At 40.0% G+C, this 72,089-nt stretch overlaps 1 protein-coding gene across 1 annotated transcript; it reads left to right on the forward strand.

Annotated features, from left to right (window-relative positions):
* Positions 1-14,477: 14,477 nt before the first annotated feature.
* Positions 14,478-27,931, forward strand: LOC126160232 (piggyBac transposable element-derived protein 2-like). The gene is made up of 5 exons (XM_049916893.1): positions 14,478-14,505; positions 14,740-14,965; positions 15,109-16,130; positions 20,366-20,547; positions 27,728-27,931. The coding sequence occupies exons 1-5, from the start codon at positions 14,478-14,480 to the stop codon at positions 27,929-27,931; spliced, it is 1,662 nt and encodes a 553-aa protein (XP_049772850.1).
* Positions 27,932-72,089: the final 44,158 nt, after the last annotated feature.

Here is a 72,089-nt window from a genome sequence, read left to right on the forward strand (position 1 = left end):
AACAAATTTCTCTTCATCAGAAACGCTTTCCTTGCCATTGCCTGTCTACATTTTATATCCTCTCTACTTCGACCATCATCAGTTATTTTGCTCCCCAAATAGCAAAACTCCTTTACTACTTTAAGTGTCTCATTTCCTAATCTAATTCCCTCAGCATCACCCGACTTAATTCAACTACATTCCATTATCCTCGTTTTGCTTTTGTTGATGTTCATATTATATCCTCCCTTCAAGACACCATCCATTCCGTTCAACTGCTCTTCCAAATCCTTTGCTGTCTCTGACAGAATTACAATGTCATCGGCGAACCTCAACATTTTTATTTCTTCTCCATGGATTTTAATACCTACTCCGAATTTTTCTTTTGTTTCCTTCACTGCTTGCTCAATATACAGATTGAATAACATTGGGGAGAGGCTACAACCCTGTCTTACTCCCTTCTTAACCACTGCTTCCCTATCATGGCCCTCGACTCTTATAACTGCCGTCTGGTTTCTGTACAAATTGTAAATAGCCGTTCGCTCCCTGTATTTTAGCCCTGTCACCTTCAGGATTTGAAAGAGAGTATTCCAGTCAACATTGTCAAAAGCTTTCTCTAAGTCTACAAATGCTAGAAACGTAGGTTTGCCTTTCCTTAATCTTTCTTCTAAGATAAGTCATAAGGTCAGTATTGCCTCACGTGTCCAGTATTTCTGCGGAATCTAACTGATCTTCCCCAAGGTCAGCTTCTACCAGTTCTTCCATTCGTCTGTAAAGAATTCGTGTTAGTATTTTGCAGCTGTGGCTTATTAAACTGATTGTTCGGTAATTTTCACATCTGTCAACACCTTCTTTCTTTGGGATTGGAATTATTATATTCTTCTTAAAGTCTGAGGGTATTTCGCCTGTTTCATACATCTTGCTCACCAGATGGTAGAGTTTTGTCAGGACTGGCTCTCCCAAGGCCGTCATTAGTTCCAATGGAATGTTGTCTACTCCGGGTGTCTTGTTTCGACTCAGGTCTTTCAGTGCTATGTCAAACTCTTCACGCAGTATCGTATCTCCCATTTCATCTTCATCTACATCCTCTTCCATTTCCATAATATTGTCCTCAAGTTCATCGCCCTTGTATAGACCCTCTATATACTCCTTCCACCTTTCTGCTTTCCCTTCTTTGCTTAGAACTGGGTTTCCATCTGAGCTCTTGATGTTCATACAAGTGGTTCTCTTATCTCCAAAGGTCTCTTTAATTTTCCTGTAGGCAGTATCTATCTTACCCCTAGTGAGATAAGCCTCTACATCCTTACATTTGTCCTCTAGCCATCCCTGCTTAGCCATTTTGCACTTCCTGTCGATCTCATTTTTGAGACGTTTGTATTCCTTTTTGCCTTCTTCACTTACTGCATTTTTATATTTTCTCCTTTCATCAATTAAATTCAATATTTCTTCTGTTACCCAAGGATTTCTACTAGCCCTCGTCTTTTTACCTACTTGATCCTCTGCTGCCTTCACTAATCATCCCTCAAAGCTACCCATTCTTCTTCTACTGTATTTCTTTCCCCCATTCCTGTCAATTGTTCCCTTATGCTCTCCCTGAAACTCTGTACAACCTCTGGTTCTTTCAGTTTATCCAGGTCCCATCTCCTTAAATTCCCACCTTTTTGCAGTTTCTTCAGTTTTAATCTACAGGTCATAACCAATAGATTGTGGTCAGAGTCCACATCTGCCCCTGGAAATGTCTTACAATTTAAAACCTGGTTCCTAAATCTGTGTCTTACCATTATATAATCTATCTGATACCTTTTAGTATCTCCAGGGTTCTTCCATGTATACAACCTTCTATCATGATTCTTAAACCAAGTGTTAGCTATGATTAAGTTGTGCTCTGTGCAAAATTCTACCAGGCGGCTCCCTCTTTCATTTCTTAGCCCCAATCCATATTCACCTACTACGTTTCCTTCTCTCCCTTTTCCTACACTCGAATTCCAGTCACCCATGACTATTAAATTTTCGTCTCGCTTCACTATCTGAATAATTTCTTTTATTTCATCTTACATTTCTTCAATTTCTTCGTCATCTGCAGAGCTAGTTGGCATATAAACTTGTACTACTGTAGTAGGTGTGGGCTTCGTATCTATCTTGGCCACAATAATGCGTTCACTAAGCTGTTTGTAGTAGCTTACCCGCATTCCTATTTTCCTATTCATTATTAAACCTACTCCTGCATTACCCCTATTTGACTCTGTGTTTATAAACCTGTAGTCACCTGACCAGAAGTCTTGTTCCTCCTGCCACCGAACTTCACTAATTCCCACTATATCTAACTTTAACCTATCCATTTCCCTTTTTAAATTTTCTAACCTACCTGCCTGATTAAGGGATCTGACATTCCACACTCCGATCCGTAGAACGCCAGTTTTCTTTCTCCTGATAACGACATCGTCTTGAGTAGTCCCTGCCCGGAGATCCGAATGGGGGACTATTTTACCTCCGGAATATTTTACCGAAGAGGACGCCATCATCATTTAATCATACAGTAAAGCTGCATGCCCTCGGGAAAAATTACGGCTGTAGTTTCCCCATGCTTTCAGCCATTCGCAGTACCAGCACAGCAAGGCCGTTTTGGTTATTGTTACAAGGCCAGATCAGTCAATCATCCAGACTGTTGCCCTTGCAACTACTGAAAAGGCTGCTGCTCCTCTTCAGGAACCACACGTTTGTCTGGCCTCTCAACAGATACCCCTCCGTTGTGGTTGTACCTACGGTACGGCTATCTGTATCGCTGAGGCACGCAAGCCTCCCCACCAACGGCAAGGTCCATGGTTCATGGGGGGTAAATATCTGTGGAACATGAAATAAGTGGTTTATTTTATATGAACAACATCTAAATTCAAATTCAAATTCAAAATTACAGGCCTCTGTGTCCTCCAATGTCTCGGTCTCAGAAATTATAAGATGACTTTCAACACATTCACCTTTCTTTTGATAACTGAGTATGGATTTCATCCATTTAAATATTTGTTGAACATGAAATAAGTGGTTTATTTGATATGAACAACATCTAAAATGTTAATAGTCTTGATATATGAGCAAATTTGTAAGAATAATAGATCATGAGTCTCCATTATTCCTTCATTGATGTCATACTAATTATGTACAACACTCAATCGTAGAAGGCATTCAAAAGTAAATATTTCTACACTCACATTACCACAAACATTATAGTTTAACAATACTCTGAATAAAGGGAGGGCTTGCACTTATCTATGGCGGAGAAATGTATGGAGAAGAGATACACATATCAAAACCTGTGATTGTGTGATGTACACATTGTTTCACTGTAAATGAGTAGCCTCCTTTCTCTGATTCTACACATTGGTACAACCATGAATTTCTATTACTTTCTCATGAATAATAACTTGTGACTGGTTTCATCAAAAAACCTTACATCACTGGCAAATGATTCTGATGCTACGATAATACCAGTTAATATCTTCGAAAGACTACCGTCAACATACATTAAGTCATACAATACTGCTTTCTTTGAGAACTATATCTAGGAAGTTTTCTACTTACACTTAATCGCGTTTTTGGCATTGCTTCAGTTGCATGACGTTGAGTATCCTCACAAGCCCGGCTCTCATTGTCTACTGTCTGAGATTGTGGGGGCTCAATATCTCTTATATGTTGTATGTCAGAATCAGTAGACTCAAAATTAAGAGCCTCTGTATCCTCAACTGTCTTAGTCTGAGAAATTATAAGGTGACCTTCTCCACATTCACCTTTCTTTTCATTGCACAGTATGGATGTCATCTGTTTAAATGTCTGTGGAACAATAAATAAGTGGTTTATCCAATGTGACCAACATCTAAAATGTTAACAGTCTAGATATATGAGCTAAATTGCAAGAATAATAGCTCATGAGTCTCCATTATTCCTTCATTCGTGTCATACTAATAATGTACAACACTCAGACATGGGAGGCATTCAAAAGTAAATATAACTACACTCACATTACCACAAATGTTATAGTTTAACAATACAATGAATAGAGGGAGGGCAAGCACTTATTGATCATGGAGATATATATGGACAACAGATACACATAACAAAACCTGTGATTGTGTAACGCACCCATTGTTTCACTGTATATGAGTAGCTGCTTTTCACTGATTCTACACACTGCTACAAACATAAATTTCTATTACATTTCTCATGAATATTAACTTCTGACTGGTTTCTATCCAAAAACCATACATCACTGCTAAATGATTCTGATGGTTAGATTATACCAGTTAATATCTTAGAAAGAATACTGTCAACATAAATTAAGTGAAATAATACTGCTTTCTTTGAGAACTATATCTAGGAATATTTCTACTTACACTTAATGGTCCTTTTGTCATTGCTTCAGTCGCATCAGGTAGAGTATCCTCACAAGCCTTGCTCTCATTGTCTACTGTTTCAGATTGTGGGGGCTCAAAATCTCTTATATGTTGTTTGTCAGAATCTTTAGACTCAAAATTACAAGCCTCTGTATCCTCCAATGTCTCGGTCTCAGAAATTATAAGATGACTTTCAACACATTCACCTTTCTTTTGATAACTGAGTATGGATTTCATCCATTTAAATATTTGTGGAACATGAAATAAGTGGTTTATTTGATATGAACAACATCTAAAATGTTAACAGTCTTGATATATGAGCAAATTTGTAAGAATAATAGATCATGAGTCTCCATTATTCCTTCATTGATGTCATACTAATTATGTACAACACTCAATCGTAGAAGGCATTCAAAAGTAAATATTTCTACACTCACATTACCACAAACATTATAGTTTAACAATACTCTGAATAAAGGGAGGGCTTGCACTTATCTATGGTGGAGAAATGTATGGAGAAGAGATACACATATCAAAACCTGTGATTGTGTGATGTACACATTGTTTCACTGTAAATGAGTAGCCTCCTTTCTCTGATTCTACACATTGGTACAACCATGAATTTCTATTACTTTCTCATGAATAATAACTTGTGACTGGTTTCATCAAAAAACCTTACATCACTGGCAAATGATTCTGATGCTACGATAATACCAGTTAATATCTTCGAAAGACTACCGTCAACATACATTAAGTCATACAATACTGCTTTCTTTGAGAACTATATCTAGGAAGTTTTCTACTTACACTTAATCGCGTTTTTGGCATTGCTTCAGTTGCATGACGTTGAGTATCCTCACAAGCCCGGCTCTCATTGTCTACTGTCTGAGATTGTGGGGGCTCAATATCTCTTATATGTTGTATGTCAGAATCAGTAGACTCAAAATTAAGAGCCTCTGTATCCTCAACTGTCTTAGTCTGAGAAATTATAAGGTGACCTTCTCCACATTCACCTTTCTTTTCATTGCACAGTATGGATGTCATCTGTTTAAATGTCTGTGGAACAATAAATAAGTGGTTTATCCAATGTGACCAACATCTAAAATGTTAACAGTCTAGATATATGAGCTAAATTGCAAGAATAATAGCTCATGAGTCTCCATTATTCCTTCATTCGTGTCATACTAATAATGTACAACACTCAGACATGGGAGGCATTCAAAAGTAAATATAACTACACTCACATTACCACAAATGTTATAGTTTAACAATACACTGAATAGAGGGAGGGCAAGCAGTTATTGATTGTGGAGATATGTATGGAGAAGAGATACACATATCAAAACCTGTGATTGTGTAATGCACACATTGTTTCACTATATATGAGTAGCTGCTTTTCTCTGATTCTACACACTGCTACAACCATGAATTTCTATTACTTTTCTGATGAACATTAACTTCTGCCCCCCATGAACCATGGACCTTGCCGTTGGTGGGGAGGCTTGCGTGAATCAGCGATACAGATAGCCGTACCGTAGGTGCAACCACAATGGAGGTGTATCTGTTGAGAGGCCAGACAAACGTGTGGTTCCTGAAGAGGGGCAGCAGCCTTTTCAGTAGTTGCAAGGGAAACAGTCTGGATGATTGACTGATCTGGCCTTGTAACAATAACCAAAACGACCTTGCTGTGCTGGTACTGCGAACGGCTGAAAGCAAGGGAAAACTACGGCCGTAATTTTTCCCGAGGGCATGCAGCTTTACTGTATGATTAAACAATGATGGCGTCCTCTTGGGTAAAATATTCCGGAGGTAAAATAGTCCCACATTCGGATCTCCGGGCGGGGACTACTCAGGAGGATGTCGTTATCAGGAGAAAGAAAACTGGCGTTCTACGGATCGGAGCGTGGAATGTCAGATCCCTTAATCAGGCAGGTAGGTTAGAAAATTTAAAAAGGGAAATGGATAGGTTAAAGTTAGATATAGTGGGAATTAGTGAAGTTCGGTGGCAGGAGGAACAAGACTTCTGGTCAGGTGACTACAGGTTTATAAACACAAAGTCAAATAGGGGTAATGCAGGAGTAGGTTTAATAATGAATAGGAAAATAGGAATGCGGGTAAGCTACTACAAACAGCTTAGTGAACGCATTATTGTGGCCAAGATAGATACGAAGCCCACACCTACTACAGTAGTACAAGTTTATATGCCAACTAGCTCTGCAGATGACGAAGAAATTGATGAAATGTATGATGAGATAAAAGAAATTATTCAGATAGTGAAGGGAGACGAAAATTTAATAGTCATGGGTGACTGGAATTCTAGTGTAGGAAAAGGGAGAGAAGGAAATGTAGTAGGTGATTATGGATTGGGGCTAAGAAATGAAAGAGGGAGCCGCCTGGTAGAATTTTGCACAGAGCACAACTTAATCATAGCTAACACTTGGTTTAAGAATCATGATGGAAGGTTGTATACATGGAAGAACCCTGGAGATACTAAAAGGTATCAGATAGATTATATAATGGTAAGGCAGAGATTTAGGAACCAGGTTTTAAATTGTAAGACATTTCCAGGGGCAGATGTGGACTCTGACCACAATCTATTGGTTATGAACTGTAGATTAAAACTGAAGAAACTGCAAAAAGGTGGGAATTTAAGGAGATGGGACCTGGATAAACTGAAAGAACCAGAGATTGTACAGAGTTTCAGGGAGAGCATAAGGGAACAATTGACAGGAATGGGGGAAAGAAATACAGTAGAAGAGGAATGGGTAGCTTTGAGGGATGAAGTAGTGAAGGCAGCAGAGGATCAAGTAGGTAAAAAGACGAGGGCTAGTAGAAATCCTTGGGTAACAGAAGAAATATTGAATTTAATTGATGAAAGGAGAAAATATAAAAATGCAGTAAATGAAGCAGGCAAAAAGGAATACAAACGTCTCAAAAATGAGATCGACAGGAAGTGCAAAATGGCTAAGCAGGCATGGCTAGAGGACAAATGCAAGGATGTAGAGGCTTATCTCACTAGGGGTAAGATAGATACTGCCTACAGGAAAATTAAAGAGACTTTTGGAGATAAGAGAACCACTTGTATGAACATCAAGAGCTCAGATGGAAACCCAGTTCTAAGCAAAGAAGGGAAAGCAGAAAGGTGGAAGGAGTATATAGAGGGTCTATACAAGGGCGATGTACTTGAGGACAATATTATGGAAATGGATGAGGATGTAGATGAAGATGAAATGGGAGATACGATACTGCGTGAAGAGTTTGACAGAGCACTGAAAGACCTGAGTCGAAACAAGGCCCCCGGAGTAGACAACATTCCATTGGAACTTCTGACAGCCTTGGGAGAGACAGTCCTGACAAAACTCTACCATCTGGTGAGCAAGATGTATGAGACAGGTGAAATACCCTCAGACTTCAAGAAGAATATAATAATTCCAATCACAAAGAAAGCAGGTGTTGACAGATGTGAAAATTACCGAACAATCAGTTTAATAAGCCACAGCTGCAAAATACTATTACGAATTCTTTACAGACGAATGGAAAAACTAGTAGAAGCCGACCTCGGGGAAGATCAGTTTGGATTCCGTAGAAATACTAGAACACGTGAGGCAATACTGACCTTACGACTTATCTTAGACGAAAGATTAAGGAAAGGCAAACCTACGTTTCTAGCATTTGTAGACTTAGAGAAAGCTTTTGACAATGTTGACTGGAATACTCTCTTTCAAATCCTGAAGGTGACAGGGCTAAAATACAGGGAGCGAACGGCTATTTACAATTTGTACAGAAACCAGACGGCAGTTATAAGAGTCGAGGGCCATGATAGGGAAGCAGTGGTTAAGAAGGGAGTAAGACAGGGTTGTAGCCTCTCCCCAATGTTATTCAATCTGTATATTGAGCAAGCAGTGAAGGAAACAAAAGAAAAATTCGGAGTAGGTATTAAAATCCATGGAGAAGAAATAAAAATGTTGAGGTTCGCCGATGACATTGTAATTCTGTCAGAGACAGCAAAGGATTTGGAAGAGCAGTTGAACGGAATGGATGGTGTCTTGAAGGGAGGATATAATATGAACATCAACAAAAGCAAAACGAGGATAATGGAATGTAGTTGAATTAAGTCGGGTGATGCTGAGGGAATTAGATTAGGAAATGAGACACTTAAAGTAGTAAAGGAGTTTTGCTATTTGGGGAGCAAAATAACTGATGATGGTCAAAGTAGAGAGGATATAAAATGTAGACTGGCAATGGCAAGGAAAGCGTTTCTGAAGAAGAAAAATTTGTTAACATCGAGTATGGATTTAAGTATCAGGAAGTCATTTGTGAAAGTATTTGTATGGAGTGTAGCCATGTATGGAAGTGAAACATGGACGGTAAATAGTTTGGACAAGAAGAGAATAGAAGCTTTCGAAATGTGGTGCTACAGAAGAATGCTGAAGATTAGATGGGTAGATCACATAACTAATGAGGAAGTATTGAATAGGATTGGGCAGAAGAGAAATTTGTGGCACAACTTGACGAGAAGAAGGGATCGGTTGGTAGGACATGTTCTGAGGCATCAAGGGATCACCAATTTAGTATTGGAGGGCAGCGTGGAGGGTAAAGTCGTAGGGGGAGACCAAGAGATGAATACACTAAGCAGATTCAGAAGGATGTAGGTTGCAGTAGGTACTGGGAGATGAAGAAGCTTGCACAGGATAGAGTAGCATGGAGAGCTGCATCAAACCAGTCTCAGGACTGAAGACCACAACAACAATATTAACTTCTGACTGGTTTCTATCCAAAACCATCACTGATAAATGATTCTGATGGTTAGATTATACCAGTTAATATCTTAGAAAGAATACTGTCAACATAAATTAAGTGAAATAATACTGTTTTTTTTTTTTATAACTATGTCTAGGATTGTTTCTACTTAAACTTAATGGACCTTTTGGCATTGCTTCATTCGCATCACGTTGAGTATCCTCACAAGCCCGGCACTCATTGTCTACTGTTTGAGATTGTGGGGGCTCAATACCTCTTATATGTTGTATGTCAGAATCATTGGACTCAAAATTGAGAGCCTCTGTTTCCTCAACTGTCTTAGTGTGAGAAATTATAAGATGACTTTCATCACATTCACGTTTCTTTTCGTTACTGAGTATGGATGTCATCTGTTTAAATATCTGTGGAACATTAAAGAAGTGGTTTATATTATATGACCAACTTCTAAGATGTTAATAGTCTAGATGTATGAGGGGATTTGCGAGAAGACTACATAATCTTGCTCAATTATTCGTTTGTTCATGCCATACTAATAACGTACATCATTTAGACATGTGAGACATTCAAAAGTAAATATCTCTGCACAATTACTTTCCACAAAGTTTGTAGTTTAAGAATACACTGAATAAAGGTAACGTTGGCAGTCATCTATGGTGGAGAGATGTATGGAGCAGAGATACATATAACAGACATTGTGATTGTGATTGTGTGATCCACATATTTTTTCAATGTAGATCAGTAGATGCTTTTCTCTTATTCTACACATTGCTACAATCTACTTTTATTACTTTTCTCTTGAATAATGACTTCTAACTGGTTTCATCAATAAACTTTACAGGACTGCCAAATGTTTCTAATGGTAAGATTTTACCTGTTAATATCTTAGAATGAATAGAGTAAACATAAAGTAAGTGGCATAGTACAGCTTTGTTTCAGAATTACATGTGAGAATTTTTCTTCTTGGTCCTTTTGGCATAGCTGTAGTCACATCAGGCACAGTATCCTCACAAGACCGGCTCTCAGTGTCAATTGTTTGAGACTGTGGTGGCTCAAAATCTCTAATGTCTTGTCTGTCAGAATCATTAGACTGACAATGAAGAGTTTCTGTATCCACTGATGTTTTATCATCAGAAATTATTTGTTTACTTGCAACACATTCATCTTTCTTTTAATTACAGAGTATGGAAGTCGTGCATCTGAATGTCTGTGCAACATTAAATAATTGGTTTATATGGTGTAGCAAATGTCTGTAATGTTAACACTCTATATTGTCACAGAAGAAGCCAGGTAGCACCATAGTGTAGTGGTTGTGATACTAAACTGATGCCTGAAGGGTCATGAATTCGAAACTCGCCTGGTCTGTACAATTTAAATTTCTATATTTGGTTTGAGTAAATTCTTGAAGTATCCACAAATGTGAAGAATCATTGTACTGGAATGGTCTATAACTGTATATAACTGCATGTGTTCTGGCTTGAGGCAGCTCGCTTCGCACTTTTCTTTTGCAAGTGCTGAATAAACTTTCGTTACTTGAAGTTAGTGTCTGTCATTCATGTAATTACACCTTCTTCTACGTGACATTATTCTAGTGGTGGCGCTGGGTATTGGAACTAGTGATAGCACACATTATCGACTACACGGGGCTTCCATCAGGCCACGACAGAGCCGCTGTTTACTTGGCGAGATACCCGATTTCTAGCCACATGCAACAGATCACAACCTATACGGAGACAGAAGAAGAAGAGGACATATCGATGCCAGCAACTGTGTGCCACCCCATGATATGTCCTTCCGGTTTCTCTGGTGTTGATGGCCAAGATCCGAGCAAGTGTCTGAGTGTATATGAGCATATACCCAAATTTAACAAATGGGATGACACCATGTGTTTGGCTAACGTATTTTTCTACTTGGAGGGCACTGCCAAGGAATGTTATGAAAACAATGAGGAGAATTTCACAAGCCGGTATGTATTCCAGGCAGAACTGCACAAGTATTTCAGTGACACACCGGGAGAGAAGTGCAAGGCTGAAGGTAAACTAAAGTGCAGGGCCCAGCGTCCAGGAGAAACTACAGCATCCTACATTCAAGACATCTTGGAGCTGTGTAAAACAGTGGATCCTAGAATGAAGGAGGAATATAAGGTTGCACATCGCATGAGGGGTGATGCTGAGGACATGTATCAAGCCTTCCTCCTGAAGGTTTCTGTGGTGTCACCGCCAGACACCACACTTGCTATGTGGTAGCCTTTAAATCAGCCGCGGTCCATTAGTATATGTTGGACCCGCATGTCGCCACTATCAGTGATTGCAGACCGAGCTCTGCCACACGGCAGGTCTAGTCTAGAGAGACTCCCTAGCACTCGCTCCAGTTGTACAGACAACTTTGATAGTGATGGTTCACTGACTACATACGCTCTCATTTGCAGAGACGACAACTTAGCATAGCCTTCAGCTACGTCATTTGCTACGACCTAGCAAGGCGCTATATTCAGTTATTACGAATGTATTCTGAACAGATAATATTGTGAATCATGTACTGTCAAGAGCGATGTTCATCATTAATGGATTAAAGTTAAGTATCAAACTAATTACGCCCACTTTCTGAATTCTAATTCCTTGTCATGTTCCAGACCTCACGTCAGTATAGTTCTTCCCACCTCATGCCAGCCTGCGTGAGCTAAAACGCGTGCATTTTGGCCTCCACTAGTTAGTAACATGGTGTTGGCTCTTCTGCCAACACAACAGTTTCGACAGCAGATGACTTCATAAAATAGTGCCAGTATGTCGAGACAATGCATCAAAAAAGAATCACATGCAAGAAGTTTGAACGGCTTTCAAACATCGTATCGATGTCTGTGATGGAGGAAGGAACTGATTTCACTAGTGTTCTTCGTCAGATAAAAATAGTTCACATGGCTCTAAGCACTATGTGAATTAACATTTGAGATCATCAGTCCCCTAGAATTTGAACTACTTAAACCTAACTAACCTAAGGATATCACACATTTCCATGCCCGAGACAGGATTCGAACCTGTGGCCGTAGCAGCCATGTGGTTACAGACTCAAGGACCTTGAACCGCTTGTCCACAGCAGCCGGCCTTCATCAGATAGTGAGAGAGGAAGTTCAGAAGGCACTTGGTTAGCACGGCGAGCAAAAAACCGAGACGCTTCAAGAGGTCATAAGGGAGGAAGTGAAACAGACATTGAACCCAATCTCTCGTCCTTCATTTCCCTTTAAAACGGTGAAAAAGTCGATATCCAGGTGGAGTTACGTTCCCACAATGCCGCATGAGGAACCTGTTTGTGCACCAAGGAAGACTGACATCTGGAGGACCCAGGATAACCAACCAGTATGTTTCCACCACAGACGACCGGAACATGTGGTGCGTTATTGTTGAGAAAGGCGGCGGATATTTGATGATGCCCACGCCAGAAGACAGCAGACCGATCGTAGCTCACACCAACTCTAGGACAACAAAGATGAACAAAAAGGTGTGGGTGCGGGACATAGTAGGTCACCATCGCTGCAAACTAGCCGCTGGAGAGGACGCTCCCCAGCACACCGATCAAGAAGGTCTCCATCGCCGTTTAGAAGCTTCAGCCGATCACCTAACCACTGCAACCTGGAAAACTAAAGGGTGCGACCTTCCTTGGAGGTGAGGCCACCGAAGAAAAAAATCCTCTGCTGTCGATCACTACAAAAATGATAGGAAACTACGTCAATATCCTCTTGGATGGCCACCCAGCCCAAGCTCTTATGGACTCTGGAGCATCATATTCAGTCATTTCGGAGAAGAACCGTCGCCAGTTGCAGAAAACCGTATTCATCAGCAACAAGCATCTCTGCTGCAGGTGGCTAATGGGAAATATGTAAAACCTACAGCAAGATGTGTCATTCATGTGGGTATAAGTGGCCATACACAGCCCTTAGAATTCATTGTCTGACAAGAATGTAGTCATGACGTCATTCTCGTATGGGACTTCATGAAAGCTTCTCAGGCAATTATAGATTGTGGTCACTCGAAGATTATGCTAGACGAGATGAGATACTGTGGACAGGAAGATGCACATCCGAGTGTGTGGGGACTGTGTGCTGGATGAAGTGATCATTCCTGCAGTCAGTGCTAGAAAGGTAACTGTCACGTGTTGTGCCATGCTGAAACTCATAGATCTTGTAGTGGAATGTAAGAGAAGCATACCACTGAAGAATCCGCAAGAGATTTTTCTGGCCATGTGTATTTAGGAGTGTCCATCACTATGTGTCGCACTGTCGAGAGTGCCAGAGGAGAAAGGCAGTTCCTCAGAAACCACCTGGCCAACTCATACCAATTCCACCAGCCGAAATGCCTTTCCAGCGTGTTGGGATTGACCTCCTCAGACACTTTCCAACGTCTGCTAGTGGCAATAGATGGATTATTGTTTGCACTGATTATCTGACATGCTATACCATTACAAAAGCTGTGAAAACAGCCGAAGCATCCGAGGTAGCCAAACTCATCGTGAAAGATATTGTATTAAAACACTGGTGCCCCAAGGTTGTTAATTAGGCACCGTGGGAAAGTTTTTCAGTCGAATCTTGTGACACAGATAAACCTTCGATGCGACATTACTCATCACATGATGACTGCCTACCATCTGCAAACCAATGGTCTTACTGAACGCCTTAATAAGACCGTGGCCGACATGCTATCAATGTTCATCAATGTTGAGCAGAACAACTGGGATGAGGTGCTACCTTTCGTGACATTTGCCTAAAACACCGCCAAACAAGACACCATAGGATTTACGCCATTAAGACAGTTGTCTGATGTTACTTATGAAGTTAAAGATTTCGACTCCAAGCCAAGACAATGAAAGATTAGAGACATGGTCCACATTGTAACACCCCAAGTATAGAACCCATAATGAACACCCTTTTGTTGCAAAAAGAAATAAAAAAATCAGTCATTACACTTTTGACAGTTTGATTAACAAAAATGTTATGTAAATACTAATGCTTTTCATAAAGAAAGGATTGAATGAAAGGATACCATATGGTACGAAACAAAAACCTTAAAGAAAGAATTCAAAAATTTACTGTTTACGAATGTTAAAGCCCAGAACATAAATTGACCAAAGATAATAATTATCCTAGAAGAGAGTTGTAGCCAATCTGAAGTTTGAAAGTTATATCCTCTTCAGACTATAAGTGCACATATGTGCACCTTCCTTCTTAAGCTTGTGTCGCTGCCCGTTGCGTATTTTGTGTGCTGAGACTGCGAGGTCACGGTCTTGTACCATTGTGCTTTCAAATGACGCCGTTTGGAGAGCTCTTGTAGCAGTACATGCATCAGAAGTTTGTTGTGAAAGAAGATGGCGGCCCGACAGCGTCGTAATGACAGTAAGTAAATAATACATAGAGCTATATGTGTTTGTCTTCGTTGTAGTGAGTGATAAAGTGAAGTTGAAAGATTGGAGAATTATCTGAAATGCAGCAAATGTGTGTTATTTCAATTTTCCTGTGCAGTTAATGACGATGTTTTCATGGTACAAGTCTGTGTACCTTGTTTCTTGGTGTCTACTTTTAGGATAGATCTCTACTTCATAACGTACTGATTGTTTTTTTTTTTTTCAGCTCATGTGCTAACTGATGAAGAGATATCACGCATACTGAATGAAAGTGATGCAGAATGTTCAAATTCTGACTCTGGGGATGACTTATTTGCTGAAATGAATCAACAGCCTACGATGTCAGACTCTGAATGTGATGCTAATGACGAAATACAGTCTCTAAACATTGAAGATGTAGCGAATGGTGGTGTTAAAAAATCCACAACAGGTTTGAGGAGGAGAGCTACTTGGTAAGTATCGCTATTCATTTTGAATAACAGTATTTTTGTTTGTTTGTTTCTTTATTTGCAACAAAAATATGTGAATTTTCACACCAAATTTTTTTAAAAATGTTGGTTTGGTGCCAAACCATAATTTGTTCATTTCCTTTCAGCATGCCTGAGATGGGCCCATCTCTGGAGAACAAACAGGAAAGTGATTCCAGTGGACCTAAAGGAACGCTAGAATCTTTCGTGGATTACTTTCCAGCTGAATTTTGGGAGCTTTTGGCGTATCAGACAAACCCGAAATCTGTTCAGACTAGTTCACTTAGTTTGAAAACAACAAAATCAGAAATTTTGCATTATATTGGGAGTGGAATTGTCATGGGGACTTTTAAGATACCACAGATAAAAATGTATTGGTCCAGCCTTCTCCGCGTTCCTCTCGTCACTGAGGCCATGCCCAGGAATACATGTTACAAACTTAGAAGTAATCTGCGTTTTATTGATAACGTAAGTGCTCGGGACCCTAATTATAAGCTGTGGAAAATTTATTCACTTGTTGATGCAGTGAGGAAACAATGCTTAACATTGCCCAGAAATTCACATTTGAGTATTAATGAACAAATGATTCCTTTCTCTGGGAGGTGTGGTTTCACTCAGTATGTTCTTTCTAAGCCTAATCCACTGGGGTTAAAAAAATTTGTTCTTGCTTCTAATGACAGACTACTCCTGGATTTCTGTATTTATGTTGGGAAGGGCACTGTTCCAGAAGATGATCTGAAGACCCTGGGTTTGGGAGGAGCTGTTGTCAAACTATTGTCAGTAACTGTCCCCCAAGATGGCTCTCATGTAATTTACACAGATAGATTCTTTACAAGTGTTACATGTGGAGAAATGTTGTTGGAGAAGAACATTTTCCTGACACGAACAGTTATGAGGAATAGAATTGGTTCAGCTGCTTCAAAACTGAGGGATGATAAGTGCCTAAAAAGAGGTGAATGGAATGAGATTGTAAGGGAAGATGGCAAACTCTTTGTTGTCAAATGGAAAGACAATAAATGTGTGGCATTACTTTCCTTTTGCACTGGTAGGAATCCTGTGGGTACATGTAAAAGATGGTCCGAAAAAGATGGGCAGAAGATTGATGTCCACCACCCAGCTGTAGTACAAGTATACAATCAAATGATGGGAGGTATAGATTTGTGTGACATGTTGCTGGCTTATTACAGAAGTTCTATTCGAACAAAAAAATGGCCAGACTAGATTAGATTAGTACTTGTCCCATGGATCATGAATACAACACTTCGTAATGAAGTGGAACGTGTCAGGTTAATAAAAGGTGTCTATACAAGATATTACATTAGACGAAACATTACACAACACTCAATATTTTTAATTTTTTGTGGGGGTTGGAAATTACCCACTTACTATATCCAAAAATTCATCTAATGAGTAGAAGGAGTTGCCATTAAGAAATCCTTTTAATTTCCTTTTAAATGCTATATGGCTATCTGTCAGACTTTTGATGCTATTAGGTAAGTGACCAAAGACTCTTGTGGCAGCATAATTTACCCCCTTCTGAGCCAAAGTTAGTTTTAACCTTGAGTAGTGGAGATCATCCTTTCTCCTAGTGTTGTAGCCATGTACACTGCTATTAATTTTGAATTCATTTTGATTCTTAGTAACAAACTTCATAAGTGAATACACACACACACACACAAACACACACACACACACACACACACACGCACACACACACACACACACACACACACACACACACATATATATATATATATATATATATATATATATATATATATATATATATATGTATATTGTGAGGCTACAGGGAAGATTTCTAGCTCTTTAAATAAGTGCCTGCAGGATGATCTTGGATGAGCTCCAGCAATTATTCTGATTACATGCTTTTGTGCAATGAACACTCTTTTACTCAATGATGAGTTACCCCAGAATATGATGCCATACGAAAGCAGAGAATGAAAATAGGCGTGGTAAGCTAATTTACTCAGATGTGTATCGCCAAAATTTGCAATGACCCTAATAGCATAAGTAGCTGAACTCAAACGTTTCAGCAGATCCTCAGTGTGTTTTTTCCAGTTCAACCCCTCATCAATGCATACACCTAGAAATTTTGAATATTCTACCTTAGCTACCGATTTCTGATCGAAGTCTAATATATTAATGGGGTCATTCCATTTACTGTGTGGAACTGTATATACTGTGTTTTGTCAAAGTTTAATGAGAGCCCATGTACAGAGAACCACTTAATGATTTTCTGAAAAACATCATTTACAATTTCACCAGTTAATTCTTGTCTGTCAGGTGTGATAGCTATACTTATATCATCGGCAAAAAGTACCAGCTTTGCATCTTCGTGAATATAGAATGGCAAGTCATTAATATATGTTAGGAACAGCAGAGGACCCAAGACCGAACCTTGTGGCACCCCATTCTTGATTGTTCCCCAGTTAGAAAAATCACCAGTTTTTTGCATATTATGTGAACTGTTTATTTCAACTTTCTTCACTCTTTCAGTTAGGTATGATTTAAACCATTTGAGCACTGTCCCATCCATACCACAGTACTTGAGCTTATCTAGAAGTATTCCATGATTAACACACTCAAAATCCTTTGATAGATCACAAAAAATCCCAACGGGTGACTTCCGGTTACTCAGAGCATTTAATATGTCATTAGTGAAAGTATATATAGCATTTTCCGTTGAAAAACCCTTCTGGAAACCAAACTGACATTTTGTTAAAACTTTATTTTTACAAAGGTGTGAGGCTACTCTACAATACATTACTTTTTCAAGAATTTTGGATAAGGCAGTCAGAAGAGAGATTGGGCATTAGTTGTTGACATCAGGCGTATCCCCTTTTTTATGCAGTGGTTTAGCAATGGCATACTTTAGTCTATCTGGGAAAATATCCTGCTTCGGAGAGCTATTACATGTGTGGCTAAGAATCCTACTTATTTCTTGGGAACAAGCTTTTATTATCCTGCTGGAAATGTCATCAATTCCATGTGAGCTGTTGTTCTTGAGAGAGTTTATTATCTTCCTAATTTCAGAAGGAGAGGTGGGTGGAATTTTAATTGTATCAAATGGTGTGGGTAGGGCCTCTTCCATTAACTGCCTTGCTTCTTCTAAAGAACATTTAGATCCTATTTTCTCTACAACATTTAAAAAATGATTATTCAAAATGTTATCGACTACCGGCTTGTTGTTTATCAAGTTTCCATTTGCTTTGATGGTGATGCCGTCATCCTGTACTCTTGGTTGCCCTGTTTCCCTTGTAATAATATTTCAAATTATTTTGATTTTGTTATCAGAGATATTAATCTCAAACATGATGCACATGCTTCTGGATTTTTTGATAACCTTTCTTAATGTAGCACAGTAGTTTTTATAATATTTGGCTGTTTCTGGGTCATTACTCTTTCTTGTTGTTAGATACAGTTCCCTTTTGTGGTTACAACATATTTTTATTCCTTTAGTAAGCAAAGGTTTTTTGCATGGTTTCTTAGAATTAGATTTAACTACTTTCTTGGGGAAACAGTTTTCAAATTCTCTTACAAGTGTAACATGAAAGAAGTTATATTTTAAATTAGCATCGGGTTCCTTGTACATCTCATCTCAGTCTAACTGCTGAAGATTTTCTCTGAAATTACTAATTGTTGAGTCATTAATTGAATGCACAACTTTGGAGGGTAGTTTTGAATTACTGAATGGAGCTATGTCATATACTGTAACTTGCTGAGCATCATGATCAGAAAGGCCATTCTCAACAGGACAAGAATTTATGTTTTTAAACCTATCTTGGTCTAAAAAAGTGTTATCTATCAATGTGCTGCTGTCCTTTACTACCCGAGTAGGAAAATTAATGACAGATGTCAGATTGAAAGAACCGAGAAAGACTTCCAGGTCATTCTTCCTATTACCCTCTTTCAGTGAATCAACATTGAAGTCCCCACAAATAATAATTTGCTTTCCCCTATCTGACAGATAGCACAACAAGGCATCCAAGTTTTCCAGGAACAAATGAAAGTTTCCTGAAGGGAACCTATATACTGTTACAATTATAAAAGAGCCCTCCTTCAGTTTACGTTGACAGGCACATGCTTCTGTATGTTGCTCTAGACAAAACCTTTTTTTGTATGTAAGCTTTCTACACAGTGATAACTTTTGACATATATGGCAACTCCTCCTCCCACCTTATTCTCTCTACTCATATGTGGAGCTAGTTTATAACCACTGATATTTACCTTTCCCATACCAGGCACAATGTGATGCTCAGACAGGCATAATACATCCATTACATTATCAGATTCAATGTCATGTAAACAAACCAGGAGCTCATCTACTTTATTCTTAAATCCCGGAATATTTTGCTGAATAATGGTAACATTATTTTTTACTTCAGTAAGAGTAAGGGTTGTAGCCTCTCCCCGAAGTTATTCAATCTGTATATTGAGCAAGCAGTAACGGAAACAAAAGAAAAATTTGGAGTAGGTATTAAAATCCAGGGAGAAGAAATAAAAACTTTGAGGTTCGCTGATGACATTGTAATTCTGTCAGAGACAGCAAAGGATGTGGAAGAGCAGTTGAACAGAATGGACAGTGTCTTGAATGGAGGATATAAGATGAACATCAACAAAAGCAAAACGAGGATAATGGAATGTAGTCGAATTTAGTCGGATGATGCTGAGGGAATTAGATTAGGAAATGAGACACTTAAAGTAGTAAAGGAGTTTTGCTATTTGGGGAGCAAAATAACTGACGATGGTCGAAGTAGAGAGGATATAAAATGTAGACTGGCAATGGCAAGGAAAGCGTTTCTGAAGAAGAGAAATTTGTTAACATCGAGTATAGATTTAAATGTCAGGAAGTCGTTTCTGAAAGTATTTGTATGGAGTGTAGCCATGTATGGAAGTGAAACATGGACAATAAATATTTTGGACAAGAAGAGAATAGAAGCTTTCGAAATGTGGTGCTACAGAAGAATGTTGAAGATTAGGTGGGTAGGTCACATAACTAATGAGGAGGTATTGAATAGGATTGGGGAGAAGAGAAGTTTGTGACACAACTTGACTAGAAGAAGGGATCGGTTGGCAGGACATGTCCTGAGGCATCAAGGGATCGCAAATATAGCATTGGAGGGCAGTGTGGAGGGTAGAAATCATAGTGGGAGACCAAGAGATGAATACACTAAACATATTCAGAAGGATGTAGGTTGCAGTAGGTACTGGGAGATGAAGGAGCTTGCACAGGATAGAGTAGCATGGAGAGCTGCATCAAACCAGTTGCAGGACTGAAGACAACAACAAGAGTATCTACCAATTTTGTTGATGTGGTGGTTGTGAACTGTTGGTTGATGTACAGAAGAGTTTGTGTGATTGCAGATTTGAATAAAAAGGATCAGATGCCTTTGATAGTTTTTCGACTACATCTAGACATGTCACTTATAAAATCTCAGGAACTGTGTAATATCAGTAAGCAGCCACTGGCAACACATTGTGGCATTGATGAAGAAAGTTTCACAGATGAGGAACAATTTACACCAATATCAAAATACAGGAAAGTTGTAAGTCAACCAGTTTGTGAAGTAAGGTATGATCAAATAAGGCATTTTCCTGTATTTTGTAATGACAAGTTTGCATCAAAATGCAGACTTGAAGGTTGCAAATCAAGGACAAGAGTTAAATGAATCAAATGTCAAAAGTATTTGTGTGTGACAAAAAACAATTGTTTCTTGACATATCATACAAAACCATCTGGAAGTAATAAAAAGTTGTGAAATAAGTATTGTAAAATTTCTTATTGTAAATAAAACATGCAGATTGTACAAATACAACATACTGTAATTAATTTTACCTCGAAATACAGTAGGTTCCCATAAGAAATATTTAAGAAATAAATCTATGATTGAAACCTGAGGTACACAAATGTGTACCACCAATTTTCAAAAAATGAAAATTTTCTAAATTGCTAAACACAACAATGGCTGACACACCATTGCTTTAATTACAAGCAAGGGCGGAACGCACACTCCGGCATGCTGCTCCATGAGATGTTGATATCAGTTTTGAGAGACAGTATCTGAAAAATAACCAATCTGGTGCCTCTGCAAACAATTAAACAAAAAATTACTGGCATTTTCAAAATTTTTTATTAATCTTTGCACTGGGTCTGAAGAGGTTATGGTTGGAAGTATTAATCAGAAGTTGGACAGAAGTAAAATCATCCTTACCATTCAAACAGATAATGGGATAGTTGATATATGAGACAGAATATTAACTCATGTGATTGCTGATTTGTGATGGGGCTTAATCTTTGTGATGGTCACGAACATCAAAACGTGATGGTCACGAACATCAAAACATACAGAAAGTGACTGATCACTGTCATAAAACCAATTATTAGATTTGAGTAGGTAACAGATAAACCCAACCATGAAGAACTTACAATTGCGCCATGTTGTCAGAAGCTGTCGTCAAAGTCATAATTGCTAATGCTAACAGACACAATTCCCTGAATGAAAAATCGATGTGTGTCCTCATTGTAGGGACAAATAATTATGAAGAACACTAAACTTTAATTCAACTTTAATTCTTTGTGTTGCATACATCATTTAATGGGCATTTAAAGTGCATTTGTGGAATTAACTGATTCTTCAGATTACATTAAAGTGAAAAGTGATTTAGTGACAATTTAACAGTAAACAGCAATAAGTTTACACCAAAATACGACGCATTCTGAACATTGCTCAAGAGTATGTTATCTCTGGAATTACGTCTTGTAGTACGCGATGTAGCGACGCCTTGACGACAGAATACTAATTAACAACTCAATATCTTAGCAAAAATCATGGTGTGACATCGGCTTGGGTGATGGATTGATGATTCAGGACATTATTTTTCAACATCTGAATACACATTCTCAAACCGGGCATAGAAACTACAGGCAGGAACTTCGTGTAAATTGAAAAGTCTGTCATGAACACCCAAAGCTAGTTAGTTAATCATTTAGTTGGTTGCGTGTTCCAAAGGACTTTTGGTTATCATTTCAGATCAAGGGAGTCATTGTGTTATCGAGTGGTGCAGTCGCTATATTTACAAGTGGAGAAGATCGATAGACATCGAACACCATTGCTTTAATTACAAGCAATGGCGGCGCGCACACTCTGGCATGCTGCTCCATCGAGTCGCTGATATTAGTTTTGAGAGACAGTATCTGAAAAATAACCAAACCATGCGAGGAGTTTGTTTTCATAATAGTTACAGATTGGCGTTGTCATGATCGACGTACGCCATTCCACATCATCTATACTGGGACAACCATCAACATCGAGCCGAGACAAAACGAGATGTCACATTATTGGTGCCACAACGTGTGGGGCTTGACGCCACAACGACTGCAAAGTGCGGGTCGACATTTCGCGACTACGAGACATACGAGCAGAGGGAGCGACGCATCGTGTCGGAGGACTGAACCAGAGCAGAAAATTGGTCGAGAGGGCGACATCAGCTGCCAACAGCGGCGTGAACAAGACTACAACAGCATGCAAGCAGACGACAAATACTAATCATTACTCAAAATTAGTGATTATCCAGGTGAAGTAGATTTTATTGCCTTACGAAATTGGTAATTGTAAGAATTTCATTGTGCTGGTGTTAAGTAGAGAGTATGATTAATATTGTGTGACAATTGTGAACATAGTTAGTTTGGGTACTAGTAGAAGTGGTTAACAAGATTTTAAATCATGTCAAGAAGAGGGAGAAGGTTGCATGGCGATTTTTAAAAATTTATCCTGGAATCTTGTGATGAATTAAGTGAAGTATCAGACAGTGAGGATATCAATAGGACGATTGTCAGTGTGGGAGTAAAATCTTTTGCCACATCAGACAAAATTAACGTCCCTAATGTATCTGACTATGGGCTAGAAAGTAAGGAAAAGATAGCTGATGATAATACATCGAGACTATCAACAGATGGGGTTTCACTAGGCATAGCCCACACCTAAACAGGACTGGGAAGGGAAGATTGATACAGCTGATTCATGAAAGTATAGGTGGATCTCGGGGCCACACATGGTCAAATACTTGTCATACGTAGGAAAAGTATGTCTTTTTTAGGATAAATCCAGACAACAGGTTCCCCTACCTAAAGAGTACCTCCAACACTTTAAAAAATACTCAAACAATTACTCACAAGACAGATTATATACCAGATGTCACAAAGAAAAACAAACCATTGGAAAGAGTAACATGGGGCATTTCATGGACTTAACAATCCTCCATCAAAACATGCAATCAATAAAAAAAAAACTATTAGAAGTTGAGCTCCAATCTTTGAACTTCACAGTAATTAGTATTACTGAGCACTGGTGTAGAGACACAGAAATCCAACATGTAATATTATCACTGCATGAAAAGGCAAACTCTTACTGCAGAACTACTTCAAGGGGTGGAGGATCACGCATTTATAACAGAAAAGGAACACATTTCAAATCAAGACATGACCTCAGTACCGTAAGAGAAAACAAACACTTCGAAATATCAGCTATTGAATTAACAGGGCTTGGTATCACCAAGAAAGTAATCATTTTGTGTGTGTATAGATCTACCAGTGGCAGTATGGACTCTTTTCTCAATACGTTAACAGAAGTTCTAGATGAAGTACAAAGGTCAACATAATTCTGTGTGGGGACATTAACATCAACATTAACATCATAAATGAATCCAGCAGCACCTTCATAAACATACTTCAACGTTTTGGCATGCCTCTATTGGTCAATAGTGCAACAAGGGTTACCACAATGACGTCATCAGTAACTGGCCATGTGGCCACAAATATGAACAGGGAAAAATGTGATGTAGCTGTAAGAGATCTCGGACTGTAAGACCATCTCTGTCAAATAACAAAAGTAAAGTCAGGCATTGAATCATTCTCCAAACTACAAGCCTACAAACGACATCTATCAGAAATCAAAATAAAAGATTTTTCAAAAGAACTAGAAAGCTGGGATGAAGTATATAAGGAAACCAATGTGAATATGATATTCTCTAAATTCTCCATGTTATTTAAATTGAACTTTGAAAAGGCATTTACAAAAGCATGCATGTCTGTATCAACATCTCACAAAAAGATGGATAAAGCAGGTACTAAGAAGTCCTCCCCAACACTTAAAAACCTCAGTTCCATGAAAAAGATTCGCAATGATGCAGAATTCTTAAATTTCTATCATAGGTACAAAAAAGATCTGTATGAAGGTGCTGACTGCTGCGAAAAAGTTATTTAATCACAAAATAATATATAATGCAGAGAATAAAAGCAAAGCAGCCTGGGATGTTATAAAAAAGGAAACGGGGAGAGGCAAACAAATGCAGAATAACATAGTGCTAAGAGAGGGGGATAAAGTAATAAATGATCCACAGCACTTAGGGAACTATGTAAATGGGGATTTTTCAAGTATTGCAGAGAAGTTACAGCAAAAATTCCCCCAAGCAAATATAACACCTGTAAATAATGTTGCACTAAGTACAATGATGTTACTTGCAACCACAGAGAATGAAGTCAATAAAACAATTCAAAAACTAAAAAATAAAAAGTCAGTAGGCTTAGATGAAGTACCAATGTATGTACTGAAACTAGCGTAGGGATTATACAAGGCCCCTTAACAAATATAATAAATGAATCCTTCACATCAGGGACAGTTCTAGAGCAGTTAAAACAGGCAAGAGTTGTACCTTTGCTTAAGAAAGGTAATGCAGAAGACATAGAAAATTATCGGCCCAATTATGAAGGACAGATTAATGAATTACCGGAATAAATACAATCTTTTAAGTGAATGACAGTTTGGTTTCCAAAGCGGCAGAAATACGGAGTCAGCCATGATAGAATTCACAAAAGTTGTACTTGATACTCTTGATAAAGAAGAGTGTGTCACAGGCATATTTTTTGGATCTTTCTTAGGCGTTTGAAACAGTCGATCACAAGATTCTATTAAATAAATTAGAAGCATTAGGAATAAGAGGGATAGCTAAAGACTGGTTTCAATCATACATAACAGACGGGGTACAAAGAGTAGAGATAATACAACTTCAAATAGATCCAAACATTTAATAAAAAACTTATCAGAACCAAAATACATTAACGCAGGGTTCTGCAAGGTAGCATATTAGGACCAATGCTGTTCCTGATATACATCAATGACTTTCCCAGTAGTGTTAGTCATGATGAAAAAATCCTCTTCGCTGATGACAGCAGTATTATAGTCACTGAGAAAACAAGAGAGCTCCTTGCCAAGAAAGCAAATGAAACTCTCAAGGAAGTTTATGGTTGGTCAATAATTAATAAAGTAACATTGAACATAAAGAAAACTAATGCAATGAATTTTAGTTTGAAGAGTGTAAGGTGCCTCTTACATGAGGAAGACATTTTTACCAGTTTTAATCAATTATTGTCTCTTATTGATGTATTCACGATAGTTATGAAGTGCTGTAGTCCGTAGCCGGCCATGAATTGGAGAGGATTTCCCACAATGGCTGGCTAGGTGACGAAGCGACCATATGTCGCGTGTAGTGGAGTGGGGCTCAGCGCTGGACTGTAGCAACAAGCGTCAGCCTGGGAAATATGCATGACGGGAAGTACCGCCACATTTCGCCAAAGTCACCACTTTTGTTTATTTATATTTAATAATTAAAGTCATTTATGACAACATGAATACTAGGAGGAGCCTCTGGATGTTTAAAACTATTTATCATAATTTTGCCTCGTTAAAATTCACACCCGTTCATTAACAAATGCATATCTTAGTAAGTACGAACTTGATCGGAAATCCACGAACTATGACGAAACTAGTAAGAGATACGGACTGCGCGCCAAAGTCGGCAGTCAGCGTTAAGAGATCTTCCTGTCTTGTTCGATGGTAGCCATGTCTCGGTTATGAGTAGTTTGTGACATGACTGTTTCATTATTGATCTAATACGAATAAAAGTGATATTACGGCATTCTGAACGTTAATTTCAAGTAAATAGATACCCCAAAGTTGATCGACAGCAATTTCAGATAATTAGCTTCCAGCGACAGAGACATCCACATGACATGAAAATCTGTACGGGACAACATTTACGAGAGCTGTACCGCGCACAGGTAGGAGGAAATCCGACGGCACGACCCACCAAGGCGGATCAAGGAAGGTCCGACTTACACTCGCAAATTCCGGGTGGAAATGCTGACCAGTCAAACTGTACGTGACATTTACCACCCTCTATGGACTTGCGGTTAAGCTGAGTAATAACAGTATCAGTTTAGAAGCGAGGGGATCTTGCAAGAGGAAAAATGACAATGTTAATTTAAATGTAGATGGCTCCTCTATAGACTGTGTATCAATTGGAAAATTTCTAGGAATGAATATTGATTCTCAGTTGAAGTGGTGTGAACTCACAGAGGTAATTGCAAACAGAATGTCATCAGCATGTTATGCCCTTAGAATCGTATCATCAGTGTGTAACATGCAGTGTGCTTCAGTTACATATTATTCATATGTACACTCAGTTCTTAGCTATGGCATTCTTTTTTGGGGAACAAATGCACAAAATAGAACACAATTTTCAAAATCCAGAAAAGAGCTATAAGAGTAATAACCATAAATACTAGTCCAGCTCATTGTAAAGATCTGTTCAGAACACTGGGGATTTTAACTGCTCCATGTGAATGCATTTACCAGTCAGTTGTACACATCAAAAATAACATTGGTAATTACTGCACAAACAGCTCTGTCCATGACCATGCAACAAGAGATAGACTCAACTTACATATACCAAGAAAAAATAAACATAAAACTCAAAACAGCATTTTCTACCAAGGAATAAAACAGTACAATAAATTAACAAAAGAGATCAAAGAAATTGCAAAAATACACTTACTTAAAAAGGCAGCTAAAAAGTACCTGTTATGTGATACATTTTAGACACTACAGGATTACTTAGCTAAATCAGACTAGGGGTCTGATAAAAATGTTATACAAATAAATAATAATAATAATCATAATAATGATTATAAAATATCCAGCAAAACCACATAACACCTTCACTTTACGTTTTTTTCTTCTTTTTTTCCTTTCTAGAAATACTTACCCTCAAGCTACGTATGGCACAATACTAACACTTCTTCCTCTTTCCGAGCTCAACATCTCACTCATTATTGAGGGATGCTGACTCAGTTTTTCAGGATAGCAAATAGGAAGTTGCGGTACAGAGAATGGCCCAGAGGTCACCAATGTGTGTGTATGTGTGTGTGTGTGTGTGTGTGTGTGTGTGTGTGTGTGTGCAGTGAGTGAAGTGTTATGAAACAATGTGTTTATAGTGTGTGCAGTGACTGATAGTGAGATATGAGTGAACAATGTGGCATTACATTATTTAATAAGTTATTTGTAAAAAAGTATTGTCTGTAACTAGAAGTCTGTAAATATATGTGTATACAAATTAGCCTATTTTAAATTGATCTAAATTTGTGAATATTTTGAGATGTTCTGTATCCTTGTAAAAAGAGATCTACAGATGAATAAAGCTACTACTACTTCTACTACTACTACTACTACTTCCGATCCTAAGGATAAAGCCGTCAATGAATACATGATGAATGTTACCCCAATGGGGTCAGGAAATATAGATGTCCTCCGTGCTATGTTAGCAAAATTGACTATGTTGGATGATTTAAATGTTAAATTCTCTGACATGAACAATAGCTTCTCTGAACAGCAAGGGACCTTAAATGTTAAGTTTTTTGATATGGACATTGAGTTTGCTAACATATATGCTAAGTTAACTGAACAGCAAGCATCTATAGATGCTAAATTCATTGATCAACAACAGTCTTCAGAAATTAAGTTTGCTGAACAACAGGCTAATTTAATTGCAATTTGGAAGGTTAAACTAGACAAACAACAGGCTAAAGTTGATTAGGAGTTTGACAGTCTACAGTCAAGGTTAGCAAACAGAGGAAGATATTAGGATGACTGATTGTGTCTATAAAATCAATAAAAATGTCAATATTTTTTCAGAGCAATTTGGGGTTATGTCTGAAAAGGTTAATGCCTTGGCTGAGAATAACATTTGCATCACGGAAAGAGTAGAAGGATTGTCAGGTTGTATAAATGATTTGGAGAAAAATTCGTTAGGTAAAGTAGATACTTATATGCTAGATCAAACTAAGAAACTGAAGGAAGATCTATCTGAATGGATGGAAAACAAAACAGTAGAAATTAATGGAAGGGTACGTTCGGCCATTGCGAGCGCGTAAAATCAAGTTAATGGACAGGCAACAAACAATAATCCATTGATAGAGACTTTTGTTAATGGATTTCGTCAAATTAATGATAAAATAGTTGAAGAATGTACTAAGGGCGGTAAATTTGCGGTTAATAACGCCCAGTCTTCTGAGCAACAGTCAAGAAGCGATTCCTGAGTGGAAAACGAACAAATGCGCAACAACGTGAAATATATCTGTGAGAGAAAACGCCAGTGAATGTAACATAGCACATGTGTAGGTGAACTGTGGGAAACGAATAGCCAATCAGAGGAGGCGGATGACCCCTACGTTCAGAGAGGATGTATTTCGTCATTAAAAGTCGAACATAGTATTTTCAAAAGTCGACAGTTTCCCACATTTTCAAATGAAAAGGATAATATCAACTCCATAGTGTTTATCAGTTCATTTAAAAGAATATTTCCTTATATTTGGACGGAATATGATCAATTACAGTTTATAGTGTCGAAGATCATAGGAGAAGTAGCGTTATGGGCCGCTGAAGTTAGCGAGACCTGTAACACTTGTTCTGAATTTGAGAGATTATTTCTAGCTAAATATTGGTCGTTAAGAAAACAAGAGAAACTGCGTAAGGAAGTATATCAACCAGAATTTTATAATTTGACAAAGGAAACCTTTAGAAAGTATTTTGAACACTACTTGAACAAAACACTTCATTGGACAGAACCAATTTCAAGTAGAGAAGTGATTCAAATATTGAAAGGTAAGCTACCTTTGAATATTCGAGAGAAATTAATTCATATTTCCGATTCTGATGTTGAACAGTTCCTATCCATGATCGGTTCAATCAGTATGCTCATGGAGGATGCAAAACACTGGCATAATAATAACGACAACAATTATTGTGCCAAGGACAACGCTAATAATAACGCGTGGAATACTGGTAATCAGATTATTAGTCATTCTGGAGAATTCAACAGAAATCACGGTAATTCTAAGAACAGTAATGATCATTTGGATTGCTCGCAAAAGAAGAATCAGAATTCTGATCCATGGTGTTAGAGGCGTTTAGTGCGAAAAAGTGCAACAGATATGGTTGATGGTAGAACAATGAGGGGTAGCCATTGAATGCACTTTCTAAGTAGTATGTCAACGCTGTGCATTTGGGAAATGGATTTTTTGTGTGACTACTTTACATTGATAAATTTTAAGGAGGGTGTATGTACTTTCATAGTTAAAGCTAAACCATTAAGGGTAACTTTATTAAAAAGAAAAATTATTTTGGGAAAATATTGCCAGAATGTAACAGTTAATTGTCTAGCTGTAAATGCTTTGCATTTGAAAAGTATTGATTGTGTAGGACGAAATGATGCTGAGATACATGTATCAAGTATCATAGAAAAAGTACTCGAATCGGAATGTCTATCAACAGAACTACAAGATGAGTTGGGAAAAGTTTTACTACGATATTTAACTGAATTTAATAAGAAATCAGGTGTGATTAAAGATTTTTGGATATTGTATTCAAGCTTATCCACACTATGTTTTGTAAAACCACTTATTCTGTTCCCTGGTCAAAAAGAGAAGTCATGTCCGAAGAAAGAAAAAAGATGATAGATTGGGGAATAATTGAGACTTCAACTACTGAATACTCAAGTCCATTGTTAGCTGTGACTAAACCAAATAGTGATATTCGGCTATTTCTTGATGCTCGCAACATTAATAAAATTATCAAACCCGTAAGATCTCGCCCTGAAAACTTAGAAGAGCTATTGCAGAAATTTCACGGGGTGGAAGTTTTGACCTCCCTCGATCTCCAAAGTTCCTACTTGCAAACTAAAATATGAAAGGAGTCGAGAAAATATATGGCATTCATTTGCCTGGGACGAAGTTACCAATTTAAGGTAATTCCATTTGGCTTTAGTATTAGTGAAGGTGTTTTCATAACCACTTTAGATACAATGCTTGGACCTGATTTATTAGAATGTGTTACTGTATATGTAGACAATCTACTGATCGCCATAGAGACCTGGAGCGAACATGTCGAATTAATTGATCATGTATTTAATAAATTTCTTGAGTATGGGGTCACAGTCAATTTAACGAAATCTAAATTTGGTAGAAATCAAATAAAGTTCTTAGGGCATAGTGTGACTCCAGAAGGAATTGTACTGAACCCTAAAAAGTTGGATGCCATTAAAAATTGTCCGTATCGACAAAATAAAAAACAATTAAAGTCATTTTTAGGTCTGGCATCTTTCTTTAGAAAGTTTTTGTCGCAGCAGTTATTAAATAAAGATCGTCTGTTACATTTGTTAAGGAGTAATATTCCATAGCAATGGACAGAAGCGCATAGGAAAGCTTTCGATGATATTCGAAATGCTTTGATACATGCTCCATTGTTACATCATCTTCAAATGTATAAAGATTTTTATGTAGCGACAGACGCGGCTGAAACAGGATTAGATGGTACACTATTCCAAATGGAAGATGAGAATAATGTAGAAACAATAAAAATTATCGCTTTTGCTAGAAGAACCTTATCAGGTTGCGAGAGATCGTTCAGCACGACTGAACTGTAAGTGCTGGCAATTATCTAGGCGCTTAAAAAGTTCCGATATTTCGTATATGTGAAACTAATTGTAATTTATTGTGACCGTAAGGCGGTGACGTTTTTAATGACAAGAAGGATGCTGCATGGCCGACTAACACATTGGGCATTGTTGCTACAAGAATATGACATAAACAGTAAGCATGTCAAGGGAAGGGATAATGTCGTCACTGACGCGGTGTCTAGGTGACCAACGAAAAAGGTAGATGAGATCGAAGAAGAAAGGGTAATGGACTTTAAAGTGGTGACGTTTGCAACACTTCCAAATAGGAGAGAAGTTAAAGAAATGTGTTCACGAATGGACAAACGCAAAAATCATATGCTAAATGGAGAAAAATTAGGAGTGAATTAAGAGAAGGAACTCATAGTCACGTTAATGACCATTACCAATTGCAAGCAGATGTATTATTTTATCGCAGAACCGAGGGGGATGAGTGGAAGATATGCATTCCCTCACAGAGACGTTATTGAGGCATTATTGTGGTTCACACATGCAAGATTGGGACATTTTGAAGCTCACAAATGCTTTATGAAATTACAACAATTGTGTTTTTATCCAGGTTTATTAAGGAGAGCTCAGGAGATACTCAAGAGATGTACAGGGCTATTACAAATGATTGAAGCGATTTCATAAATTCACTCTAGCTCCATTCATTGACATATGGTCACGACACACTACAGATACGTAGAAAAACTCATAAAGTTTTGTTCGGCTGAAGCCGCACTTCAGGTTTCTGCCGTCAGAGAGCTCGAGAGCGCAGTGAGACAAAATGGCGGCAGGAGCCGAGAAAGCGTATGTCGTGCTTGAAATGCACTCATATCAGTCGGTCATAACAGCGCAACGACACTTCTGGACGAAGTTCAACAAAGATCCACCAACTGCTAACTCCATTCGGCGATGGTATGCCCTGTTTAAAGTTTCTAGATGCCTCTGTAAGGGGAAATCAACGGGTCGGCCTGCAGTGAGCGAAGAAACGGCTGAACGCGTGCGGACAAGTTTCACGCGTAGCCCGCGGAAAATTGGCTCATGCCACAACTGGAGACCGACAGCGCCGACTTCATCTTTCAACAGGATGGTGCTCCACCGCACTTCCATCATGATGTTCGGCATTTCTTAAACAGGAGATTGGAAAACCGATGGATCGGTCGTGGTGGAGATCATGATCAGCAATTCATGTCATGGCCTCCACGCTCTCCCGACTTAACCCCATGCGATTTCTTTCTGTGGGGTTATGTGAAAGATTCAGTGTTTAAACCTCCTCTACCTAGAAACGTGCCAGAACTGCGAGCTCGCATCAACGATGCTTTCGAACTCATTGATGTGGACATGCTGCGCCGAGTGTGGTAGGAACTTGATTATCGGCTTGATGTCTGCCGAATCACTAAAGGGGCACATATCGAACATTTGTGAATGCCTAAAAAAACTTTTTGAGTTTTTGTACGTGTGTGCAAAGCATTTTGAAAATATCTCAAATAATAAAGTTATTGTAGAGCTGTGAAATCGCTTCAATCATTTGTAATAACCCTGTATTATTAATCAAAGGGCAAAGCCAGTTAATTACTGTATTAAAGGTGTATTACATCCCATTATACCAATGGAACCACTGAATATCGTCTCAGGTGATACATGTGGGCCGTTTCCCATAGTTAAACGAAATTTTAAATATATATTCGCAATGCATAATCTATTCACGAAGTATGTGAAAGTTTATCCTTTGCGAAAAACCAATGTAAAACTTATGCTGAGAAAGATTACAGATGGTTATTTGGTGAATGTAGGAAAACCTGGAATTCTTATTTCAGGTAACGCCTCATATTTCCGAAGTAAAGCATGGAAGGAAACAATGAAGGAATGTGCAATTCCTCATGTGTTTATTGCCCGCTTTAGTCCACCAGGAAACCCAATAGAAGAGTATTTAGAGAATTAAATCGATTTATAAGAACTTATGAACCTACTCAACACCAGAGGTGGACTGAATTAATTGAAAATTTCGAAAAGATGTACATCGAATTATCCCATACCTCAGCTGGGTATTCACCAAATAAGATTCTATTTAATAAGCAAGAGAGTGATAATTAGCTTAGTGATTTTCCACATATCAAAGTGAACCAAAAGATCGTGGTGAAATTATAAAAATGGTATACTTGAACTTACAACATAAAGCAAGTATTTGAAAACGTCAATTTGACAAAAAGATAGGCTTAGGAGTTAATTATAAGGTTGGTGATAATGTTCTATTGAAGAATCATCACAAATCTTCAAAGATAAGAAAATTAAACCAAAAATTGAGCAATTTGTATAACAGACCATATAGGATTGTTAAGATACCACATGAAGGAAGCTGCCTGTCAGAAGATGAAGAAACCGAGAGGATAAAAGAGGTGTACCCTCATATAGAGTTAAAGAAATACTTTAGTTAATTGAAGGTTTAGATTGTATGTATGCAAACTAGGAGTAGTTACAAAACAGAAAGATGTTACAACAATGTTTGTGAATTTATTTTATATATAGAATTAGTGGACAATGAATTAGTTTTAAATAGTTCTTGCAAAAAACAAGTTCTATTTACTTAAGTCATTAAGAAAGATTACGAGCTATGAAATTCGTAATCATAACTATTTTGTGTTCATTGAAAATTTTGTTAAGTAAAATAAGCAAGTGGATATTATCATGTTAATAATTGATGTTTTAATATTTTTGTGCTAACATGCCTCTACATGTTGTTTGACAAACAAGGCATCAGTTTAAAATAAGCACAAAAGCACATTGAAAAATCTTACCATGATCATTCGGGAATAAGGAAATTTATTTGAACAAAATCACTTGTTTTGAGGAAGGAGAAGATGCGAGGCGAATAAGGGTGAATTGGAAATAAGTGAATAAACGAGTAAGACTTGAAAAAAGGAAAAAACTAACTAATAAGAACAATACAATGGTACCGGTGTGAGGAATGTTGTACGTGTTTATAAACTGATAGTACAAGTGCGACAGTGAATATAGATTGATTAGACTTACCACAAACATTATTAATTAAATGAAGAGACAATGTGCAATGATGAACATTCAGAACTGTGATAACAATATGTAATTTCATGTTATGTACCGAAAAGAGAAGTGATCTAAATGTTTCAGCATACTCAACAGTGGTGGTACGGACTATCTCGGGATAGATTGGTGTTAGTACAGTCTACTGGGAGCACAGCCACTAGACAATGAGAGTAACCAGATGAGAACACATAAACGGATTGTACTCGCTGCCATATACGACCCGATGCTGTTGCAGCTTCGCCATGGTCGATAGAGGAGAAGGCACTGGCTTTGAAGTGGGCCATGTTTGCAACTTTGCATGGTCTGGTGCAGGTGCAGCGGCAGTGTGGTGATGGGTCGAAAATATGTTACAGTGACATGAAATAATTAAATGTAATTCTTCATGCTTTTCCGGCGATCTGTTGACATCTTGGAAATAATTAAATGTTTAAGAGACATGAACCCTAAGTTCAAATTAATGTAAAAGAAACAATGTATTGACTCGATTTTTTTGTATGTGTATGTGCGTGAATGTCAGTACTCCAATAAAAAAAGAACCTTACTTGGTTAGGGACGTTGAAACAGGAAGTCACATACCCATTTCATCGGCCGGGGGGGGGGGGCATTTGTAACACCCCAATTATAGAACCCATAATGAACACTATTTTGTCTTTTGTTGCAAAAAGATATAGAAAAATCAGTCATCCTGACAGTGGTGACAGCTACTGACAACAAAATTTACACGCTTAACAGTTTGATTAACAAGAATGTTATGTAAATACTAATGCTTATCATAAAGAAAGGACTGAATGAAAAAATAGCATGTGATATGAAACAGAAACCTTACAAAAAGAATACAAAAAATTATTATTCACCAAGGTTAAAGCCCAGACAATAAATTGGGTAAAGATAACATTTATCCTAGAAGAGAGTAGTAGCCAAATCGAGCTGTAAGTTCGCTGTGACTACAATGTAACTCGGGCACGGAGATGTGAACTTCGCTTCTCTCTTGTACTCTTGCAATAGTAGTACGCATGTTAAGCGCTACTAGATTGTTTTAAAACCGATCTGAAGTTTAAAAGTTTTACAGTTGGAAGTAATAATCAGAAGTTGGACTGAAGTAAAATCATCTTTACCGTTCAGACAGATAACAGGGTAGTTGACATGCGTGACAGGAAAATAACTCGTATGATTGCTGATTTGTGATGGGACTTAGCGTCCATGATACTTAATAGTCACGAACATCAAAGGACACAGAAAGAGACTGATCGCTGACATAAACTCAATTATTAGACTTGAGCAGGCAACAGAAGAACTCATTCACGGAGAGCTTGCAATTGCGCCATACCGGCCTGAGTGGCCGTGCGGTTCTAGGCGCTACAGTCTGGAACCGAGCGACTGCTATGGTCGCAGGTTCGAATCCTGCCTCTTGCATGGATGTGTGTGATGTCCTCAGGTTAGTTAGGTGTAATTAGTTCTAAGTTCTAGGCGACTGATGGCCTCAGAAGTTAAGTCGCATAGTGCTCAGAGCCATTTGAACCATTTTGAACTGCGCCATGTTCTCAGAAGCTATCGTCAGAGTCAGAATTGCTGATGCTGACAGACAAAATTCTCTGAATGAAAAATCGGTGTGTGTGCTCAGTGTCGGGGCAAATAATTACGAAGAACACTAAACTTTAATTCAACTTTAATTCTTCGAGTCACATACATCGTTTAATGGACATTTAAAGTGTATTTGTGGAATTAACTGATTCTTCGGATTACATTAAAGTGAGAAGTGATTTAATGACAATTTAACTGTAAACAACAATAAGTTTTCACTGAACTACAACGCGTTCTGAACATTGCTCAAGAGTATGTTATCTCTGGAGTCACGTCGTGTAGTACGCGATGTAGCAACGCCTTGGCGACAGAATACTAATTAACAACTCAATATCCTAGAAAAAAATCATGGTGTGACATCGGCTTGGGTGATGGATTGATGATTCAAAACATTATTTTTCAATGTCTGAATACCCATTCTCAAACTGGGCATAAGAACTACAGTCAGCAAGTTCGCGTAAACTTAAAAGTCTGTCACGAACACCCAAAGTTAGTTAGTTAGTTAGTTGGTCGTGTGTTCCAAAGGACTTTTGGTTATCATTTCAGATCAAGGGAGTCATCGTGTTATCGAGTGGTGCAGTCGCTATATTTATAAGTGGAGAAGATCGATAGACATCGAACACCATTGCTTTAATTACAAGCAAGGGCGGTGCACACACTCAGGCGTGCTGCTCCATTGAGATGTTGATTTCAGTTTTGAGAGACAGTATCTGAAAAATAACCAAACCGTGGGAGGAGTTTGTTTTTATGACAGTTACAGATTGGCGTTGTCGTGATCGACGGACGCCATTCCACGTCATCTCGACTGGGACAACCATCACCATCGAGACGAGACAAAACGAGACCTCACAACGTCCTCCGAATGAAGCCCTATAAGGATCCTACAATCCAGGGTAAATCTGAAGCTCCAGCGACAGGCAACAAGCGGAAAGGTGACGAAGATCGTAGCAGCAAAAGAAGTTCTAAGGAGATCACCGCCAGGGCGAGACTCAGTCATCAGGATTCGGAGTATGCAGGACCGATAGCTCGTTCCCGGACTAGGACATCATAACACCATGACGCTGTTCTCTTAAGGAGGGAGCAGTGTCGCAACAGAAGTCAAGTAGCAACATGGTGCACATTTGCTGCTCGGCTGCCGAGCTGGAGGGACGTGTGGCGGCAGCGCTAGGAGGGCTGGCGTAAACAGCGCCTGTGTGGCTGTTACGAAGGTCAGTAGAGCGCTTTGTTTACTTTGCATCTTTCAGTCATTTAAAATTAACTGTGAAAGAAGAGATACGGTTAGATTCACTTTTGATTGGACCTGTAAAACACCAAAGGCTTTTGAGAATCAAAGGTGGCTTTCAGAAACAGTTAAGATTACAGGAGACGAAATTATTGGCTTTCATCTTTCTTTTGTTTCCAATTCTGTCTTTTTGAAATTGATTTCCTCTGATTTGTGCTCCTCGATAGTTGACAAGTGTGGTGTCAAATTGAAATTTAAACATGCAGACGGAACCGTTAGTGACGTTCTTGTTTCCCATGCTGGGCTAGGCATTCGAAAAGTGAGAGCTTTCGAACTGCCGTTCGAGGTCCCTGCTGCTCTTCAGCCCTATGGTAGAGTTATATCTAATATTGCAGAAAAATGGTCGGAGCAATATATGTTTCCGGTTTTGAATGGAGTTAGACAGATTAAGATTGAGCTCTTACGACATATCCCTTCTTACTTGAATATCTGTGGCCATCGCGCTCTCATAATTTATGATGGGCAGCCACGTACTTGTGCGTTATGTAACGCCACAGGGCACGTCTGAAGTGAGTGCAGTAGAAGGCGTGTTCCTCAGTTACCGACTAACGAGGCGGTTGTCCCAGGACAAGTTGTTAGCATGCAAGTGACGTACGCTGCCACGGCAGCTAGCCGGGCCCCCAGTCAACAGAATATGGCCGAGCAGGCGGGACCTTCCGACGCGCGCACGGAAACGGGAAGCACCGCCGAGTTGACTAACGATGACAATCAGAATCTGGCCAGTAATGACGTCACTGAGGGCGCACCGCACTTGCCCTCTGAGTCTGACAACTCTTCCAATGAGCGACAAGCTTCATCGACAGTACCCGATGTAGACATAGTGGAGTACGAAGCGGTAGTTACACACGCAAGAGCCAACATCCCAGAGGGAACTACAGTCGATGGACATAAAGAGGAAGTGATGCAACAAATAACTGACAACCACACAGATGACAGGACACCACAGACAGGTTCAGGAAACGTCAAAGGAAAAGGGGGGGGGGCGAAAGAAGACGAACCAATGACACCACGTGTCATAGAAACAGCAGCAACGGCTGACTCCGAAATTAACGGAGCTCAAAAATCTTCCACCATGAAGGCGGGACAGGTGACTTCTCCTCGACCTTCCATGGAGTCGCCAGGAAATTCACCATAGGTTTCACGGACGATTTCACCGAAATGATCAAAAAATAAAAAGAGACGACGAGCACATCAAGCTGCAGAGAACTTGGCCCCTCCTTTAAGAGAGCGGCTGAGGAAGATACAGGAGACCGAAAAGAAGGATGAAGATACACAAAAGGAAGCGGTCGGCGAGTGTTCGGATTGGAACAAGAGACAAGAACGGGCTGAAACGCCACACGGAACACTTGAAACCTTGCATGACAATACGACATCAGATATGGACAATGAAACCCGACTTGGACAAGGACATCGACACATCACCGCGACACGATTTAACTAGGCGGACGAAAAGGAGGATCAGACCGATGCAATGGGGGCGGAAGGGGCTTTTGAGGAATAATTTTTTTATTAAAAATTGTCACACTGAACTCTAAGAAGAAAGAAAAAAAAGGAAAAAGAAGGAAAACCGTCATTGGAATAAAAGTAAAATAAAATAACACTATATATATTTACCCCCCCCCCCCAAGAACCATGGACCTTGCCGTTGGTGGGGAGGCTTGCATGCCTCAGCGATACAGATAGCCGTACCGTAGGTGCAACCACAACGGAGGAGTATCTGTTGAGAGGCCAGACAAACGTGTGGTTCCTGAAGAGGGGCAGCAGCCTTTTCAGTAGTTGCAGGGGCAACAGTCGGGATGATTGACTGATCTGGCCTTGTAACACTAACCAAAATGGCATTGCTGTGCTGGTACTACGAACGACTGAAAGCAAGGGGAAACTACAGCCGTAATTTTTCCTGAGGGCATGCAGCTTTACTGTATGGTTAAATGATGATGGCGTCCTCTTGGGTAAAATATTCCGGAGGTAAAATAGTCCCACATTCGGATCTCCGGGCGGGGACTACTCAGGAGGACGTCGTTATCAGGAGAAACAAGACTGGCATTCTACGGATCGAAGCATGGAATGTCAGACCCTTAATCGAGCAGATAGGTTAGAAAATTTAAAAAGGGAAATGGATAGGTTAAAATTAGATATAGTAGCAATTAGTGAAGTTCGCTGGCAGGAGGAACAAGACTTTTGGTCAGGTGAATACAGGGTTATAAATACAAAATCAAATAGGGGTAATGCAGGAGTAGGTTTAATAATGAATAACAAAATAGGAGTGCGGGTAAGCTACTACAAACAGCATAGTGAACGCATTATTGTGGCCAAGATAGACACGAAGCCCACGCCTACTACAGTAGTACAAGTTTATATGCCAACTAGCTCTGCAGATGACGAAGAAATTGAAGAAATGTATGACGAGATAAAAGAAATTATTCGGGTAGTGAAGGGAGACGAAAATTTAATAGTCATGGGTGACTGGAATTCGGTAGTAGGAAAAGGGAGAGAAGGAAACGTAGTAGGTGAATATGGATTGGGGCTAAGAAATGAAAGAGGAAGCCGCCTGGTAGAATTTTGCACAGAGCACAACTTAATCATAGCTAACACTTGCTTCAAGAATCATAAAAGAAGGCTGTATACATGGAAGAAGCCTGGAGATACTGACAGGTTTCAGATAGATTATATAATGCTAAGACAGAGATTTAGGAACCAGGTTTTAAATTGTAAGACATTTCCAGGGGCAGATGTGGACTCTGGCCACAATCTATTGGTTATGAACTGTAGATTAAAACTGAAGAAACTGCAAAAAGGTGGGAATTTAAGGAGATGGGACCTGGATAAACTTACTAAACCAGAGGTTGTACAGAGTTTCAGGGAGAGCATAAGGGAACAATTGACAGGAATGGGGGAAAGAAATACAGTAGAAGAAGAATGGGTAGCTTTGAGGGATGAAGTAGTGAAGGCAGCAGAAGATCAAGTAGGTAAAAAGACGAGGGCTTGTAGAAATCCCTGGGTAACAGAAGAAATATTGAATTTAATTGATGAAAGGAGAAAATATAAAATTGCAGTAAATGAAGCAGGCAAAAAGGAGTACAAACGTCTCAAAAATGAGATCGACAGGAAGTGCAAAATGGCTAAGCAGGGATGGCTAGAGGACAAATGTAAGGATGTGGAGGCTTATCTCACTAGGGGTAAGATAGATACTGCCTACAGGAAAATTAAAGAGACCTTTGGAGAAAAGAGAACCACCTGTATGAATATCAAGAACTCAGATGGAAACCCAGTTCTAAGCAAAGAAGGGAAAGCAGAAAGTTGGAAAGGAGTATATAGAGGGTCTATACAAGGGTGACGTACTTGAGGACAATATTATGGAAATGGAAGAGGATGTATATGAAAATGAAATGGGAGATACGATACTGCGTGAAGAGTTTGACAGAGCACTGAAAGACCTGAGTCGAAACAGGGTGCCGGGAGTAGACAACATTCCATTAGAACTACTGACGGCCTTGGGAGAGCCAGTCCCGACAAAGCTCTACCATCTGGTGAGCAAGATGTATGAGATAGGCGAAATACCCTCAGACTTCAAGAAGAATATAATAATTCCAATCCCAAAGAAAGCAGGTGTTGATAGATGCGAAAATTACCGAACAATCAGTTTAATAAGTCACGGATGCAAAATATTAACGCGAATTCTTTACAGACGAATGGAAAAACTGGTAGAAGCCAACCTCGGGGAATATCAGTTCGGATTCTGTAGAAATGTTGGAACACGTGAGGCAATACTGACCCTACGACTTATCTTACAAAATAGATTAAGGAAAGGCAAACCTGCGTTTCTAGCATTTGTAGACTTAGAGAAAGCTTTTGACAATGTTGACTGGAATACTCTCTTTCAAATTCTGAAGGTGGCAGGGGTAAAATACAGGGAGCAAAGGGCTATTTACAATTTGTACAGAAAGCAGATGGCAGTTATAAGAGTCGAAAGACATAAAAGGGAAGCAGTGGTTGGGAAGGGAGTGAGACAGGGTTGTAGCCTCTCCCCGATGTTATTCAATCTATATATTGAGCAAGCAGTTAAGGAAACAAAAGAAAAATTCGGAGTAGGTATTAAAACCCAGGGAGAAGAAATAAAAACTTTGAGGTTCGCTGATGACATTGTAATTCTCTCCGAGACAGCAAAGGACTTGGAAGAGCAGTTGAACGGAATGGACAGTGTCTTGAAAGGAGGATATAAGATGAACATCAACAAAAGCAAAACGAGGATAATGGAATGTAGTCGAATTAAGTCTGGTGATGCTGAGGGAATTAGATTAGGAAATGAGACACTTAAAGTAGTAAAGGAGTTTTGCTATTTGGGGAGCAAAATAACTGATGATGGTCGAAGTAGAGAGGATATAAACTGTAGACTGGCAATGGTAAGGAAAGCGTTTCTGAAGAAGAGAAATTTGTTAACATCGAGTATAGATTTAAATGTCAGGAAGTCGTTTCTGAAAGTATTTGTGTGGAGTGTAGCCATGTATGGAAGTGAAACATGGACGATAACTAGTTTGGACAAGAAGAGAATAGAAGCTTTCGAAATGTGGTGCTACAGAAGAATGTTGAAGATTAGGTGGGTAGATCATATAACTAATGAGGAGGTACTGGATAGAATTGGGGAGAAGAGGAGTTTGTGGCTCAACTTGGCTAGAAGAAGGGATCGGTTGGTAGGACATGTTCTGAGGCATCAAGGGATCACCAATTTAGTATTGGAGGGAAGCGTGGAGGGTAAAAATCATAGAAGGAGACCAAGAAACGAATACACTAAACAGATTCAGAAGGATGTAGGTTGCATTAAGTACTGGGAGATGAAGAAGCTTGCACAGGATAGAGTAGCATGGAGAGCTGCATCAAACCAGTCTCAGGACTGAAGACCACAACAACTACAACAACAACATATATATATAAACAGAAGTTATTTTACGCGGCTCCAATAACGTATCCTCTATTTACTGTCTTGTAGCGTCTCACAGTGGAACATACATATAACGTGACCACCCTAAATATAAACAAAATTCAGAGTCAAGCAAAGGTAGCTGCACTGAAGGACTTTCTGTATCAGTCAGATAGAGATATCGCCTTCCTGCAGGAAGTTAATGTCAAAGAATTGTATGTTTCAGGGTACAAAGAGGTGTTGAATGTGGCTCCAGAAAACGTGTGTGGAACAGCCATCCTTGCTAAAGAAGGGATCGAGATGACAAACGTGTGCCTTTTAGAGTCGGGGAGGGGAATTAACTGCAAGATTTTTAACACCACTTTTATAAACCTTTACGCACCATCAGGCAACAATGCGAGACGAGAGAGGGCAGCCTTTTTTAAAAGTGACATATTATTTCTACTCCAAGAAAACCCCGCAGAAATTGTCATTGGTGGAGATTTTAATTGCGTTTTAAATAAAAAGGATCAGCGACCAAATTTTAACTTCTCCCAAGAACTGCAGGCGTTGGTGAGCAACATGAAGTGGTTTGGCGTGTGGGAAATAAAATATCCGATACTGGTTCGCTTCACATATATCACGGCACTACACAGAGTAGAATCGACAGAATATATGTCACCCCCACTTTAGACACCAAAGTCAGTAGTATTGAGGTGATACCAGCTGCTTTCTCTGACCACCTCGGAGTGAGGTGCGGCATCAAATTAACCAGCCAATAGACATATTGGGGTCGCCCACTACGGAAATTAAATATCAATACCCTCTCTGAAAACGCCGTAGCTTTAAAGATGCAAGAAACTTGGCAGTCTGTTTTAAGGATGCGTACTAAATATAGAACAACTATTGAATGGTGGACTATGACCGCTAAGAAAACGATAAGAGCAGCGCTGATATCTTACGCCAAAGAAAGGGCAATGTGGTCAAGACACACAATGGAGTTTTACTACTCTTGCTTAAGAGACCTTTACGACCAACCAATGTCTCAAGACGTCTTTATCAATATTAAAAACGTTGAAGCCAAAATGATAAGTATCAAAAGGGTACATTTGGAGGGATTACAAATCAAATCACACACCAGAACGACGGTGGAGGCAGAAAACTCCTCCATCTACCACTTGATACAACACACAAAAAACAGAAGAAGAAATTTTATTGCCAGCCTCAGAACGGAAGATAACAGAGTCTTGACAGAACAAAGGGATATCTTAAATGAAGCACATAGATTTTTTCAGCAATTATATTCTGGAAATGCCACTGACGGCAATTCACATCAGTACAAGAGTTTTTACAGAACTCCGGAATAGAGACAGTTGTTACAGAGGAGAACAGAGGTTTAACGTTAGAAATTACGAATGACGAGGTTTTTGATATACTCAGATCTTCACTTTCATGGAAGTCTCCCGGCCTAGACGGCCTGCCTGTGGAGTTTTATAGGACCTTTTGGTCCCAATTCACGGAAGTAGTTAATGACGTCTTGAGGGGAGAGGAAATTCCTGCTGCTTTCAAGGAAAGTGTAACTGTACTACTTCCAAAGGGAAGGAGTACGGACACGAAAGATATTACTAAAATGAGGCCGATCAGTCTAATGAACTCAGATTACAAGGTAGTTGCACGTGTAATTAAAGAACAAATGGGACCTATTTTAGAAAAAGTAATTGGATGCCACCAGACGTGTCTCCCTCGACGTACTATTTTTAAGACTGTATGTGAATATCGAGACATTATTTCTACTTTCTCATCATCGTCAGCGAATGGAGGCATTGCCTTCATTGATTTTGCTAAAGCATTTGACAGAGTCAACTACGGATATCTGTTCTGAACGTTGAAACACATAGGTTTCAATGATGGCAACTTAGCGGTTTTAATGAACATCGTCAGAGGCATACGAACCAAAATCTCGATCAATGGACAATATACTAATGAAGTATTGATATCTAGTGGAGTTCCTCAGGGAAGTCCCCTGTCCATTTTGTTTTATGTGGTTTCTTTGGAACTCCTTTTATGGATTTTGAACACAACCTTAGAAGGCATTACAATAGCTGGGCTGAAGACGGTTACAAATGCATACGCTAACGATGTGGGAGTTCTAGTAAGGAGCGATGATGACTGTGGCCAGCTAACGGACAAGTTCTTGCTTTATAGCAGGGTAACTGGTGCGAAGATAAATGAAACGCAAAGTTCCTTTTTAAATTTACTGAGTCTTGACAATGTGCAGCTACCGTGGGCAAATAGGGTGGACCGTCGCACTGCTTTGGGCGTAACTTTTTACAGTTGCCCATTAAGAACAACGGCTTCTAATTGTAAACAGGTGTTAGGAAAAATCAGAGGCAGCTTAATAGTGCATGAAACGAGAGACTTAAATATCAAGCAAAGAATTAAACTAATAAACTGTGCAGTTCTTTCGAAAGCTGCATATGTTGCTCAGATTTTACCAACAGCTCCAGACATAGCGAAATCTATAATGAGCACAATCTGTCGATAAGTATGGAAAGGCCATATTTTTAGAGTATCAGTAGGAACGACTACATCGAGACCCGAAAACAGAGGCCTAGGGCTGACAGACCTTCGGAGGAAAAACACTGCCTTCTGCCTTAAAAGAGCGCTAAAACTTATAGAGACGCAGCCGAACAGCGTTAACTGCCGCTCTATTTGACCTTCTTAAACCCGGAAGCATGCAGCTGCCAGTAGATGTTCACAACATAAATTACAACCTAAAGCGTATTAAGAATTTTTATGTAGAATTAAGCTACTTGACATCCATTTTAACAGACAAAAATAAGAGGACAAGTAAATATATAGTAGAGAAGTTACAATCACGCGAAAACCAAAATAAAATGGAGATGAAGTATCCCAACAAAAACTTGGAAAAAATATGGACTAATATAAATAACAAAACACTGACTACGGAAGTGCAAGCATCATGGTACAGAGTTGTCAACAACATAATTAGCACCAACGAAAAACTGTATTCAATAGGACTACATGTAACCAATGTGTGCCAAAAATGTCGCAATTTGGACTCCTTAAAGCACCACCTCATCTGTAATGGATACAAGAATATTTGGAATGAGATTGTATTGCAAGTCGCTTTTCTCAAACGGACCGATGGGAGAGAAATCACACTACACAAATACTCTTCCCAGAAGAAGTTTTCTTTCCACCACAAAAAAACAATGTCATCTTGTGGCAATTCGGAAATTTTGTCAATTATGTTGTCAACAACAAAGGCAATGACAATCTACAAGAATATCGAGAATATATGAAAGAAGAATACTTCAAAATATACCAGAACAAAGACCATAAAAAGAAGTTCGGGAATACGATGCAAATTTTGTTTCAGAAACAACGCATCGGTTAATACCTAAATAATATGAAATCGACAGAACAAGATAGACTGCCAAAGTAGGGGATTGCTGTTGAGGGTGAAGTACGGTGGGGACTTCGTGTGCCCCAGGGCCGATACGGTAGCCGTGAAGGCCTCAACAGAAGCCCGAAAAAGCATGTTTTCCCAAAAAGTAACAGGGTCATGCCACAGCACAAGAATAGTAGGGAAAAACTATTCTAATGCATAAGACGTGCATCACTGAAGAAGTTTAATTTCCTCTCTTAATTTTTACTTTTGCTTCTCTCTCATTTTTGTTTCAATTCTAATGGAAGAATATTTTGCGTTCCATTAATGCAGTCAACAGTATTATAGAGAGAGTTATTTTCACGGTAATCTATTCAGATTACAATTTTCTAACATTGTCTTCAAGATGCAATTCAGTTTCATAACCCAATAAAAAAAAGTGGCATTGAAGCTCGCCGAAGAAGGCACATGAAGGAGAGCGAATGGTAGTGCTAGAAGGGGAGATGGGAGGCCCAAAAAATTAAAAAAAATGGTTAAAGTACTAAAATGTAGAATGAGATTTTCACTCTGCAGCGGAGTGTGCGCTGATATGAAACTTCCTGGCAGATTAAAACTGTGTGCCCGACCGAGACTCGAACTCGGGACCTTTGCCTTTCGCGGGCAAGTGCTCTACCATCTGAGCTACTGAAGCACGACTCACGCCGCTGCAGAGTGAAAATCTCATTCTGGAAACATCCCCCAGGCTGTGGCTAAGCCATGTCTCCACAATATCCTTTCTTTCAGGAGTGCTAGTTCTGCTTGGTTCGCAGGAGAACTTCTGTAAAGTTTGGAAGGTAGGAGACGAGATACTGGCAGAAGTGAAGCTGTGAGGACCGGGCGTGAGTCGTGCTTCGGTAGCTCAGATGGTAGAGCACTTGCCCGCGAAAGGCAAAGGTCCCGAGTTCGAGTCTCGGTCGGGCACACAGTTTTAATCTGCCAGGAAGTTTCATACTAAAATGTAGTATGAAGGCTTGTGAGTTCAAAACTCACCTGAAGTGTACAATTTTAATTTCTATATTCGGTTCGAGTGCATTCTTGGAGTATCCACGAATGTCAGGAATAATTGCACTGGAATGTTCTGTAGCTCTATATAGACTGTATGTATTCTGGCCGGAGGCAGCTCACTCTGAACTCTTGTGTGTGCAAGTGCTGAATAAACCTTCATTAACTGAAGTTAGTGTTTGTCATTCATCTGATTACACCTTCTTCTACATGACAATATATATGAGCGTATTTCCAAGAAGAATAGATCACGTGTCTCCATTATTCCTTCGGTCATCTCATACTAGCAATGAACAATACTCAGACATGTGAGACATTCAGAAATAAATATCTATTCAAACACATTACCACAAAAATGATATTTAACAATAGACAGAATAAAGAAATGGCTGGCACTCATCTATGATGGACAGATTCATGGAGCGGAGATACACATGACAGAATCAGTGTTGTGTGCTCCAAACATCTTTCCATCATAGATGTGCAGTAGCAACTTCTGACACTGAATGTAACAGCAACATCAAATGTAGCAGGAGAGGTAGAGGGCACCGTATTAAGACTCATCTGAGCTTTCGAAGTGTTTTGTTGTTTCCAACTACAGTGCCACGTTCCCCTCGGTCTGCGTCACCAGGTCCCTCAATGCTGAGGACGCCACCTCAGCGACCTGTCAAGTGCTCTGCTAATGTGTCGGACTTGTACAGCCGCAGTGATAATATGACGTCAGGGCTGCGCTGGCAGCCAACTCAGCAGCCTTCGTCCTGCGCTGCCTCAGTGCCGTCTGCTGACAACTACAGGGTGGCCTGCGCCGTGCATCCCCACCGGCGCGGCTTGGGTCAAAGCGACAGCAAGCACCTGTGATCAGGCAGCTGAATCTGCGGCCCTCGCCTTGGATGTCTCCAGTGCATGTTGGGAGCCAACAACTTGGTATGACCCCTTGATACCTCGTGAGAAACTTCTTCGTTTTCCCTTTTTGCATACAGGGGCTGGATGGCATTACCCATTGCCCCACTCTATACTGTGGTAAACTTCCTTTCCGCTTCACTGCGTTTTCCTGCCTTTCCAAAGCCTTCGTATTCGCCTTTTGTACCCATTTCCAAACATCCCGGATTATTCTCGCGAATTGACGTACAGATTCACCAGTCCTTCCTTTCTGTAGCTTCACCAAATCACACAGTGACGGCATTTTTCGCCAGTACACTTCCTCATATGGAGACAAACCAGTATTTGTATCGATTTTTGCATTGTATGCGCATACAATATGCTTCAAATACTCGTCGCCCTGATGGTGATGAGAATCCACATAAAAACTCAGCATCTACCCGATTTTTCTGTGTACCCGTTCTGTCCTTCCGTTGGCCTGTGCATGCAATGTGCTCATCCTCCACTTCTTTAAGTACAACAATTTACACAGCTCCTTTATTAAATCCGACATGAAGTTGGTCCCTTGGTCAGTAATTATCGTCTCTGGTACACCAAATTTCAAAATTCAGTTGTTTATTAATGCTTGCGTGACCATTGCTGACTGTTGATTAGGCACAGCCACTATCTCCACACACCTCGAAAAATGGTCTATTATTGTCACAATGAATCTGTTCCCCTATGGTACAAATAGAAATGAGCATTTGGCGTCATTGGCCAGGAGGCCCCTTACGGGGCAGGTCCGGCCGCCTCAGCGAAGGTCTTATTACATTCGACGCCACATTGGGCGACCTGTGCGCCAGATGGGGATGAAATGATGATGAAGACAACACAACACCCAGTGGAGAAAATCTCTGACGCAGTTGGGAATCGAACCCGGGCCCAGAGGATGGCAATCTGTCATGCTGACCACTCAGCTATCGAGGCAGATTTCCCCTACCGTATTCAACTGAAAGGACCTAAGACAGCAATTCACAACATAGAAAATGGACATGTCCCTTCTGGCAACCGTTGTAGCAGTATCTGTTTCCAACTCAAAACTGCTCTCTGCTCACATTGTATACAGTTCTTGACATACTGATCCACATCCACTTTCCTACCCCTCCACCAATACCTCTCCGCCAATCTCCTATTCACAGCTCTACACCTTCCATGACCAGAAACATGTGATCATGTGCTTCCTTTAAAACCTCATCCCTCAGCTTTACTGGCACTACTACCCTTGGTCCTAACTTTGTTTCCCTGCACAGAAGTCCATCGTACATATTAAATTGTGGTTGTGTCCAATACAATTTATGATCGTTGTCTGCGACCTGTAATTTTTGCCATACTGCTAGGTCATAATCTATGACTTCTACTTTTGCCACCTTTCAGTAGAAAGTAGAAGTAGTGCATCCACATTACCATGCTTCTTGCCAGGCTCGTGCACCACCTCATAGTCAAATTCACTAAGCCTCACAGACCACCTAGCGAGTCTAGTGGACGGATCCTTCAACCCCAACAACCAGTTCAACGGAGCATGATCTGTCACTACCGGAAATCTTCTCCATATAAACAACATTTAAAATATGTGATTCCATAGATTACGATAAGCATCACCCTCTCTGTTGTTGAGTAGTTCCTATCTGATGCATAGGCTACAGGATGTTATTTGTCATCAATTTCATGCCTATGAACACACCCCACTGCTTGATTCGATGCATCACCTGCTAGTATAAACTCCTTTTCAAAATCTAGAAACACAAGAACCGGACTTGATGTTGACACTTCTTTCAGTTTGTCACCCACTTTCTGACACTCTTCTGTCCACTCAAATTTCACACCCTTCTGTAACAATCGTGTCAACAGCTGTGCTAAATCTGCAAAACCCTTCACAAACTTTTGATAGAAATTGCAAATTCCGATGAATGACTGCATTTCCTTAACTGTTTTCGGTTCCCGAAAATCCCTTACAGCTTGTACCAACCTCGGATCTGTTTGCACTCCCTCCTTACTGATACAGTAATATGACCCAAATATGTTACTTCGTCAAATGCAAAATGACACTTCTCCAGGCTCAGCATCAAATAAGCTGCTCTTAACCCCATAAAGACGTCCCTTAACTGCTGTCTATGTTGCCCCACACTACTTGAAACCACTATAATGTCATCCAAATAGACAGGACACCCCCGTGGTTTCAAACCACTCAAGACACTGTCTAGCAATCTCTGAAATGCTGCCGTAGCGTTTTTCAAACTGAATGGCATTCTGATGTACTGGGGACTACTCGCCCGTTGTTCAATACTATGTTTCACAAAACAACCCAATGGACCCAGAACTTCATTATCCTCCAATGGTTCAATAACATATACTGTACCCACAGGTAGATTCTACTCTACATTTATCTAAAGCAACTTCCTGGTGCCACCACACACACACTCATGTGAATTAAGCCTAAATGCTAATGTACGCGGTTCAATTGATTAGTTCATTACGTTAAACCCCCCCTCGCGACAGCTCTGCATCGATAACAGTTTCCCCTAGCTGAAATAACATTCCACCAAGTTCCACGGTTCATTGTCCAAGGTCAATTTTGGCATGATGTTGATGCAAGAAATCTACTCCTTGGATCACGTCGTAGTCCTCACTTATCCATGGTACTACCTCCATGCATGAATCAAATCGGACTTCCCCTATGCGAAAGTCAACTGTCACTGACCCTAAAGGTGTCACCTCCTTATCCTGCACTCTACGCAAGCTATAACGTAGTGGTTATAACTTCCATAGTCTGATTAAACTCCTAGTAGCCACTGATAATTGCACACCTGTGTCTAACAAACTCTTAAACGTTTTAGTTTCTATGGATCCTACCACTGAACATTCCACCTTTGTATACATATTCGTAGCATTGAAATTAAACGGGAGCTCCCTTAGGTGGGTCTTGGTCCCCCTCTGCCGTTTAACGATTGTCCATCTCTACTAACTCCACTTCTCCATCCTCCACGCTGCTGATTTCCACCCCTTCCTCTATTCCTCAGTGACTGGGTACATTGTCTCTGTCCGTGTCCCATACAACAAGACTTAGAACATTTTATACCCCCTGTAAACACCACTTGTGTATCACATACCCCTGTTGCCACGTCTATTTCATCACATTGGATTGTGAGCTGAATAGCCGAATACAAATCTTTTGGAGCCCTTCACGTACTTTCCGCAATATATGCGCCAGTAACCCCCTCAAAAATACATCGCGTGTCCTTTGCTCGGCCTCCTGCAACAGAACACCATTCGCTTCATCGCTCTGACCCAACTCGTAAGTGTACTCGTTAATTTCTCTTATTCTGTCCTCAAATTTCTCTAACATCTCCCCCTGCCTCTTCGTCATTGTACTCAACCTCTCCCTAAAGTACTGAGCGCTATTCTGTTTCTTGTACCTTTGTGAAAGCCGCTCCTTCAGCTGCTTAAACTGTCCCGCCTTCCTTACGGCCTCAGAACTCTTTACATGTGTTTTCGCTTCACCCATTAATCTAATCTTGGCTACATGTAACAGCTGTTCATCCGACCAACCATTCATCACATCTGAAGTTTCCAAGTCCTCCACAAATGAACAAACATCCTCAGATGCCTTGCCAGGAAACAGAATAATCAAAATTGTGGCAGCTGGATCAGTCTCCTGCTGCGGCATTCTAGGCAACAACGACTGATCCACTGTCATTTACCGCTCACTTCTAGATGTTAATTCACTCTTCAAATGCGTATTGTCTGCTGTCAACTGTGCTACCTTTCCCAACAAAAACCGTAACACGTCTGGTTCCAACACACCTCGCATTCCTGACGCTGCCATTGTGTTGCTTTTGTTCCCCGTTAATCCCAAAACAATACAATTAAGTACAAAAATAACCCAACTACCTATATCTCAGTATCATCATAGTCAGTAACAACATACTCAAACCAACACAAAAGTAATTAAATGCCACAAAAAAAAAATCTTACTGCCCCAAATACACTAACACTTACTCTGACAACAAAAAATACTATGCCCACACAAAACATCTACAATGGTCTGCCATGAGCCATACTCAAAAACGCAAAAAAGAAAGAAAACATCCAACACTCAAAAGAAAACTGGTCAAAACTCACCACATCTTGTGACTGTAATGCAGGCAGTCGTACTGTACAGACGATGTCTGCTATTCTGACACTAAATGTAGTAGCAACTTCTGACACCAAATGTAACAGCAACACCAAATAAAGAAGGAGAGGTAGAGGGCACCATACATATTAAGACTCATTTGAGCTTTCCAAGTGATTTATTGTTTCCAACTACAGTGCCGCATTCCCCTTGTTCTGTGTCACCGGATCCTGTAATATTGAGGACACCATCTCAGCGACCCATCAAGTGCTCTGCTAATGCGTCAGCCTTGTATGGCCATGGTGATATGATGATGTCAGGGCTGCGCCGGCATCCAACTCAGCAACCTTCATCCTGCGCTGCCTCAGCGCTGCCCACTGACAACTGCAAGGTGGCTCGTGCCGCGCATCCACGCTGGCATGACTTGTCAGCACCTGTCATCCAGCAGCTGAATCTGCGGCCCTTGCCCTGCATGTCTCTGGTGTGTGTTGGGAACCCAGACGACTGCCTGTGGTAGTGACTCGTGGAGTGGCCCGCCGTGTCAGCCTCAGAGGGTCGAACCAGTGATCTACCGTGGACTGGAACACTTGGGCCCCATCTGCTGCTGTGTGTAGCTGGTGGTGTGACATGCCCCGCCGTCCAGGAGAGCTGTCACACTGGAATGCTTTGTTAGTGAACCAGTGCCTATTTATATGCGACTGTGCACCTCTGTTTTTGCTAAATGCGCCACTCTGTGTCACTTACTCATAACACTTAGGTTGGCCAGTGGGCCCCTTCTGCCTGTGACTTGTGTCATGCAAACCACGGCGTGTACTTTTTCTGGTGGTTCCAATCCCCTGTTGCCTCTAATTTGCTTCACAACTACTGGTGAGCGTAACTCACAGTAAACAGGTCCACACCTGGTTGTAACTTGTGTGCTCAGAAATATTGCACCAAAACTGACTTTTCCTATCCCTAATGGTAGTGCCACTACAGATGAGTTGTAGCCATTCCCTAATTTTATGTTCATCTCCATCCCTGAAGTTTCATTATAGCTTATCATCAGTATCGTCTTGTGACTGGTACCATCAAAGAACTTTGCAGACTGGGTATATATTTTAGGTGGTAAGATATATCTGCAATTTCTTAAAGTGCTTACAGTCAACATACAAATACCTACCCCCCCCATGAACCATGGACCTTGCCGTTGGTGGGGAGGCTTGCGTGCCTCAGCGATACAGATGGCCGTACCGTAGGTGCAACCACAACGGAGGGGTATCTGTTGAGAGGCCAGACAAACATGTGGTTCCTGAAGAGGGGCAGCAGCCTTTTCAGTAGTTGCAGGGGCAACAGTCTGGATGATTGACTGATCTGGCCTTGTAACATTAACCAAAACGGCCTTGCTGTGCTGGTACTGCGAACGGCTGAAAGCAAGGGGAAATTACAGCCGTAATTTTTCCCGAGGACATGCAGCTCTACTGTATGATTAAATGATGATGGCGTCCTCGTGGGTAAAATATTCCGGAGGTAAAATAGTCCCCCATTCGGATCTCCGGGCGGGGACTACTCAAGAGGACGTCGTTATCAGGAGAAAGAAAACTGGCGTTCTACGGATCGCAGCGTGGAATGTCAGATCACTTAATCGGGCAGGTAGGTTAGAAAATTTAAAAAGGGAGATGGATAGGTTAAAGTTAGATATAGTGGGAATTAGTGAAGTTCGGTGGCAGGAGGAACAAGTCTTTTGGTCAGGTGATTACAGGGTTATAAATACAAAATCAAATAGGGGTAATGCAGGAGTAGGTTTAATAATGAATAACAAAATAGGAGTGCGGGTTAGCTACTACAAACAGCATAGTGAACGCATTATTGTGGCCAAGATAGACACAAAGCCCATGCCTACTACAGTAGTACAAGTTTATATGCCAACTAGCTCTGCAGATGATGAAGAAATAGGTGAAATGTATGACGAGATAAAAGAAATTATTCAGGTAGTGAAGGGAGACGAAAATTTAATAGTCATGGGTGACTGGAATTCGGTAGTAGGAAAAGGGAGAGAAGGAAACATAGTAGGTGAATATGGATTGGGGGGAAGGAATGAAAGAGGAAGCCACCTTGTAGAATTTTGCACAGAACATAACTTAATCATAGCTAACACTTGGTTCAAGAATCATGAAAGGAGGCTGTATACATGGAAGAGCCTGGAGATACTGACAGGTTTCAGATAGATTATATAATGGTAAGACAGAGATTTAGGAACCAGGTTTTAAATTGTAAGACATTTCCTGGGGCAGATGTAGATTCTGACCACAATCTATTGGTTATGAACTGCAGATTGAAACTGAAGAAACTGCAAAAAGGTGGGAATTTAAGGAGATGGGACCTGGATAAACTGAAAGAACCAGAGGTTGTAGAGAGTTTCAGGGAGAGCATTAGGGAACAATTGACAGGAATGGGGGAAAGAAATACAGTAGACGAAGAATGGGTAGCTCTGAGGGATGAAGTGGTGAAGGCAGCAGACGATCAAGTAGGTAAAAAGACGCAGGCTAATAGAAATCCTTGGGTAACAGAAGAAATATTGAATTTAATTGATGAAAGGAGAAAATATAAAAATGCAGTAAATGAAGCAGGCAAAAAGGAATACAAACGTCTCAAAAATGAAATCGACAGGAAGTGCAAAATGGCTAAGCAGGGATGGATAGAGGACAAATGTAAGGATGTAGAGGCTTGTCTCACTAGGGGTAAGATAGATACTGCCTACAGGAAAATTAAAGAGACCTTTGGAGAGAAGAGAACCACTTGTATGAATATCAAGAGCTCAGATGGCAACCCAGTTCTAAGCAAAGAAGGGAAAGCAGAAAGGTGGAAGGAGTATATAGAGGGTTTATACAAGGGCGATGCACTTGAGGACAATATTATGGAAATGGAAGAGGATGTAGATGAAGATGAAATGGGAGATAAGATACTGCATGAAGAGTTTGACAGAGCACTGAAAGACCTGAGTCAAAACAAGGCCTCGGGAGTAGACAACATTCCATTAGAACTACTGATGGCCTCGGGAGAGCCAGTCATGACAAAACTCTACCATCTGGTGAGCACGATGTATGAGACAGGCGAAATACCCTCAGACTTTAAGAAGAATATAATAATTCCAATCCCAAAGAAAGTAGGTGCTGACAGATGTGAAAGTTACCGAACTATCAGTTTAATAAGTCACAGCTGCAAAATACTAACGCGAATTCTTTACAGACGAATGGAAAAACTGGTAGAAGCCGACCTCGGGGAAGATCAGTTTGGATTCCGTAGAAATGTTGGAACACGTGAGCAATACTGACCTTACGACTTATCTTGGAAGAAAGATTAAGAAAAGGCAAACCTACATTTCTAGAATTTGTAGATTTAGAGAAAGCTTTTGACAATGTTGACTGGAATACTCTCTTTCAAATTCTGAAGGTGGCAGGGGTAAAATACAGGGAGCGAAAGGCTATTTACAATTTGTACAGAAACCAGATGGCAGTTATAAGAGTCGAGGGGCATGAAAGGGAAGCAGTGGTTGGGAAAGGAGTGAGACAGGGTTGTAGCCTCTCCCCGATGTTATTCAATCTGTATATTGAGCAAGCAGTAAAGGAAACAAAAGAAAAATTCGGAGTAGGTATTAAAATTCATGGAGAAGAAGTAAAGACTTTGAGGTTCGCCAATGACATTGTAATTCTGTCAGAGACAGCAAAGGACTTGGAAGAGCAGTTGAACGGAATGGACAGTGTCTTGAAAGGAGGATATAAGATGAACATCAACAAAAGCAAAACGAGGATAATGGAATGTAGTCAAATTAAGTCAGGTGATGCTGAGGGAATTAGATTAGGAAATGAGACACTTAAAGTAGTAAAGGAGTTTTGCTATTTAGGGAGTAAAATAACCGATGATGGTCGAAGTAGAGAGGACATAAAATGTAGACTGGCAATGGCAAGGAAAGCGTTTCTCAAGAAGAGAAATTTGTTAACATCAAGTATAGATTTAAGTGTCAGGAAGTCATTTCTGAAAGTATTTGTATGGAGTGTAGCCATGTATGGAAGTGAAACATGGACGATAACTAGTTTGGATAAGAAGAGAATAGAAGCTTTCGAAATGTGGTGCTACAGAAGAATGCTGAAGATTAGATGGGTAGATCACGTAACTAATGAGGAGGTATTGAATAGGATTGGGGAGAAGAGAAGTTTGTGGCACAACTTGACTAGAAGAAGGGATCGGTTGGTAGGACATGTTCTGAGGCATCGAGGGATCACAAATTTAGCATTGGAGGGCAGCGTGGAGGGTAAAAATCGTAGAGGGAGACCAAGAGATCAATACACTAAGCAGATTCAGAAGGATGTAGGTTGCAGTAGGTACTGGGAGATGAAGAAGCTTGCACAGGATAGAGTAGCATGGAGAGCTGCATCAAACCAGTCTCAGGACTGAAGACCACAACAACAACAAATACCTAACACAGTACAGCATTGTTTTTGTAATAATATGATGGTTTCAAAAAAACATGTCCATCAGAGGAGTAGTTTATATTTACTCTTAATGGTCCTCATGGGATAGTTTCAGTTTGATCATTTGGAGTTTCCACATTGTGCTAGATCTTAGTAAATTTGGAGTTATACAGGCTCAAAATCTTTAATGTGCCATCTGTGAATATCAGTAGAGTCTGAGTCGAGTGTGTCAGTGTGACATTGGTTCCACCACTGGTATATTATCAGTAATGGTGCCCTACCTTGTATAACTTTTCATGTTTCTTTTGATTAATGACTTTGGAGCTTATCCAGTGGTCATTTGTGGAATAAAAAATATGTGGTATGTGGTGTATGGCAAATACCATAAAAATCACACTATGTTACTACGAGTGTATTACTAGCAAGAAAAAATCAAATAACTTCCGTATCCTTTCACTCAGATAATACTTATAACGTAAAACATACAACATTTTGACATATTCATAAAATAAATGTGGATACTAATTCATATCAACACAAAAACTGTAATTCGTGATTATCTCTACATAAAGAAAAGGCTGTGATTAACATACAGTATTTGGATGCATGGAGGACAGAAACATGTAAGAGAAACAGTGTTTGTGCACTCCACACATTCTTGTGGTATAGGTGAATTAGTTGAGTGTTCAGATATTTTAAGTATCACTCCATTTCTAGTATTTTTTCATGGATAACATGTTATGACTGGTACTATAAAATTACTTTAGAGGACTGCTAATTGTTTCTGGTGGTAGGATTATGTGTCATTTCCTTAAAGTGGTAACAGTCAACATATAAAAAACAATACAGAATTCTTTCTGTAACAATATCCAAGTTTTAAAGAATGATATACTGCAGAGAAATTTTTCTACTTACTCTTAATGGTCCTTTCCGAATAGATTCAGTTGCATCAGGTACAGTGCCCACAGTAGGCTTGAGATCAATGATAAAAGTCTGAGTGTATGGAGACTCAAAATTTCCAATGTGATGTCTGTCACTATCATTAGACTCTGAATGAACAGTGTTCTTGTGAGACACTGCTTCCACCAATGTTATATCGTCAGAAATAGTGAGCTGACTGGGATTACCTTCATGGTTCTTTTGATTAATGACTACGGAAGTCATTCATTTGATAACTTGTGGAATGTGAAATATGTGGTATACAGGATATGGGAAATGGCTGTGAAATTAACACTGCTGATTAAGAGCAAATTACTAAGAAGAAAAATCATTTGTCTTCAATATTCCTTCTGTCATATCATACTAATAACGTACAATACTCAAAACTTTGACATATTCGTAAAATAAATATGGCTACTGAGTCACATTGCCACAAAAATTGTCATTCTTGATACATAAAACAAAGTGAACACTGTCACTCATCTAATGTGGACAGATGCATGGAGCACAGACCATATAACAGTGTTTATGTGCTTCAAACACCATTCCACTATAGGTGAGTGGTTGCCTTTTGACTTATTTTCTGTATTGCTCTGTTCTGTAATTGCCATTAATGTCCCTGATGAATATGAAAAAAATGGTACTATCAAATAATGTCATAGGGTTGCTAAATATTTCTGGTAGTAAGATTATATGTGTTAATTTCTTACAGTGTTTACAGTCAACAAACAAATTCTAACACAGTGTAACACTGTTTTTGTAATAATATCCTTGTAATTATATTATGGTGTCCTGCAGAGGAATTTTTTTCTGCTTACTTTTAATAGTCCATTTGGCAAAGTTTCAATATCAACACATGCAGTATCATTGTGGATTTATCTTATTGACTATAGTTCGGGAGCATGGACTTTCAACATCTGTAGTGAGTTGTCTCTTAATACGATTAAATTCTAACTGCAGAGTCCCACTGTGAGTCTCTGGTGGTGCTATTATTATATTATCAGTTATGGTATGCAGACTTCTTTTAGCATCAGGATTCCTGTGTTCAAGTATTTGTTAGTCTTCCATCTGATCATCTGTGAAACATGAAGTATGTGGTCTGCAGGTTACGACAAGTGTTTGAGATATTTTTAATCTTTATAAAAGCATTTTAGAAAATAAGTAATCATGTGGCTTAAATATTTCTTCCCTCATATTCTGGTGTACCAGTCTGACAATTTGGACAGCCCGCCATAAGGCGTGGATGTAAATGACAGCCACTAGGCGGCTCCCCTATACCCTGCAAGTGCTGCTGTCGCCACCACAGCGCTGTGCATGGGCCATGCCTGCCATGCCAGCCTGTCGACACTCATGGGGGCCCTATAAAGCTGGCGACACAGGGGCTCAGAAGTCAGTTGTGTTCCGACTGTGCTCTTGTATTATATATCGTACACATTGTTGTCAGTTCCTGATCTTGCTACATCTAGGATCTTAATCTGGTTTTCTCTTTGGACTTGTATACTGCCATATCAAATCGTGGCTGTAGTTATTGTCTTCATTGTTGTCCGGAGCTGTCTTTCTGTGGGTTTTCGCAACTCACGATTGATGCCCTTGGCTGGTCAGCCTGTGGCTTCCGATTGTGTCATATTCCTGTTACTAGGCATATCATAGTAATAATGTGCAACACTTAAAACTAGTACATATTCATAAATTAACTTAAAGTGATTGATTCACATTATTGTAAAATTTGTCTTTCACAAATGTCTCAATATGGCTGTTACCATCAAATAACTTCAGAGGTTTACAAAATTTATCTACTGCGGGAATTATGTATGTTGATTTCTGAAGGTGTCAACAATTGGCACACAAATAAGTAACACAATACAATACTGTATTTAGAATAATATCCTAGTTTTAGAATAATATCCTAGTTTTAGAATAATATCCTAGTTTTAAATAATATTGTCAAATGAGGCAATACTTTATAGTTACTCTTAATGGGCTGTTTCTCAAAGTTTCATTTTTAGCACTTGCAGTATCTACAGTATGCTGTATGTCATTTACTACAGATTGTGAGCATGAAGACTCAACATTTATAATGAGTCATCTCTTTATATCACTGAACTCTGTTTGCAGAGTCCAACTGTGAGACACTGTATAAGCTCCAATTCTCCTTGGAGACTATATGGGTTAATTAATGATTATTATGTTACAATCCTCTTGTTGTAGTTGACTGTGTACATCAAGACTTCGTTCATTGTTAAATGCTATGGTGTGGTACTAACTGATGGAGACGCATTAAGAACTAGGAGGATTTAATTTATTTCCTTTATCAAACTGCGCAAACATAAACACACTATTATTCAAACTGTATGCCTTTACTATTAAACATAGAGATAAATCCTTTGCTATGCAGCTGCCTTTGGCTCACGCAGCCTACACCTTCCACAGCCTCTCCACAACTGCCTCTGCTTGCTACTCTCTGAGCCACTGGGCATTGTTGCCCTCCAAAGAACAACCACTTATAGATACTACACACCAGTATCCTCACATCCCCACCAAAACAAAACTAGAGCTAGGTAACCTTTCGAGGGGGCTCAGAAGTCCTAAAGAAAGTTATACAATAAAAAATCAATATTTGAAAATTACACCAATTAGTATTTCATGTCAAAGTAGTTGCAATAAGTATCTGACCCTGAGAACAAATGATTTTCAAAATATAACTAATGTTAATTAACCTTATCGTCACGCCCATAAAACATGATCAATGAATATAGCAACTTGAAAATTATTTAATGACAGCAAGAACTTTACACATAATTTACTAACTGTCTGTTAATCAGCAAGAAAAATGTAAAAAAAGATAAGATAATGTGACTGACACAGTTTCCCTTTTGTTGGAGATATCAAGCATATTAGTAAAGGTTACTCTTAATTACACACATGAAACACAGTAAAGAACATAATTGATACTAAGGAATAGAATCTGAATAAATGAGACTAATTTTAAATAACCTAATATAAATGTAAAACCTATATACACAAAAGCATTGACACTATGCATCTGTCAAAACTACAGTTACAGGCATAAAACATTTTATCAATTAACTATTGGAATTTGTAGATTGGCACACAGCACTCAGACTACTTATAAAAAAATCAGTACATATCTTTAAAGAAATATTTTACATTTACAACAAAGTTACATTGAGTGAATCATTTATAAACAAAAGACATTTTGTTGGCTTGAGCACTTTTCACTGCTTTGGGGCCGTTCCTATAAGCTGAGCAGAACTTCACACGATTTCACTGAGGGGAGTGGCATTGTCGCTGCTGAGGACTCACAAACACTATACATAACACAGCACTTGTTACTCTGCTTTTATCACTGTCCTATGTGTTGAGCTGGTTGTCACACACAGTTACGACGTTTGATGCAAGGGAAGAGTGACATAGATGCTGCCGGAGACAGGAAGATCTAGGAGCTGTTGTTACACCCACAAAGAAGAATTGGCGCATTCCGCTGTACGGTTCATTGGCGGCACGTTCCCGTTATGTTGACAAGTGCCAGATGCCAGTCAGCTTTTCGTGACGTCAGCCAACTCCTCCTCCCCCCAAACTGTAGCATGCCGGGCATCGAAGATCATTGGCAGGCAGGCACGAAAACAATAAAATAACATTACAGCAGCATGAAGTAACAAAAGACTAATGTACTTAGCTGTGCACTGTTGCCTGCTTCTTGAAAACCAAAACACATGCTACAAGCGTTGCTCCATTGTCCACTGCTGCGCTTGTCACGGGACATAAGAGGAAGTCACACGATATCAAACACAGAGAATAAAATGCACTCACTGCAGCTACTGACTACAGTCTTCAATATCTCACAATATCTACTGACTATTGTCTAAATGTTGTCCATCAGTTGCGTAGCATATTTATAACTAAACATGATTCACTAATTGACACTTCCTTGATCTGATTAGCCAACATCCTTTTGATTTCCTTGTTCACTGCTTCTCTCTTCACTAAAGGTATTGCATGCAATTTGCTGCAGAATGGTTCATGTTCCTTGACTTTAATTTTGCAAACACATCCTTTAATTAATCCAGATAATTTTGAAAACAGGTCAACTTCGTGTCTTAGCACTTCCATTAATTCCTCTCTTTTTGCTTCCGTCACGTTCACTGACGCCTGACTCTTGATTCAAATACCAGTCAGAGCATCTTCATCATTATTCTTCTCTCACAGAGCAGGATCTTCCTCAGAATCTTCATAAATCGCCAGTTCCTCTTCTCCTCAGAAACTCATTAGCCTCATCTTCGTGCACGCAGCGCCCTTATTTTCTTCATTAATAAATCCTTTAAATATTATCTTCTTCTCAACACTATTTATTCTTGTCCGCTGACAACCCTTTTCAAATTCAATACTGCTCCTCATTTCAGTCAACCAATCGATTCCAAGAACTAATGTGACATTAAGAGATCCAACAATTAATATGCTCTGCTCATACTCGTCTTCATTGATTCTAAACTTCAATAGAGCTTGACCTTTAATGGGTTTGCTTCTATTACCTACAGCACTGACAATACGTACACCATTCATAGGGAATGTTGGAAATGCCACCAGATTATTTAATTGTGCCAACAGATTTTCTGAAATTGCACTCACTTTGCTCGCTGAGTCCAGTAGTGCGTACACAATAATTCCGTATACCTCCACCTCTACAAAAGGCACTAAGATTTCTTGATCATTATTTTCATCCTCTCGATACAAATCGTCTTTAATATCATGTACTTGTTCACACTTGATTGCATTAATCTCTACGTCCGACCCATTTCTTGTAACTTGCATTTCGGAGTGGGTTGTCTTCGAAACTTGACTTGGTTTACCGGTTCATGTTCCTGTGGGTTATGCTTTGGGCTTCTTTCTTGTTCTGGTGGTCATTGTTGTCTTCTGTTTTCTTCATACTGGGATTGATCTGAATACTGATTGTAATTAAATCTGCTCAGTGCGTCATATTCATTTCTTCTTTGTTTTCTGTCCCCTCTTCTATCAAATCTGCTTGGTCTTCCATTAGTCGTAAATTCTTGTCGTGGTGGGCCATTACCACATGAATGACGATCGTCATTATTTCTCTTGTGCTGTTCACGTTCATGGTTAAGTACATCAATTCTATCGATCATTAGGCAGGTCTGCTCCATGTTCAATTTCGGAGTGAGTGCTAACTTTTCATGTACCGTGAAAGGTAGCTTCTGTATAAAAATTAACATAAATTCCTCTTCCTTGACCGGATCATCAAGATAGGCATTGTCGTTCAAAAATTTCTGCATATATTCACGCGTTGTTCCATAATGTCTTGTGAAGTTCGGCAATGTAAGAATCTATGATTTTACATCCCATTGTTTTTCTCGTGACCAAAATTTATTAAAGAATGCAGATTCAAATTCTTTGCATTGTGAATAATTTTCTGAAACACTGATGCCCCAGATATGTGCTTCGCCTTTCCTTTTGCTAATGCACATATCAGTTTTCACACGTTCCGTATAATGTCTTAGAAATGCGTGTTTAAATTGCTTAATAAAGGCAACTGCATGGACACCTTGCTTTGGACCGTAATCTTGAAAGTTGCGTATGCTCAATCCATTATCTACAATAACTTGAGGTACGTTAACCATACTGTTATCAACTTCGCGTAATGCTACATTGATTTCCTGATGTATAAGGTTCTTTATTGACATTGTTCAAACCATTTTCGGATGACATTACCTTTTGGCGAATTTCGCCTACTTCAGTACTCAGTTCAGTACATTGCGTCTGTACGCTTTGAACTAACTTAACAATTGTTTCTTTGTTGCCTTTACATGTACTCTTAATTTTAAAAATTTCATAGTTTTGAGCCTTAACTGTTTCTTGAACTTTGTTAACTAATGTGCTCGATTGTTTACCTTGTTCATTAACTTTTGTGTTAAGATCTTGCATTTAATTTTCAAGTTCTTCATGTTTGGTATCACATTCCTTTTGGAGCTCCTTATGTTTCTGATTAAGTGAATTAGTGAGGTCAGTTCGCAAGTTAACCATTGCATTTGATAAATTCTTTATTTCTTCATTGGCGTTCCTACTTTCCTGTTTGATTTCTCTCAACATCTGCACTATCAAATCGTTAGTGCTAACACTCGTTCCCATTTGTTGACTACTCACTGGTTTTGAACTAAGCGTTGTTGAACTGAAACTAACTGCACCACTATCTTCCATTACATTAAGTGTGGTATTCTTAAGTCCAAACTCGCATTCTACATTGACTAAAGCATTAACTTGTCCCTTTCACTGTTGCTTTGCGTTGTGTCCGCCATGTTAACAACGTTCACAAAAATCACTGTCTGTTAATAATTAGTTCCAACACTTAATTTAAGAGATCATATTACAAATATCATAGTCTCTAACATAGTTCAGAGGTCATTTCCTAATTTATCCTGTATAATGTGGAAAACAATTAGAAACGAAGCACTGCGGTCGCAATTAGCTGCTTCACCCACCATTGTTGTGCCATCTTCTCCGACGATCCGAAGATTGCGAAGGAATTGACGCCTGACACACGCGTCGCCAAATATAAGCTCCAATTCTCCTTAGAGATTATATGGGTTAATTAATGATTATTAGGTTACAATCCTCTTGTTGTAGTTGACCGTGTATATCGAGACCTCATTCATTGTTAAATGCAATGGTGTAGTACTGATGGAGACGCATTAAGAACTGGTAAAATTTTAATTTATTTCCTTTATCAAACTGCACAAACATAAACACACTATTATTCAAACTGTGTGCCACTACTATTAAACATAGAGATAAATCCTTCGCTACGCAACTGCCTTTGGCTCATGCAGCCTACACCTTCCACAGCCTCTCAACAAGTGCCTATGCTTGCGACTCTCTGTGCCACTGGGCATTGTCGCCCTCCAAAGAACAACCACTTACAGATACTGCACACCAGTACCCTCACAACTGGTTTTATTGTTGTTATATTATGATTTATGATATGCTAACTTTTGATGGCTTCAGATTGAGGTGTTTATCTTGTTGTGGGTTGATCTTATGTGATGAGACCTGAGACACCTGTGGTGCCACTGGAATCCCCTGGTGGCCCGGACATCACTGCAGCTTCTGATACACAACATCTGTCCAGTCCGTCCTCACTCCAGTGTGGGTGACAGACAGTATAGGGTTCACATGTCACTGGGTAGAAGGCGAAAGAGGGACCAGGCTGGGCGGCTGGCTTCCTATGTCTTAGCAACAGGTATGAGGTGCTTCCCAGTGTTGATGATAACTCTGAGGCAGCATGGGATGCCTGTCCTGCTGGGCCAACAGTCGATTTTCCTGCCCAGTCCGGACAAGTACAGAGGGTGGATATGTTAGTCACTGGGAGCTCCAATGTTAGGCGGGTGACGGAGCCCCTCAGGGAGATAGCAGACAAGGTGGGAAATAATCCAGTGTGCATTTGGTATGTTTGCTGGGAGGTCTCATCCATGATGTGGAGGAGGCCCTGACAGTGGCTATCGAGCACATTGGGTGAAACCAGCTGCATTTAATGGCACATGTCTGCATGAATGACGCCTGCCACTTGGGTTCTGAGGCCATTCTTGGCTCCTTTTGGTGGTTGGCTGATTTGGTGAAGGCAACTAGCAAAGCATGCAGAGTGCAGGGTAAGCTGTCTATTTGTAGCATCGTAAGCAGGGTTGATCACATTTCACTGGTTTGGAGTAGAGTGGAAGGTCTAAACCAGAGGATCAGACGGCTCTGAGATGGTATCAGATTCGAATTTCTCGACCTCCCACTATCAGGTGCCAAATTTTAGGGTTCCCCTTAATAGGTCAGGCATGCTACACATGCAGGAAGTGGCTGCTATGGTAGTGAAGTATGTGTGGTGTGCACATGGGGCTTTTTTAGGTTAGAGGACCCCTCCCTTGAGAGCAAACATGATTTCCTGTTAACTCAGCCACAGCGATCTCAGGAAATCTGGTTCCGGCAGATCAGAGATAGAAAAGATTAATACGATTTTAGTAAACTCCAGGAGCATCCAAGGAAAGGCCCCAGAATTAGTATGCACAGATAGAATTGGGAACAGAAAGCTGCTTGAAGCCAGACGTCAATGACAACTAAATCCTAAGTTCAGGTTAGAATGTTTATCAAAAGGATAGGTTAGTCGCCAATAGTGGCAGCGTGTTTATTGCAATAAAAATTTGATAAAATCTAGTGAGGTTATCACGGATTCTGAATGTGAATTAATCTGGTTGAAATTGAGTATCAAAGAACGGTCAAAAATGGTGATCAGATGCTTTTATACACCAGCTGAGTCAGGATCTGAAGTTGTAGAGCACTTCAAACAGATCTTGCAGAATATCATCAGCAATTTTCCTGATCATGCTGTTGTAATAGGGGGTCTCTTCTACTAGCCAGGTATAGATTGGGAGTGTTATGCCAGAGACAGTGAATCATGTGGCATTGTTCTGGAGCCACCTTGAGCAGATAGACAGAGAACCATTTCTTGAGGGTAATGTATTAGACCTCCTGGCAACAAACAGACCTGAGCTTATTGAATCAGTTAACATAGAGGAAGGTATCAGTGATCATAAGGCTGTGACAGCATCTATGATGACGGGTCCTACAAGGAATGTTAAGAAAGGTAGGAAGATGCATTTGCTCAGCAAGGATGACAGGATACAAATTTCAGAATATCTCAGCTGTCAGCATCAAATATTTGGTGATGAGGACGAAGATGGGGAGCACAAATGGAAAAAATTCAAAGGCGTTGCTCAATATGCCCTAGACAAGTATGTTCTGAGTAAGTTTTTAAGGGATGTGAAAGATCCACCATGGTTTAATAGCTGTGTTAGAAAAGCACTATGTAAACAAAGAGCACTTCATCTCGGATTCAAGAGAAGTAAAAACCTAGCTGACAAACAAAAGCTGAACGAAGTGAAAATGAGCATAAGGACAGCAATGAGAGAAGCGTTCAATGATTTTGAAAGTAAGACATTGTCAACTGACCTGAATAAAAAGCCTAAGAGTTTTTGGTCATATGTAAAATCAGTAAGTGGGTCAAAATCATCTCTTCATTGTCTCAGCCACCACACCGGCACCGAAACAGAAGATAGCAGAGAGAAGGCCTAAATACTGAATTTGGTCTTCTGAAGTTGTTTCACCATGGAAGATTGTAACAATGTCCCTCCTTTCAATTGGCGTGAGATCATTGAAATGGCAGATATTGAGACAACTGATCATGGAACTGAAAAGCAGCTACAACTGCTTAGTAGTGGAAAGGCTTCAGGACCAGATGAGATAACTATATGATTCTATACAGATTACGTGAAAGAAGTTTCATCCCTTCTAGCAGTAATTTACCATAGAGTGCCTGAGCAATGAAAGGTACCTAATGACTGGAAAACAAGTGCAGGTCATTCCTGCTCTTAATACAGGCCGTAAGACAGATCCAAACAATTATGGACCTATATCATTGACGTCAGTCTGTTGTAGAATTATGGAACATGTTTCGTGTTAGAGTATTATGCTATTCTTGGAAAATGAACAGTTCCTCTATAAAAATCAACATAGATTTTGCAAACAGAGATCCTGTGAAACTCAGCTCACTCTCTTCCTCCATGAGATCCACAGCACAGTGGACAATGGTGCTCAGCTTGATGCCATGTTCCTTGATTTCAGTAAGATGTTTGACACTGTCCTGCACTGCCGTTTAATGAATAAAATATGAGCTTATGGAGTATTGGAGCAGACCTGCCATTGGATTCAAGACTTTCTTGCAGATGGAACTCAACATGTTGCTCTTAATGGAACTAAGTCAACAGATGTAAAGGTAATATCCGCAGTACCACAGGGAAGTGTGACAGGACAGTTGTTGTTCACAATATATATAAATGATGTAGTAGAAAGTATCGGATGCTCTTTAAGGCTATTTGCAGATTATGCAGTTGTTTATACCAAAGTAGCAATGCCAGAAGGTAGTAAGAATTTGCAGAACAACCTGCAGAGAGCTGGAGACAGCGTCTGCTGTAAAATATCTAGGTGTAATTATCCAGGGCGACCTTAAACGGAATGACCATATAAAACAGATAGTGAGAAAACCAGACACCAGACTCAGATTCATCGGACGAATCTTAAGGAAATGTAACTCATCCATGAAAGAAGTGACTTATAAGGCATTTGCTTCCCTGATTCTTGAGTATTGATCATCTATCTGGGATCCCTATCAAGTAGGACTAATAGAGGAGATAGAAAAGATCCAACGAAGAGTGGCTTGTTTCATCATGGGATTGTTTAGCTGGTGAGAGAGCATTACGGAGATGCTAAACAAACTCCACTGGCAGATGTTACAATAGAGACATTGCACATCATGGAGAGCTTTACTATTGAAATTTCAGGACAGCACTTTTCAGGAAGAGTTGGGCAACATGTTACTTTTCCCTCAACATACATATTATGTATTGACCATGAGGAGAAAATTTGAGAAATTGGAGCCAATAGAGAGACTTACTGACAATCATTCTTCCCACACACTATTCGCGAATGGAACAGGGTGGAGGAATCAGATAGTGGTAGAAAAAGTACCCTCTGCCATACACCGTTAGGTAGCTTGCGGTGTATGATGTAGTTGTGGATGTATGTGATCGATATATTGCAAGATGCCAAGTCTTTACTTATTCTCATGTAATAACCGTTACATTATTTTCTGAATTTCCCGGTTACCATCATGTTTTCTCTTGATGCTGTGGTCCTGCTATGCAGTGCTACGTACACTCCTGGAAATTGAAATAAGAACACCGTGAATTCATTGTCCCAGGAAGTGGAAACTTTATTGACACATTCCTGGGGTCAGATACATCACATGATCACACTGACAGAACCACAGGCACATAGACACAGGCAACAGAGCATGCACAATGTCGGCACTAGTACAGTGTATATCCACCTTTCGCAGCAATGCAGGCTGCTATTCTCCCATGGAGACGATCGTACAGATGCTGGATGTAGTCCTGTGGAATGGCTTGCCATGCCATTTCCACCTGGCGCCTCAGTTGGACCAGCGTTCGTGCTGGACGTGCAGACCGCGTGAGACGACGCTTCATCCAGTCCCAAACATGCTCAATGGGGGACAGATCCGTAGATCTTGCTGGCCAGGGTAGTTGACTTACACCTTCTAGAGCACGTTGGGTGGCACGGGATACATGCGGACGTGCATTGTCCTGTTGGAACAGCAAGTTCCCTTGCCGGTCTAGGAATGGTAGAACGATGGGTTCGATGACGGTTTGGATGTACCGTGCACTATTCAGTGTCCCCTCGACGATCACCAGTGGTGTACGGCCAGTGTAGGAGATCGCTCCCCACACCATGATGCCGGGTGTTGGCCCTGTGTGCCTCGGTCGTATGCAGTCCTGATTGTGGCGCTCACCTGCACGGCGCCAAACACGCATACGACCATCATTGGCACCAAGGCAGAAGCGACTCTCATCGCTGAAGACGACACGTCTCCATTTGTCCCTCCATTCACGCCTGTTGTGACACCACTGGAGGCGGGCTGCACGATGTTGGGGCGTGAGCGGAAGACGGCCTAACGGTGTGCGGGACCGTAGCCCAGCTTCATGGAGACGGTTGCGAATGGTCCTCGCCGATACCCCAGGAGCAACAGTGTCCCTAATTTGCTGGGAAGTGGCGGCGCGGTCCCCTACAGCACTGCGTAGGATCCTACAGTCTTGGCGTGCATCTGTGCGTCGCTGCGGTCCGGTCCCAGGTCGACGGGCACGTGCACCTTCTGCCGACCACTGGCGACAACATCGATGTACTGTGGAGACCTCACGCCCCACGTGTTGAGCAATTCGGCGGTACGTCCACCCGGCCTCCCGCATGCCCACTATACGCCCTCGCTCAAAATCCGTCAACTGCACATACGGTTCACGTCCACACTGTCGCGGCATGCTACCAGTGTTAAAGACTGCGATGGAGCTCCGTATGCCACGGCAAACTGGCTGACACTGACGGCGGTGGTGCACAAATGCTGCGCAGCTAGCGCCATTCAACGGCCAACACCGCGGTTCCTGGTGTGTCCGCTGTGCCGTGCGTGTGATCATTGCTTGTACAGCCCTCTCGCAGTGTCCGGAGCAAGTATGGTGGGTCTGACACACCGGTGTCAATGTGTTCTTTTTTCCATTTCCAGGAGTGTATTTAACTCCTGATTTCGTTTCTTATTGCTTAAGGTTGAGGGCTATAGGAGAGCTTCTAATTTTAAATAACTCACAACAAAATTACAAAATACTGTTTCCATAATTCTTCTATATTCAAATAAGTTATCAACCCACAACAACAAAGCTTTTCGGACAATATGTTCTCCAAAACCATAAGTTTTTATACTTCCAGATAACATGGCACAGACTCTACAAAGCAACATTCATTTATTGCTTGACTATTGTTATCAGGCCTCTTTCTTCTTTGAAGTCTACAGCAGACCCAAAGCACAACTGCAAAGTGCAAGTGATCCCTCACTGGTCAGTCCAAATTACACATCCATTGTCACTTTCTGCTCTGTGATCACATTTTTCTTTCTCATATCTGCACATAAATTTCAGCAAACCTGGGCACAGCAGATGCTCTTTATGGTACTACTAATTAAAGTCATATTTTTCACATGCAGATCTTTCATCAGTCTAGTAAAAGGAACGTGAGGCGTTTTGCTTCAGAGGATTACTAAATGTTTCTGATAGGTGTCTTTACAATGAACATAGAATAACTAAAATAGTAGAGCACTGTTTTTGTAATGATATCATAATTTCAAATAATGATGTCCTGCAGGGGAAATTTATATGCTTATTCTTGATGGTCCTTCTATCAAAGGTTCAATTTCGTCACCTTCAGTTTACACAGTAGGCTGGATCTGGTGGACTGCAGTTTGTGGGTATGGAGACTCAAAATCTCTAATGGGTTGTATGTCAATGTTATTGGACTCTGAATTAAGATTGTTGATATGAGAAACTGGTTTTACTGTTGGTACGTCACCAATAATCATATGATGACTTTGGCTAGCTTCATGTTTCTTTTTATTGATTACTATGGAAGTCATCCATTTGATCATCTGTAGAACATAAAACATGTGGTATTTTGATATGACAAACATCAGAGAGAAATGGCTTATAGATGCGTCTTTCATTGAGAAGAAATAATCATGTGACTTCCTTACCTCATGTTATACTAATGATTGTATAACACTCAAAGTGTTGATATATTCAGAAAATAGTTGTGGCTGCTAATTCACAACATAATAAAAAACCGTCATTCATGATTATGTAAAATCTATCTACAGTCGACCATTGCAGGAGACACAGAAACAGTGTTTTATGGTCATACTTTGATCCACCATAGTTGTGTGTTTGTTTTTTTCTTATTTTATGTATAGCACCAGACCCAGAACTTCCATTACTGTCATTCATGAATATCATAATATATACCAGCAAATAACCTGAGAGGATTACAAAATATTTCTGCTGTATGTATGATAACTGTTAATATCTTAAAATGTGTATAGACAACATACATTTAACTAACACAGTAAAATACTATTTTGGAATACCATCATAGTTTTAAGTAATAAACTCATGGCAAGGTATTTATTCTACTTATTCTTGAAGAGAGGTGCAGCAAATGAGCAAATTCATCTTGAGTAGTATTAGCAGTAGGTTGCACCTTACTGTTTACTTTTTGTGATCACAGAGACTCAACATGTCTTGCAGGTTGTCTCACCATATCATTAGACTGTGGATGAAGAGGCCGCTTGAGATCATTAGTGTTAATTTTTGGTAAATTTTTATGCCTCAGGATAATATCCGTGGCAGACACTACAAATTCTTCCAAGTTCTACATTTGGAGCTAACAGAAATCAAATTGCCTTTGTCAATGACTACCAGATTGCCAGCTATGGGGAAATGCTGGGCAAGTTGTGATAGATATGGAAGTTATCACAGCGTGTGGGAACAACCAAGCACCCAGGTCTGCGAGCAAAGCATAACATCTTGGAGACCGAGTGGTACCATCATACTAATGAAAAAGCAGAGTCATAAGAAAGGCTAGGTACAACACAACTTTAAGTATTCAGATGTTGAACCAACAGGAAAGAGCCTCTGAAAGGTGAAGTTGCAAAAGTCTGAAGTCACTAGGAGAGCTGACAGTCATTGAAAACCAGGATACGTGATGTCGTAGTTATCTCTGGCACCCCAGAGCACACAAGAAGTGCCAACATAAATACCCTACCCTTCTTAACAAATGTCTGATGGTTGAGCACTGATTGGCGACTGTTCAATGCATAGTCTCAATCTTGTGTCAGTTGCAGCTATCCAGTGAGAGAGGAGGCTATGTATGTTGACCATCAGCACACCTAGCTGTCTTTGAACATCTGTGGAACCATGAGTCTAGCTGGACCTAGCTGCCTTCGATCATCTGCAGAACCATGAGTCTAGCTGGATGGACGCTGCTGCTGCCAGCTGCACTGCCAATTTCAGAGGTGACACTAACTGGGCACGGAGGCAAACATCAAACTGCAGGTCTGCTGGAGGCTTGATTTGCATGAGCTGGATGCTGTTTGACATCCATCTTCAAGTGGGTGGGCACCGCTGTTTGCTCATTCCATTCCTGTGGCAAATACTGTCAATTCCTGCCTCCTAAATGGGGACTGAGAGCTGACTCCTGCATGCTAGCAAATACTTCAGGTGGATCTGGCACATAACTACTGAGTGCAGATCTTCCACATCAATGAGATCACTTTGGAGATTGATAAATAGTGCTGGATGCTGTGGGCTGATGGCCAAACTGTGATGTAACAACTGACACCTGAAGCTTTGCTGTGCTGGCAATACTGCAAGATAAGCACAAGCTGGTCTTCTGCCACTGACAAGGCCTTACTCCTCTGGCCTGGTTGTGGCACAGCACTTTGGATGACAGTCATGCATTTGCACCTAATAAACGTGTTTTTGACAATGATGTTTTCTTGGCACTCTCAAGCATAATTAGGCTTTCACCACTGCATCACTGCTGGCTTTCTCATGATGGCTGTAGGAGGCTGGAACTGTAGCCCTGTAATATTAGTGATAATGCTCTGGGGCCACTGGCTAGCTTCGGGCTGCTGTTGATTAAGAGAAGTCATCGATTTGATCATCTGTGAAACATAAAATATGTAGTTATCATGATGTTGAGATATCAAATAATGGATATAAGAGCATTTTATTGTTCTTCTTCTCATCTTCTCAGTGATCACAGGCCCTGTAGACCACACACTGCATCAATGATCTGCTTCCATCACCTTCTGTCTCTCGCAGTCTCTCTCCAACCTGCAGAAATTCTCAATGATGCGATGTCATTCTCTGTGTCATTTTCCCACCTTGTAGGAGGTCTGCCCAATGGTCTTGTTGCCTGAAGAGTTCCTTAAAATGCTTTCTTGGTGATTCTGTTGTTTTCCATTCTAGCCACTTGTATAGCCCATTTCAGTCTCCTACTTTTTAATTTGTGGATGATAGTGGGTTGCTTCATTAGCTGATAAATT

This window comes from Schistocerca cancellata, chromosome 2 (genome assembly GCF_023864275.1).
Source record: "Schistocerca cancellata isolate TAMUIC-IGC-003103 chromosome 2, iqSchCanc2.1, whole genome shotgun sequence".
Taxonomy (NCBI): Eukaryota; Metazoa; Arthropoda; class Insecta; order Orthoptera; family Acrididae; genus Schistocerca; species Schistocerca cancellata.

Excerpts from the sequence above, each read along its gene's own strand:
- LOC126160232 (XM_049916893.1), top strand. The coding sequence starts at position 14,478 with ATGGCGGCCCGACAGCGTCGTAATGACA. Across the intron at positions 14,506-14,739 it reads CCGACAGCGTCGTAATGACA|CTCATGTGCTAACTGATGAA; the intron begins GTAAGTAAATAA and ends TTTTTTTTTCAG. Across the intron at positions 16,131-20,365 it reads ATACAATCAAATGATGGGAG|ATTTGAATAAAAAGGATCAG; the intron begins GTATAGATTTGT and ends GTGTGATTGCAG.